The sequence below is a fragment of the Camellia sinensis genome, chromosome 15 (genome assembly GCF_055761805.1).
Source record: "Camellia sinensis isolate YWXY chromosome 15, ASM5576180v1, whole genome shotgun sequence".
In the NCBI taxonomy this organism is placed as follows: Eukaryota; Viridiplantae; Streptophyta; class Magnoliopsida; order Ericales; family Theaceae; genus Camellia; species Camellia sinensis.
Genome location: NC_138975.1, coordinates 73,095,276 through 73,158,267, shown reverse-complemented (window position 1 = coordinate 73,158,267; position 62,992 = coordinate 73,095,276). Strand labels below are relative to the sequence as shown.

Below are 62,992 nucleotides of genomic sequence, written 5' to 3'. Positions count from 1 at the left end.
GCCTATGTTGGGTTTTGATGTTATTTTGGGTATGGATTGGTTATCGTCATACCGAGTAGTTATTGATTGTTACCGCCAGAGGGTCACAGTTTGTACCGTGAGCAGAGAGTGTTTCCATTTCTTGGGGGATCAGGTTGGTAGTGTGTTGCCACCGGTGTACGATCCGCGAGGGCGGAGTGAGCTTAGTGGTCTTCTCGCTAGCCTTATGAGTAGTGAGTGTAATAAGACCGGGGCTGAGTTACCGAGAGTGGTTTGCGAGTATTCGGATGTTTTTCCCGAGGGCCTTGTTAGTTTGCCACCACATCGAGAGATAGAGTTCTCCATTGATTTAATGTCGGGCACAGCGCCGATTTCTATGGCACCTTACCGTTTTGCCCCAGCCGAGTTGAGTGAGTTGAAGGTTCAACTCCAGGAGTTGCAAGATAAGGGTTTTGTTCGCCCTAGTGTTTCACCGTGGAGAGCACCGACCCTCTTTGCTAAAAAGAAAGATGGTGCCTTGAGACTTTGTATCGACTACCGGAAGTTGAATCGGGCTACGGTTAAGAATAAGAACCCTATGCCCCGTATAGATGACTTGTTTGACCAGTTAAAAGGGTCCCATTGTTTCTCCAAGATAGACTTAAGATCGGGTTACCATCAGTTGAGGGTCAGGGAGGAGGATATTCCGAAAATGGCATTCCGTACGCGGTATGGCCACTATGAGTTTCTGGTGATGCCTTTCAGGCTCACCAATGCACCGGCAGTGTTTATGGATTTGATGAATTGGATATTCTGGGAATTCTTAGATCGTTTTGTAGTCGTTTTCGTCGACGACATTCTGATTTATTCGCCTTCGGAGGAGGAGCACGAGGAATACTTGAGAGTGGTGCTCGAGTTGCTCAGAGCCCATAGGCTGTATGCCAAATTTGGGAAGTGTGAGTTCTGGCTAGGAGAGGTCAAGTTCCTAGGTCATGTGGTTTCTGGGGAAGGGGTGTCTGTTGATACATCCAAGATTGAGGCAGTGCAAGATTGGGCATAGCCTAAGAGCGTTTTTGAGATCCGCAGTTTTCTGGGATTAGCTGGGTATTATCACCGGTTTGTGAAAGATTTCTCTAGAATAGTTTCGCCATTGACTAGATTGACGCGGAAAGGAGTCAAATTTGTATAGAGTGAGACTTGTGAAAAGTCGTTCCAAGAGTTGAAAGTTAGATTGACCACCGCTCCGGTATTGATTATTCCGGAGAGAGATTTGGGTTATGCGGTTTATTGTGATGCCTCACGAGAGGGATTGGGTTATGTCTTGATGCAAGAAGGGAAAGTGGTAGCCTATGGCTCACGTCAGTTGAAGATTCACGAGAGGAATTACCCTACTCATGACCTAGAGTTAGTAGCAGTGATCTTTGCCCTGAAGATTTGGAGGCACTACCTGTATGGTGAGAAATTCGAGGTGTTCTCGGATTATAAGAGTTTGAAGTACCTGTTTACACAGAGGGACTTGAATTTGAGGTAGATGAGGTGGATGCAGTTCATTGAGGACTATGACTTTGAGTTGCACTATCACCCGGGAAAGGCCAATGTTGTGGCCGATGCCCTTAGTAGGAAATCCATTGGTGATGTTGCTTGTATAGCCATCCGGGAGTGGGAGATGTTGGGTGCACTTGGCAAGTTTGATTTGCTTCTAGGTGAATCTGTTGAGGCTGCTGCCTTGTTTTCTGTTATTGCGCAGCCTACACTTGTGAATCGATTGTTAGAGGCACAGAGAGGTGACCTTGAGATAGAATCCCTTCGAGAGAAGATCTCCAGTGGAAAGGCTGAGAAGGGTTTGACTGTGTATCCCGACCTGAGTGTGAAATACCAAGACCGTCTGTTTGTGCCGGAGTCTTTCCGAGAGGACGTACTCCGAGAGTTTCACCATTCACGCCTTGCAGTACATCCGGGAGGCACCAAGATGTATCGTGATCTAGGTCGTCAGTTTTGGTGGCGGGGTATGAAGAAGGATATGGCAGTTTTCGTGCCTAAGTGCCTTACTTGTCAGCAAGTGAAGACCGAGCATCAGAGGCCCGCGGGTTTGTTGCAACCCTTGCTTATTACCGAATGGAAGTGGGAGCATGTCACTATAGACTTCGTTGTAGGTCTTCCGAGGACTCAGTGGGATAGTGATGCTATTTGGGTGGTTATAGACCGGTTGACTAAGTCAGCGCACTTTATTCCTATGCACGTGAGAGATTCGGTAGATCATCTTGCTGACTTGTATATTCGGGACATAGTGAGGTTGCATAGGGTCCTAGTGTCGATCGTCTCTGATAGAGATCCTCGTTTTACTGCTAGGTTGTGGCAGAGTTTGCAGAGTGCCTTGGGCACTAAACTGACTTTTAGCACAGCTTACCATCCTCAGACTGACGGACAGTCCGAGCGTACTATTCAATCCTTGAGGATATGCTTCGAGGTTGTGTCCTTGACTTTAGTGAGACGTGGGAGAGGCACTTGCCCTTGGTGGAGTTTGCCCACAACAATAGCTTTCAGTCTAGTATCGGTATGGCGCCGTTTGAGGCCTTGTATGGCCGACCGTGTAGGTCTCCGGTTTGTTGGGTCCGGAGTTGGTGAGGGAAACGACGGACAAAGTTGAGCTTATCTATAAGAGGCTTGTTACAGCCCAGAGTCGCCAAAAGAGTTATGCCGACCGTAGGAGGAGGCCTTTGGCATTTGAGACGGGTGATCATATTTTCTTGAAAATATCACCTAGGTGGGGTTTGATGAGGTTTGGGAAGAGTGGGAAGTTGTCCCCTCGATTTATCGGTCCCTTTGAGATCCTTGAGAGGATTAGGGAGGTTGCTTACCATTTAGCTTTGCCGCCGCAGTTGTCCGGAGTGCATGACGTATTTCATGTTAGTATGCTTCGAAAGTACGAGTTGGATCCATCGCATATGTTGAAATGGACCGACTTAGAAATAGATGAGGATGCCTCGTACGAGGAGAGACCGGTACGACTCTTGGATAGACGGGATCAAGTCTTGCGAGGCAAGACCATTCCCTTGGTAAAGGTTTTGTGGAAACATCACGGAGTGGAGGAAGCCACTTGGGAACATGAGGTGGATATCCGTGACAAATATCCGGACTTGTTTGTAAATGTTTAACCATGTATTGGGATTTTGTAATATTGATGAACTTTAAAAGTATTAAATATGTCTTAAGTTGTAAAACATTGTGAATGTTTTGGTTTATAGGAATATTGTAGAACTTGCCTTGTAATGGAAGTTTATTTTAACATTGCATATGTTGACTCTGTTTTAGAAATGCAAATATAATTTTGGTATTGAATTTGTTTTGTGATGCATGTTGATAATGCATGTTGGAGATTATGTTGGAAGTTTGCCTCTTGAATAGAGATGGAATGACCGGTAATGGGTCAAGTTGTTGAATTTTGCATTGTATTAATGCTAGTAATTGAGAAACATGTTTTTGAAAAACTTGTACTTAATTTCGGGGACGAAATTCTTTAAAGGGGGGAGGTTATAGCGATCCCGGTTTCTCTTCCTTTGATTGTTGCATTCCGGACTCAGGTTCTGTAGAGTTGGTGGTTGTATATCTTATTGTTATCCTTTAATTCCGTGTGTTTGAGTTTTAGAATGTGTTGGGCGTGTTTTGAACAGGTTGGTTGAGCTTTAGTCTCATTCCTTGTTGCCCAGATTTTTGGTGGTACACTCGAGCGGGTCCCTTTGCGCTCGAGCGGAGTTTGATTTTTGGTTGTCCGCTCGAGCGGGTCTTCTTGCGCTTGAGCGAGGTTTACACACTCCCAGCATTTTGTGCCTCTGCAAAACTTCTGCAGGTGCGTTTTTCACGCTCGAGCAGTTTTCCTTACGCTCGAGCGGGTAACACTCGAGCGGGTATATTGGCACTCGAGCAGGTAGTTTATTGTCTGTAAAAGTACTGGAAGGGAGAAATCTACGCTCGAGCGGCTTTCCCTTTGCGCTTGAGCGGGTGTGTTTTGTAGTTGTGTCTTGGCACTCGAGCGGGAATCTTTGCGCTTGAGCGTGTCCAGTTTTTGTGTCTGACCCTCGAGCGCCCTATTCTCCACTCGAGCGAGTCATATGTACATCAGTAGACAACAGCGGGTTTACACTTCACTTTTTTATCTCTTTCTTTTTCAAAAACCCTAGATCTAAGCTCTCTCTCTCTCTAAACAACTTCTCTCTAGAGATTGATCTACTTCTAGTGAGTTTCTAACCTAGGCTCATTGTAAGAAAGATAGAGGGTGTTGAGGGCTTCCTTTTAATCTGAAAAATCTTAGATTTGGAGCACTTTGGATTTTGGTCATCTCCTCCATTTGAGCTCTTCATCTTGAGGTAGGGATAACTACTCATTCCTATGGTCTTTGACATAAACTATTGGTCTTTTTGATATAATGCTGAGTTGGGTGATTTTGGGTGTTAGGGTTTCAAAATATATAAAAGAAGGGTTTTGTATTTTGAGCCTATACATGTATATTTGAGCCTAGAGATGAGAATATTGGTGTTGTTGATAATATTTGGACCTTTGGGTCAATATTGAGCTTAAATGGAAAAATGTCATATTTGAGTATATTTGGGTCATTAGTGTAATTAATGACATTTGTGATGAAATTGAGTTGGGGATAATAAAATTTGCTCATTATGAGATAGAATGGTGGAGTTGGATTTATAAATCGCTCACTTTTGAAAATGCCAATTATATATCTGTTGAGGCATTTATTATCTGTTTAGAAATAACTGCTTTGGGCTATTGGTGGAGGATAGTCTTGATTGTTGTAGACATTGCATGATGATTAGGTGAATTGAAACTAATCAAGTTGTGTATTTGAATATATGGGTGCCAAATCCCGCGGATGAAATTTCCGTAAAATGACCATTTGAATATAACTATACATGGGTGCCAAATCCCGCGAACGCAATTTCCGTAAAATGGCAATCCGCATATATATATACATGGGTGCCGAGTCCCGCGGATGAAATATCCGTAAAATGACCATAAGAGAATGAAAATACATGGGTGCCAAATCCCGCGGACGCAATTTTCGTAAAATGGCAGTTTGTAGTATTGTTGGCATGAGATATAGTCTCACTTCAATTATTTGGCCAGGTTCTGAGCCATGTTTATAAGTTGAGTTTTGTTAAGTTAAACATTTATCAAGTGCTAATGTTTTAGTTACTGCTCATATTATGTTTAGCATATCTCTATTGGGCGTTAGCTCACCCTATATGGGACATCATTTTCAGGTACAGGTGTTATGCCACCTCCAAGGACGCAGCTTGGGAGGCTTGAGGCTGTAGACTCTTTTTGTTGTTTTTTATTGTATTGCATGTATATTAAGCCAAGGGCTTATTTGTGTAGAGTTAGTACTCTCTTTTTGTAACCAAGTATTGACTTGGAAAGTTGTAAGCCTATAAGGCGTTTACTTTTATTGTCAACATGTAATACCTTTTGTAAGAATACTCTGATGGTTATAATATGAGAACTCTTTTATTTATCGTGAATGTATGTTATGATGGGTTTATTTTTGAGAGCGTTACATCTTCAGTATATCTAATAGTCATACAATTTTATTGATAAGATTAAGAAATCAAACTCTAATATTAATTTAAACACACAAAGAAATAAAATACTTTTTAGAGACAAAATAAAAATTTAAGATTTTCTATAATAAAATCTTAATGAGGTAGGGTTTTTTTATTAATTTATAATATTTATGGGTATATATTTTATTTTTGTAATCCTTTAAGAGACTAAATAGGTTTGAATTATATGTTTTAGTAATTTAATAGATTTAATCGATAGTTTATGGATTAAAATAGATTTTGATTTATATATTTTAAGGACTTAGTAGATTCAATCGATAATTCAGGAAATAAATAAACAATTTGGCAATAATTTAGGGATAGAAAGTGTAATAAATCCTTTAGATATATAGAAAAAATAAATAAATATAACACCTATAAATTTTAATTTAATAATATTATATGTATATATATATATATACATTTGATCTATTATCTACTATCTACTACTATTTTAAAAGTGTGAGTACCCTTACTTATTTTTTATTTTTTTCATATTTTCAAAATACCCTTCTCAATACATTGTCCCTAAAAAGACACCATATACTAATAGTTGCGTGTATCCTATAGCATCAAGCACTAGACTTTCGAATTTTTGTGAATGGTTACGATTTTCATCTGTTAAAGAACTTCATACTATATAATTATAATAATAATAATATTTGAAACTCTTAAAAAGAATTCTAATTTAATCCAAAATGGTATGACATAATTGATGCTAATGTGTTAATTTTTAATTTTTCACGCACTTAATTATATATAGTGTCTAGCCACATTACTATAATTGAATTTGTAGATATAAAATTGTTGATCTTCAATATTTTTCATATAATAATACATAATTTTACTATTTGAGTTTTTCGAAAATTCAAATATAAACTTGATAGAATTTGACAACCTCGGGAGGCTCATCACAAGTTCTGTTTTAAAGATCCAAACTGTTTATTTTGTATGACCCTCCGTGTAATTTTATCATGTTTGTCTAAAACAAAAAATAGTTTATTTTTAAAAATATATTTGTTATCTATATTTTTTAGAGACATGTGAGAAAATAAAAATATTATACTTATCAGATTAATCTATTTTCTTTTCTATAAATGATATATACTGGGGATTCTACAAAATAAACAGTTTAAATTATCAAAACAAAACTTTTGGTGAGCCCCACAAGACTGTCAAGTTTTCTCAAATTTAAACTCAATCTTAATTTTAAAAGGTAAAATCAGTATTTTTTATATAGACCAAATAGTCATACTTTTACAAATCATTACAAAATTAAATTGAATAAAGGAATTTTTGATGAAAAGCCCCTTCTATAGAGGTTTTTTTGTGTGAAGCCCACCGAATAAAATAATAGTTTCAAAAGTCCCTCAAATAAAATAAAAAAATATGATGAAAAGGCTAAAATGCCCTTCCATATAATCCAAAACCCTCGTTGAACCATTTCTCTTCTTTTCTATCTCTACATTACCAGTATCCTCTATCTTCCCTTTATTTTCTCTCTTTCTAAACCCTAAACCCTTTTGATCTCCATTTTCGATCCGTCTCACAAAATTGAAATCTTGAAATTGTCCATTGAAATCCATCACCATCTTAGATTTGATGCCTTTTGAACTCATGTTTGAGATCAATAAATTCAGATCTGAGATAAAATAACCTCATATATGTCAAAAAAATGATAAATTGATATATTACAATAAAAAATCGAGAGTTTTTTTGTTTGTTTGTTCATAGATCTAAAGTAAAATTCGACTATAATTCATTTATCTAGTATGTACTCTGTTTTCACAACAGTAAAATTTTACTCTGGTTAATAAAAAATAAAGTTTATTCTCTTATGCATAGACAAACATTCAACAACACAATAAAATTTTACTTTAAGATTTAGAGTAAATTTTACTCTGAAATACAATAAAATTTACTAGAAAACAAATCAGAAACCGCATAAACAAGCATTCAACAACACAGTAAAATGTTACTTTCAATTTAGAGTAAATTTTACTCTGAAATAAAGGAAAATTTTACTTGATTTTACTCTGAAGATTCAAAGTAAATTTTACCAGAAAACAAATCAGAAACTACATAGACAAACATTCAACAACACAGTAAAATTTTACTTTCAATTCAGAGTAAATTTTACTCTAAAATACAGTAAAATTTTACTCTGAAATAAAATAAAATTTTACTTGCATGTTAAGAAAACAGAACGGATAACACCAGAGTAAAATTTTACTCACATTTTATCAAACAAAAACAGAACACATACCAGAGTAAAATTTTACTCTCATGCTGTCAAACAAAAACAGAGCACAAACCAGAGTAAAATTTTACTCTCATTATGTCAAACAAAAATAGAGCACACACCTGATTGAACTCGGCAAATCAACAAAAAACAAATCAAAAATAACAACAAATTTATACAGCTTTGCAACGTAATCTCTCATTTTAATTGAGAGTGTTGATCTTGGATGGCGAGATCATGTATTGTTGACCAAGGGTGAGATTGTCAGTGGTGAGATCTTCAGACTTTGAGATCGTCTTCATGGATTTCGCAGATCATCTTCACTTCGCAGATCGTCTTCAAGATCGGTGTATGCATGAACTGAGATTGTTCAAATATATGATATATGATATATATATATATATATAAGGGCAATATGGTAAAAAAAAACAAAAACAAATTATAGAATGTCCTTATTGAGCTGGGCTTCTCTTACTCAGGTGCTGTTTAAAGAAGAATTCATTGAGTTGTCCTTTATCGTAAAAAAAGGCCCAAAAAAAAGGGGTTTAACCAAAAATCCCTTGAATAAACACATTTATTCATTGAGAGATACTTCATCTTCTATATAAAGTGTAAATTTTTCATTGTTGTTCACATATGCAACTTTTACTTCTGTTTACTGTACAAGAGATAATCTAATCATTTTTTAATAACACACAATTATCTTTGTTACGAGGACTTTTACAAACTCAAATATTTTTACTAGAAATTTGTCTAGAAAATACATGTGTAGTGAGATTTATTTTAAAAGTAGAACCCATCATTTAGGAGTTGAATCTTGATCATTCATTCAGATTCTTGATAATTTTTAGGTTTAAGTTTCTTTTTTCTTACAATTCATGCTTAGTTATTTACAGTCAAATCATATTTGTACATCATTAGTTTATTTTATATCAATGATTCTACAACTTTGTAATACAGAACATCTTATTCTCACTTTTCTCATATACTATGAAATACTATTTTTATGTTTGGTTGATAAATCGACATAGTTTATAAATTTACTTTGACATACTAGTTTTCTAATATCTATTTTCTTTATATTATGATGAAAATTTTCATTTAAAAATATAACCACACTAAAGAAAATACCACGTATAATGCACGTGTACACCACCACTAGTTTATCAAAAAGATAAAGAAATTAAATTACAATTATTTAACATAGTGTAACGTAATTATATGAGATAAATAACAATATTAGGGATATAAAATTTTCTATTAAACACTCACAACATTGGCGTTGAAATTTTGATTAAAAAAAAATTAAGACTTGTTTAGTTTGTATCTCAAGATACAATTTTTGAGAAAAATTTTCAAAATTTTGTTTAGTTCAAATTTTTTGATTTTTTTTTTTTTTTCAAAATCACTCTCTCTCTCTCTCCTACACATCAATCATTCATTTTTTTCTCTCTAAATTAAAACAAGATTTAAAGAGTGATATGCACATTGTTATGCTTTGATTATTTTTGTGAAAATGAAAAATATGAGATAGGATTTTTGGCTTCCAAACCTGGAAAACTGTATCAATTGTCATATTTCATGACTTTTGATATAAATATCATGTTGTCCGTAACGTTGTAAAATTATTAAAGTGTACTTACTTGGGCCTAATATGATTTAGTTTAAAAGATGACATGTTTTGAAATGGACTTGGTATTTTTAAGGTATTTACAAGCTATCTAGTTTAATGATATAATGTGATACTTTCATGCCTCATGTTTAGGTTGTAAATGAGCCGAACCAAGCCGAGTTTTGCTGAGCTCAAGTTCGGCTCATTTATTGAGCTCGAGGTCGACTCAATAAGCAACTAGGCTCGAGCTCGGCTCTGCTTGATAAGATTTTTTTTAATATTATTTATATTATTTAAATAAAAAATATTATTTATTATATAAATAATGTATTTATACTATTATTTATATATATTTAATATTATTTAATATATAAATAATATATTTATTATATAATTTAAATAAAGATAAACGAACCGAACTTATTCGAGTTTGAACTCGGCTCATTTACTAAAGGAGCTTAATATTCGAGTTCAAACTCGGCTTGTTGACTAAAAAACAAGCTTAATATTCGAATTCGAACTCAGCTTGTTTAGTAAATTTAAATAAAGATAAACAAGGCCAACTTATTCGAGCTCGAATTCGAACTTGACTCGTTTACTAAACGAGCCGAACCCTTAATGAGTCGAGTCGAACCTATTCGTGAACAGTTTGATTCATTTGCAGCCCTACTAATGTTAACTTATTGATAATTTGAATTATTTAATGACTTTTAGGATAACAAGAGTAAAATGGAAATTTTTGAACAAAATGGACATTTTCTGTTGAAATGGATTACTGGTTAATTTTGTCACTTACGGTTAAAATCATGGACAAGTTATTCTAAAGATAATTTAGAAATTACCCTTATTCTAAAGATAAGGGTAAAAGATAATTTTGACCCTTTGGGGTTAAAAAGATAATTTTGATTCTTAGAGACAAAATTATAACTTTGTACTTACAAGTTATTCTAAATTATTAGACAAAAAAAAACATTTAGTCTCCTCGGATGTAATTCCCTACAATTCGGACTCCCGTAGTTCTAAATCTGCCTTCACAATTGCAATGTGAAATAGAAAAACAAATGAGAGTCCAAATTCGGCAAATCTTAGAAAAATCCATTAATTACCAGAGATGCCAAAAATAAACTGGATTGCCAGATTTCAGAGTCGCCACCTAATATTTTTGGGAGAATTAGGAAACCCGTGACTCGTGCCAAAGGCCACTTGTCCATCATAACCAAAGCTGTCTCAGTTTAGGAACTTAGGTATGAGAGGGGAAGGTCATGAATTGAACAACCCACTCACCCGATCAAAGATCGGCTTCTACTAAACCATGATGTGAATCTTATAGACATTATATGCTCATATTTTGTTTTATTAATAATGCTAACATTACTATGTGAAGTAAACAAGTATAGACCATGTCACTTACTTTGGAATGCTTTGATTTCATACTTTTTTGAAAGTGTTTAAGAATATGTGCAATGCAAAGGAAAAATGAGCTCATATGTACAATAATCAAAATCATTCCAATTTAAGCAAAATAACCTCCATCCAAGAGTATTCATAAGAGTTATTTCAAGTAAGCAAGTAGCCTCATGGTAGTATGCTCAACATGGTAACACAAACACACATATAATATGTTAAAGCAAAAAGCTCACCTAGTATTCAACCATGGCAAGCCAAAGAAAAGAAGATAGTTAGAAAAAATACATGATTCTAATATGCAAAATGGCTAATGCAACGCATACAAAAATACAACTACTAGATTCGGTTACTAACATGACATGTGAATCAACTCAAAGCATGAGGTAACACACATAATCAAGTAGGAAAAGATAACGACATTAAGTATGATGACCCGAACCTTAATGCATTCAAAAATGGATACAAAGCAAAGGAATGATAAAGGAAAACATGATACTTTATACAACCACGATAAGCATGTAAATAAAAGGGAGAAAGGAATAGAAATTGAAAGACATACATCAAGTGTTACAAATGTGCTCTCTTTACAAGAGGATTCGAATGTCTTAATTGACTAATTATTACAAACACAAATGAATTAACTAATTATTACAAATACAAATTTCTGAACGGTGAATCTAAAGGAGTTGAATGAAAGGCGGGAAGCCGCGTGCGCACAAGCAATAACATCCTCTGGAAACCTCTTTGCCTGTCGCCAGAAATTGCCCTGTTCATAGCTAGAAAACAGTTCTATTTTGACGTCAGGATTTTCTCTGCTTGGCTGAATAACCACACTTGCCATACAAAAGATTTGGTCGGCCGACCTGATGAATTGGTCGACCATACACCTGAATGGTTGGCCGGCCACTGATTCTGGAAAACATGCTGCAACAGAACTCGAACAGAGCAAACAGAGGATTTCCAAAGGATGTTCATCCTTCATGTTCCCTCTTATCTTGAAGATAGTCAAGGAGGAAATAGGTTTTCTTCTCAAATCATCAAACATCCCAATGGTATTACATGATGATTAGTGAAGCAATGCGATGAAAGATCTAACAAATAATGAGAATTAAAGCTTGAAACTTCAAATGAAGAAATAGTTCAAACCTACTACGTCTCATAGTAAATAAGAATAAATGAGTACTCGAATTAGAGAGAATAGGTTAATGAGAACCATTTTGAAAGTGAAGCTTATAAACAAAAGATTACATCATTGAAGAAAGAAATTAGAGACTCTTCTTCCTACTCATGGAACATGGATTAACATCCATTTCCATGCTTCAAAATGGAACTAGGAGAGAGTTTATAATACTTTCGATGAAAGAGCTCTCATTTGACTTCAAAGAAAAATAAAAACAAAACTAAGCAAATATATGACAGCTATAAAAAGTTGTTGTATGCTCATCTTCCTACTTATGGAATAAGGATGAAACATCCATATCCAAGCTTCAAAATGGAACTAGAAGAGAAACACCTTAAAGAAGACAAGAGGGAAAATCAAAATCAAGCTACCTACTAAAGCTTAAACACACAATTCATCAAAATTGTTAACAACTCCTCTTCCTACTCATGAAATAAGGATTAAACATCCATTTCCATGTTCCAAAAATGATCAAGAAGAGAGTTTTTCAACACTTTTGACAAGAAAGCTATCATCTAGCTTTGAAGTGAACAACAATAGTATGAAAGCGAAAGATTTACAACTAGTTAATCAAACTTGTGGCAGGATGGCTAGGTTCTAAACCTCCCATAACCACAAGGTTCCAATATACATATGAAAAGTTATAAGAATAAAAGTAAAGCGATCAACTCAAACAAATGGATTACTATATCCTAAATACACCAAATCCGTAAGGACTATTACACTATTACAAGCCCATATTCAACTCATATCACACAAAAATAACTTAAAAAAAAGTGAAAAAAAAAGAAGAGCAAAGATGGAAAGAGCGTGAATGGATTACAACTAGCCTATGGAAGGGTGGCTAACCCTTCTATTTTTAAGAAAGCTCAATCACATTTTTAAGCCTAAAATAACTCTGAAAATCAATATGTATTGACAAGAAATGAAGAGCAAAAAAGTAAAAGAAAAGGTGATGAAAGGAGTTCAAAGGTTAACCTCTTGGAAACAGGAAGAGATTCTTAGTTAGCAAACTTCAATCCCTCAAGTATCTGGAACAAGGTTCAAAACTTCAACAAAAAGCTTCAAGTTTGAGCTTCAATGATGTATCTATAGTGTATCTATATTCAAGAGGGTAGAGAAAATGCTTTGGGCAATCTTCTAAGCTTTTGGGATAATTTTTCTAACCCTAAACTCTAAGGGGAGGTGGTCTATTTATTGAATTACAGCCTCTCACGTCGAAAACATCTTCAAAAAAAGACAGTTGGCCAAATCCCGTGCATGGAAGCAGCTTGCGCTGCAAATACAAAATCTGACGCTACACATGGCCGACTGGCTGACCAATCAATTGGCTTGCTGCTCTTTGAGTGGTCAGGCTAAAAAAAGAAGGAAAAAAAAAGGGTTTTGGTAAAAAATGGGTGAAAAGTTTGGGTTTGAAGCTCGAAACCGAATTTCTTTGTTGAAGATTTAAAAGATTGCACAGCGCAACGTTTCATCATCAGATGTTCTGAATAAAGCGCCCAAGTCTTAAGGATGGTCAAAATGGAGTGTTTACAGTCCAATTTGAATTATTTGCTTGGTTTCAAACCCTTGTAATCATACTGTCATAACCCAAACCTACCCCTAAAAGTTTGGTTCATAACCAGCCAGTAATTACACGATTACCTACAGCCTCATATAGAAAACAAATATTTTTAATCATGGGGCCTTAAGCGGAAACAAATATAAGAAATAACGTCCATTGAACGATGCTTAAATGGTCATGATAAAATACTTATGTACATAGGAGTCAAGACATTAAGTTACACATCCGCAAGACCGGCATAACAAACACTGTACAAAAGTCTTAACATAGACATAAAGTCAAAAGACAACTGCCATGTTGGAGTTTCGACACGACAGGTCTTCATAAGCAATTTTCCTGAGGCTGACTCTAAGGTTGACCTCTGTGACGACCGCGCCACGTATAATAATTAACATTTAATTAATCAAAAAGATTTGAATTTAATTGCGCATTACTCTGATTTAATTCAGGATTTATGAAAATTATGAAGACTGATTCGTATATGATTCTACTGAGGATTTATTTTGGAATTAGAAATTAAAAACCTAAATGGCTCAAGATAGTACCAATGGTGAATTGAATTATTTTTAATTTCGAGTATCAAATCATATGGGAGTTTAATTAAATATTCCATTCAGATTTATAAAATTAAGATTTGATTAATTGGATCCGAATTGAAGTTAATTAAGTTATACAAAGTAGGAATTAATATTATTATGAATTAAATTCATTTATGTGGTGCCTAATTTGAATATGTAATTTATTGACAAAATTTTGAGTTTGATAAGAAATTGAAGGCTTAAATGATCTAAGAAATCAAAATTGATGATGGAAATAAGTTTAATTTAATATTTGGAACCTTTTGGGAGTTTGATTAAAAATCTAATTCAGAATGGTAGATTTAATATAATTAATTGCGCTCTAAAGAAAGTCAAATTAGACAAATTAAATTATGCAGAATTTATGATTAGTTGTAATTAATTTAATTATGTGTTAATTAAGATATATTAAGACTAAGTGTTATTTAAATTAAGCTAATCTTATTCATGAATTCAATTAAGAAAAAATCTAGAATTGTGAGTGCATGTGGGTGTGGATAGAAACCTATGTGGATGTGCTGAGAATTCTAATTATACAAGTGTGTGTATACGTGTAATGTTGAGACAAAGGTGTGTGCGCGCTGGCGAGTTCCAGAATCAGTGAGAACAAAAGAAAAACAAAAAGAAAAAGGTGAACTCAATATGTTGAATAGGAATGTAATGGAAACAAAAAGGACCGGGAGCGAGAAAGAGGAGGACCAAGAGAGAGTTAGCTGCTGGAAATCCAACTCAAGAGTTCAAGAAGAAAAAGAAATAAGGAAAGAAAAGCTAAGAAAGGTGTGGAATTAAAGGGGAGTTCAAGAATTCATCAAAGATTCATCAAATTCAAGAGTTTAGGTAAGAAATTCAAGCTTAATCCTTATAGATTGATTACTTAACAACCAAAATCAAGAAGTAAATGGGTTTAATTTCATGGAACTAGAAAGAATTAAGAAAAGAACGAAGAAAATTTGAGTTAAGTTTGATAATTAAGAAATTGATGTTGTAATTTAATATTTGAGTTTGATCTTTGTCATCCTTCATAAATTTGAAGGTTATCCTTACATGCATTGTGAATCTTCAAGATTTTAGAATTTAATTCATATTTTAAAGTCTATGAGTTTGGTTATGATATAAATTAAGAAGTCAATTATAGTTTAAGCTTGATTATGGAGAATTGGTTGGATTTTGATAAGTGGTTTATACATACATCATGGATTTTGAAGAATTTAAGATAATCAATTTCGTGCTTTGAAGAGAATGAAAAATTTTTATAAAAATCAAGTTTATGGAAATTTGGAGTTAATCCTAAAGTTAGACAATGTTTTGATTTTATTATGAAAGATAGGAATTGGTTTAATTTTAATTTTGAATCCATGCATGTAATTCAAATTGAACATATTTTGAAACATCTGTAATTAAGTTTTGGGTTAAAAAGTATGAGTTTATGAAGAATGAGGTTTAATTTTATATTAAAGGAGTTTTGATGTAAATGGTTTAAAATTGATCAAGTTTTCTTAATTATTTAAGAGTTTGTATTATTTTAGACAAGCCATGTTAAACCGAAGTTTTGAAATTATATTTTGAAAGCTTAATTCATATTTTAGAAATTATGAGTTTGAAATTGGGTTTGATATGGATGAAATGAATTAAATTTAAATTTGGTCAAACATGGAAATAAATTATAATTTATATTTGAGAAGCAAAACTTAGTTTGATTTTGATTTAAATTTCATACATGCAACTATTGTTGAAAGAGCCTTATAGATTCAATTTTAAGTTTCATTAAACAAATATATGTAATTGAGAATGTTTTTGCATATTTGAGTGAGTCATGCATGAATTTGGAGTCTTGGTAATGTGTATTGAAATTTAAACGTTCTGGAAAACCCAGAATTCATCACCGCTACTTGAGCGAAGAAGTTGTCGCTAGAGCGTAAAATGCAAGCAACCAGTATTTTTGCAAACCAAGGGGTCTGCTTGAGCGACCAATGTTGCACTCGAGCAAAGAGTCCTATTTTAGAAAATTTTGAAAAGTCGTTTCATATTTCGATTTCCATTCTCTTTCGCTTACAAGCATTCTTAGACAAGAATTATGACTCAACAAGATTAATAAACTACCAATCAACATAAATTAATTGGTTAAAGAATAAGTCATTGACTTAGTAATAAAGGAAGAATAAACGTAGTAGAATTTCGGACTACTCAGACAGAAAAAGACAAGAAAAGTCAAGTTTGATCAAGGAAGTAATATTGTGTTTCAATGTGTATATGTTATATATTTATGTAGGTCACGCGCTATTGTCTGCCTAATATGTCTGATCTACTTATGCAGCTATCTGTGAGTAATAACTTAGTAAAGCTATATTCCACTTTATTTATTTTCTGTATGATGAAATAAGAGTTGTTTTCTGAAATGTTATGTTTTGTACAATGAATGATTGTCCAATTTTTGACATGTATTCGTGGCATCCTTAGCATCATATGATATTTGTTAACTGTTACGCGGTATCGGAGGTTACATTATGAAACTTATTATATCTGTTATCTGTTACCCATACCGGAGGCTCCATCATGAGCTCAGCATATCTGTTATCTGTTATCTGTTACCCAAATCCAGAGGTTCCTTTTATGGAACTGATTACTCATAACCACCATCTGTTCTGCATCTATTCAATTAGTGCTAATAGATGTACCACGTATGATTAAGCATGAACTCTAATTTCTATATATGATTTGGACAAGATTATGAATATGGATCTGCTTCTGTTTCTGAAATAAATATGAATCTATTTTCTAAAGCTGATATAGGACATCATTCATTAAAATCCTTTACATTGTTATTATTCACTAGGCTGCAGCTCACTGTATTATTTATGTATGTAGGTGATCAGGCGCGTGACTAGGCTTAGAGGCATTTACCTGGAATCTGTTTTTTGTCAGCCAACCTATGGGCCTCTCGTGGAAGTTCCAGATATGTCAAGTGGTTATGGCTACGTGATTTAAAGTTTAAGTTTTGTTTTCTTGTTTGGTTAAACAAATCTTTGTGTATTTTGTAAATAAGGCTAAGTCCCTTTTTGTCTAATCTATATATATATGATGACATAAGAATGATGTTTATATATATATATATATATAAGTTTTAAAATTTTCTGTCTCATGTAAGTTTGCACAGCTCAATGGACGTTGTATATTTGTTATTTGTCTCCACTAGCCCCTAATATTATATTAATCTGTCTCAGAGGCCTTCAATAATCCCAGGAATACTGGCTGGTTACGATGCTAAACCTATAAGGGCAAGTTTGGGTAGTGATAACCTCCATGCTGATCACCTACATACATACATACATACAATATAGGGTGTGAAGAGAATCAAATGAGCAATCTTGGATTAAAAGAAAGCATATTATGTGAACTCAATACTTTTTCAAAATGTCATCCTTCATAACACTATCCATAGTCACATTTACAGAACAAACTCGGACCCAACATATTACGGAAGGCCCAACAAGTTACGGAACGGCCTTAAGCCCAACATATAACATAACGGACTCAGGCCCGACATATTAAAGAACGGCCTCAGGCCCAATAGGTTACGAAACGACCTTAGGCCCAACATATAACATAATGGCCTCAAGCCCACATATTAACACAACAGCCCCGGGCCCACATATTAACACAATGGCCTCGAGCTCAATCATATATCACAACAGCCTCGGGCCCAATCGTATAACACAATGGCCTAAAAACCAAATTCGAGCTTGTTCATTTAGTAAACAAGACAAGCTCCAACGACCTTTAAATGAGCAGAGCTCGAGCTGTTCATGAACAACTCAATTCGTTTATAGCCCTAGTGCTGACTAAGGCATGAAAGAGTAATGGCCATACAGACAAGTCTTGACACACAATGATGGTGTGTATAACTTCTTCAACCACTATTTGAACTAGAAGTTTGTAATAACCAATGGTGGAGCTAGGTAATAACTTCAGGAGAGGCAAGTATTAATCACAACAGCAGGGAGAAAAAAATTATGAACGAAAACTTAATACTTTCCTACAGTTGTTACACCAACAAAAGCAAAAAAAAAAAAAAAAAAATTCAAAATTTTGTTAACGAAGTTTCTAATATAAACTTAAATTTCTTTATAACAAAAACACAAAAACTACCAAGTTTCTAATATAAACTTCTACAATCGACTCCCACAGTGTCACGGCCCAAACCCGCCCCTTATAGGTTTAGCGTCGTAACCGGCCAGTAATCCTTAGATTACCAAAGGCCTCTTAACAGAATGTCATATAATAAGGGATTGCGGAAGCAGATATAGAAAATATAAAATGTCCATAGAGCTGTGTTAACGTATATGAGACAGAAATCATCAAAACAAACTTATACATATATGCGACGTCATAAATACATGAGTCTTACGTCACCCAAATACACAAATAATACCAAAAGAGAACATAGCCCAATGTACAGATAAGCAAAACAAAGCAAAAACATCTGTAGCAAGGTTATAAAACTGGACATCTCAAAAGGGAACCTCCCCGGAAGACATAATGGCTGGCTGACCAAAAATTTCCAGGCAGCAGCTTAAGTCTAGTCACACGCTTGCTCACATACATACATAATATAGTAGAGTGAGCGAAAGCCCAGTGTATAATAACAGAGTAAAGGGTTTAAATGAACGATATCCATAACAAATTCGAAAATCATAATTCATATCAAAACATATATATATATATATATATATATATATTCTTGTTCAAACTTCATATAAAAATCAGAGTTCATGCTTAATCATAAATGGTACATCCATTAGTGTTATCATGCTTGTTAGTTCCATGAGGAACCTCTAGTACCGGGAACTTGTAACATACTTGAGCCACAGTATTGTTACCCCCAGGCAAGGGCCATGAGACCACGGTATTATTACCCCAGGGCAAGGGCCTTGCTTAAAAAGGCATGGTATTGTTACCCTCGAGCAAGGGCCTTATACTTGTAAACCACGGTATTATTACCCCTAGGCAAGGGCCTTGTGCTAAGGATGTCACAAATACATTTCAAAAATTTGGACAATCATTCATTCATACAAAACATCACATTTCAAAAAACTTATCATTTCATAGCATCAGAAAATAATTAAAGTTAAACATAACTTTACAGAGTTATTACTCACAGATGACTCCACTTGCAGAACAAACAACTCAGATAACTTGTGGCGTGACCTACACACACATAGTAGAAACACATAATAGAACACATACTCGGTTGATACTTAACTTCTTTTGTTTCAATCTTAGTGTGTTTCTAAGTCTTAGCCTCTTATTGAGTCTTAAACATGGCCTAGGAATGCCTAGGATGCATTATGAATGCCAAGGATGCATTATGAATGCCAAAATGCACTTTGGGACTCTCAACAAAACTTGCTAAAAACAGGGGTCACGCTCGAGGGCAACTTCTCTCGCTCGAGCGGACATGTAAACATATGAGGAGTCGCTCAAGCGCAGATTCCCTCACTCTAGCGGTCTACAAACTTTGAAAAAGTACTGGTTGTATGAAATCTCCACTCGACGGTCGCTCGAGCGTGAGAATGAGACCCCTGCTCGACCGCAACCTTTGTCGCTCGAACAGTCTATAAAATGTGAGAACTTCTGGGAGCTTGCATTTCTCGCTTGTAACGCCCTCAAAATAATACATAAAACCCAATATTTTAGACATGCATTGACATAAAAGAAACCAACCATTTCTATTCATCAGAGTAATTCTTACAGTTGTATTACATGTTAACAACAAAAGCAAATGCCCTATGGGCTTACAGCTTTCCAAGTTAATACTTGGTTACAAAAAGAAGAGTGCTAACTCAATACATATTAAGCCCTTGGCTTGAATTTACATGTAATACATCAAAATAAACAAAAAAAAGAGTCTTCAACTCTCATCATCATCCAAGCTATGTCCTTGGAGGTGGCATACTACCTGTACTTGAAAATAATGTCCCATATAGGGTGAACCAACGCCCAGTAGAGATATGTTAAACACAGTATGAGCAATAACTAAGACATTAGCAATTGATAAATGTTCAATTTCCATAAACCAATTCATAACCCATTTCCATTTCTTATCAATTCCACAATTTACATCAACGGCTCAGAACCTGGCCAACCACTTATATGAGACAATGACTCATATTAAACATTTCCCATTTTACAATAGATAACCATCCTAGTTGTATCAACATCTCAACAGATAAGCATACAAGTTGTATCCACATTTCAACAGATATGCATATTAGTTATATCAACACTTCCAATGATAAGCATATGAGCTGTATCAACACTTCCAAAGATAAGCATATGAGCTATATCAACACATTATCTGACAAGCATATGAGCTGTATCAGTGGAGTCCATCCCCTATCTCCTCCCAAACAATATCCGGTTTAGAGGTCCATCCCCTATCTTCTCCTAAACCGTGGAGTACATCCCCTATCTCCTCCTATACACACAACGTATATACACAAAGGTCATATACACAATCAATCAATACATAACGTTAATGTATTCTATCAACCGTCATATTCTATGACATATCCAATTGATTAGTTTTAGTTTGCCTAATCATCATTCATTGTCTACAACAATGAAAACTACCCTCCACCGGTAGCCCAAGCAATTATTTCTAAATAGATACTAAAAGCTCCAACAGATAAAATATCAATGTTTTCAAAAGTGAGCGATTAATAAATCTAACTCCACTATTCAACCATATAATGAACCAATTTCATTATTTCCAACTCAATTCCATAAGTCCACAATTTTTCCCAAATTAATTATACCAATTAATTTATTTAACAAATTAGGGTTTTCTACCACATTTCTCAATATTGACCCAATGGCCTATATATCAACAACCAACAACAACATCATTATTTTGAAACCCAAAATACATGTTTAAGAATCAAAACATCAAACCCTCGTTTATACCCTTTTGAAACCCTAAGTCCCAAAATCAATCAACTTCAACACTTTATCAACACTACCAATAATCTATGTCGAAGATCATAATAGTGAGTAGGAATCCCTACCTCAAATTCGGAGCTCAAGGGAAGAAGATGACGAAACTCAACGTGCTCCAAAACTCAAAATTTTCAGATCAAGGTAAAGCCCTCTACGATCAACCCAACTTTTGTGAAGACCAAAGGTGAAGAAAACACCCTAGCTAGATCAATACTTAGAGAGAAGTTATGGTTTTAGAGAGAGGAGCTCTCAAATGGCTTTTTGGAAAAGTAAGAGAGAGAGAGAGAGAGAATGCAAAAAGTGATTTTAAAATGCCCAGCTGCCAACTGATATACGACATTCCCGCTCGAGCGGAGAACACAACGCTCGAGCGTCAAGAACAAAAATCTGGACACGCTCGAGCTCAAGAAGGCCCGTTCGAGCGCCAAGACACAAGAATAAAGCACATCTGCTCGAGCGCGAAAACCAGTCCACTCGAGCTTAGATTTTCCCCTCCCAGAACTTACACCAAAAAGGTATTACCTGCTCGAGCGCCAGAGTACCCGCTCGAGCGCCACCGCTCAAGCGTAAAGAAACCCGCTCGAGCGTAAAAATCACACCTGCAGAAGTTTTGCAGGGACACGAAAAACTGGAAGTGTGCAATCTCCGCTCGAGCGCAAGAAGACCCGCTCGAGCGAACCTCCTAAAAACTGGGCAACAAAGAATTGAAACCAAAGCCTAACCAACCTGTAACAACTCTGCCCAATACATCCTAAAACCCGAACAAATGGAATTAAAGGATGACAACAAGGTAGACACAACTACCAACTCCACGGAACTGAGTCCGGAATACAACAGAACAGTAAAGGGACAACCGGGATCGCTATAACCTCCCCCCCTTAAAGAATTTCGTCCCCGAAATTAAACACAAGTTCTTTAAAAAAAAACAGGTTTTCTCCATTCTCAACAATATTACAACATAATATTTAAACAACCCGACCCATTACTGGTCAAACCCATCTCTTTTCAAGAGGCATTTCACATTATACATAACAACCTGCATTATCAACATGCATTCTTTTGAAATCTACCAATTTCAACCTGTTTCTCACAATTCCATAATATATGCAACATTAATATCATACCTGCATTTCCACAATATAACATACGCAATGTTAAAACAAACTTCCATTAACCAAAACATTCACAATGTTTTACAACTTAAGACACATATAATGTTCTTAAAGTTCAACAATATTACAGAATTTCATTACAAAATTACACATCGATAAACATGTCCGGATACTTTTCACGAACTTCCAACTCACGTTCCCAAGTGGCCTCCTCCACTCCGTGATGTTTCCACAAAACCTTCACCAAAGGAATGGTCTTGCCACGCAGGACTTGATCCCGCTTATCCAAGACCCGAACCGGTCTCTCCTCATACGAGGCATCCTCATCTACCTCCAAGTCAGTCGAATCTAACACATGGGACGGATCCAGCTGATACTTCCGAAGCATACTCACATGAAACACGTCATGCACTCCGAACAACTGCGGTAGTAAAGCTAAATGATAAGCAACCTCCCCAATCCTCTCAAGGATCTCAAAGGGACCGATAAACCGAAAGGATAGCTTCCCACTCTTCCCGAACCTCATCAAACCTCGCCTAGGTGATATTTTCAAGAAGACATGATCACCTACCTCAAACGCCAAAGGCCTCCTCCTACGGTTAGCATAACTCTTTTGGTGACTCTGGGCTGTAACAAGCCTCCTATGGATAAGCTCAACTTTCTCCGTCGTCTCTCTAACCAACTCCGGACCCAACAAAGGTGCATCACCCACCTCGGCCCAACACACTGGAGACCTACACGATCGGCCATACAAGGCCTCAAACGGTGCCATACCGATACTAGACTGAAAACTGTTATTGTAGGCAAACTCCACCAAGGGCAAGTGCCTCTCCCATGTCCCACTAAAGTCAAGGACACAACCTCGAAGCATATCCTCAAGAATCTGAATAGTACGCTCGGACTGCCCGTCAGTCTGAGGATGATAAGCCGTACTAAAGGTCAACCTAGTGCCCAAGGCACTCTGCAAACTCTGCCACAACCTAGCAGTAAAACGAGGATCTCTATCTGAGACGATCGTCACTGGGACCCCGTGCAATCTCACTATGTCCCGAATATACAAGTCGGCGAGATGATTTACCGAATCTCTCACGCGCATAGGAATGAAGTGCGCCGACTTAGTCAACCGGTCTACAACCACCCAAATGGCATCACTACCCCGCTGACTCCTCGGAAGACCTACAACGAAGTCCATAGTGACATGCTCCCACTTCCACTCGGCAATAGGCAAGGGTTGCAACAAACCCGCTGGCCTCTGATGCTCGGCCTTTACTTGCTGGCAAGTAAGGCACTTAGACACGAGAACAGCCACATCTCTCTTCATACCCCGCCACCAAAACTGGCGACCCAAATCCCGATACATCTTAGTGCCTCCCGGATGCACCGCAAGACGTGAATGATGGAACTCTCGGAGTACTTCCTCTCGGCAAGACTCCGGTACAAACAAACGGTCTCGGTATCTCACACTCAGGTCGGGATACACCGTCAAACCCTTCTCAACCTTCCCATTTGAGATCTTCTCTCGGAAGGATTCTACCTCAAGGTCACTTCTCTGTGCCTCTAACACTCGAGTCACAAGTGTAGGCTGCGCAACAACAGAGAACAAGGCCGCAGCCTCAGCTGATTCACTCAGAAGCAAGTCAAACTCGCCAAGTGCACCCAACATCTCCCATTCCCGGATGGCTATACAAGCTACATCACTAATGGATTTCCTACTAAGGGTATCGGCTACAACATTGGCCTTTCCCGGGTGATAGTGCAACTCAAAATCATAGTCCTCAATGAACTCCATCCACCTTCTCTGCCTCAAATTCAAGTCTCTCTGTGTAAACAGATACTTCAAACTCTTGTCGTCCGAGAACACCTTGAACCTCTCACCATAAAGGTAGTGCCTCCAAATCTTCAAGGCAAAGATTACTGCTGCTAACTCTAGGTCGTGTGTAGGGTAATTCTTCTCGTGTATTTTCAACTGACGTGAGCCATAAGCTACTACTTTCCCCTCTTGCATCAACACACAACCCAAACCCTCTCGTGAGGCATCACAATAAACCGCGTAACCCTACCCTCTCTCCAGAATAATCAAAACCGGAGCGGTGGTCAATCTAACCTTCAACTCTTGGAACGACTTTTCACAAATCTCACTCTATACAAACTTGACCCCTTTCCGCGTCAATCTAGTCAACGGCGAAGCTAGCTTGAAGAAATCTTTCACAAACCGACGGTAATACCCAGCTAATCCCAGAAAACTGCGAATCTCAAACACATTCTTAGGCTGTGCCCAATCTTGCACTGCCTCAACCTTGGATGTATCCACAGACACCCCTTCCCCGGATACCACATGGCCTAAGAATTTGACTTCCCCTAGCCAAAACTCACACTTTCCAAACTTGGCATACAGCCTATGGGCTCTAAGTAACTCAAGCACCACTCTCAAGTGTTCCTCGTGTTCCTCCTCTGAAGGCGAATAAATAAGAATGTCGTCCACGAAAACGACTACAAAACGGTCTAAGAATTCCCGGAAGATCCGGTTCATCAAATCCATAAAGACTGCCGGTGCATTGGTAAGCCTGAATGGCATCACCAGAAACTCATAATGGCCATACCGCGTACGGAATGCCGTCTTAGGAATATCCTCCTCTCTGACCCTCAACTGGTGGTAACCCGATCTCAAGTTTTTTGAGAGAAACAACGGAAATCCTTCAACTGGTCAAACAGATCATCTATACGGGGCATAGGGTACTTATTCTTGACCGTAGCCCGATTCAACTTCCGGTAGTCTATACACAATCTCAAGGCACCATCTTTCTTTTTAGCAAAGAGGGCCGGTGCTCCCCATGGCGAAACACTAGGGCGAACAAAACCCTTATCTAGCAATTCCTGGAGCTGAATCTTCAACTCACTCAACTCGGCTGGGGCAAAACGATAAGGTGCCATAGAAATCGGCGCTGTGCCGGGCACTAAATCAATAGAGAACTCTTATCTCTCGGTGAGGTGGCAAACTAACGAGATCCTCGGGAAAAACATCCGAATACTCACAAACCACCCTCGGCAAAACAATCTGGGTCTCATCACACTCACCACTCATAAAGCTAGCAAGTAGACCACTAAGCTCGTTCCGCCCTCACGGATCATACATCGGTGGCAACACACTACCAACCCGATCTCCCAAGAAATGGAAACACTCCCCGCTCAAGGTACAAACCGTGACCCTCTGGCGATAGCAATCAATAACAGCCCGATATGACGATAGTCAGTCCATACCCAAAATAACATCAAAACCCTTCATGGGCATGACAACAAAAAGAAAAGGAAGCCTATGGTCGGCGACCTCTATATCACAACCTCTAACACCTTGTTTCAAGATCAACTCACCACCAACAGGCGATACTACACATATAGGAGATGCTAAATGTGCCAACTCCAATTCCAAAACAGATGCAAATGTAGCAGATACAAAAGAATGAGATGCACCCGTATCAATCAAAACACTAGCAATTGAGTTGCAGAACAAAAAGGTACCTCTCACTACTGATGGAGCCGATACTAGGTCCTGCGCGGTAACAGCATATACGCGTCCTGTAGGCCCCTGATCTACCTGCTCACCTCTAGGAGCAAAAGACTGCTACACTGACTGGGATGACGAAGCTCCCTGATTGGCCCTCGAAACCTGCACAGACTGAGCTGGCTGATAACCCTACGTCTGCCTAGAACCAGACGCGCCCGAAATGGCACTCAACTGTGGGCAAAACCTCTTCAGGTGCCCAGGCTGACCACACTGATAGCAAGACAAAGGCTGGCCCCTGCCCTGACTCTGGCCCTGAGGTCTAGCTGAAGAAGAAGCAGCTCGCTGACCCCCTCCCTTCTGTGGGCAAATCGAAGATTTGTGACCCAGCTGGCCACACGCAAAACAAGTCAAGCCTCCCTGACTACCTCTCCCAAAACCCGCACTCGGCACTGGAAAGGTTGATCTAGCCAAACCACCCTGAGACTGCTGGGGGTTAGAACCCCTCTGTCTCCTGCCGTCACCCTGACCATTTTGGCTCCTCTTGGAGCCTCTCTGCCCCTCATCCTCCTCCTGCATCATGAGCTCCATATGAGCTGCAGCATCCACCAAACGTTTATACTCCTGGATAAACGACCCTCCAACCCTCAGCTTGAGTCCACGCCTCAACTTCTGCTCAAACTCAAAGCAACGGCGTTCCTCGGACGCCACCAGTTCAGGTGCAAACTTGGACAGACTAGTAAAAGTAGCCTCAAACTCGACCACTGACAAGCCCTGCTGTTTAAGCTGGCAAAACTATTCCCTCAGCTTCTCCCTTGCAGCTGAAGATAAAAGCTTCTCCTGGAAAGCATTCACAAACGCCTCCCATACACCACCAACACTGCCCTTCTCGTACTTCCACCATTGACCCGCATCTCCCTTCAGTTGGAAGGATGCCAAGGTCACCTTTAAAGTCCCGTCCTCGATGCCAAGCATCTCGAACATCTTCTCCATCTGTTCCAACCACTCGTCAGCCTTAAGTGGCTCCTTCGGATCCCCAACAAACTCGTCCGGGTTAGACCGGAAGAATTCCCTCTTCAAGAAAGAAGGCCTTGCCTCAGCAACCTGATTCTCAGCTCTGAGAATACCCAAAGCTCCCGCTATCTCTCGGGCAAAGGCGCCCATAGCCTGCTAACCCGCTGGCTCGGCCACGTTGGCCTAACCAACTCCCTCCTGCATTGCCGGAACGTCATCCGGTAAAGGCACCTCCTGCCTACCATGCCTGCCACGCCTACCACGCTCTCGTCCTGACATCCTAATAAAGGTAACCAAGACTATTAGCACATTCACAAATGTGCCGAAGCTATAACACTTGCGTCCTAATGCGTGGACAATTGTAATTCACTCCACGTAAACACATAAACACATAAGCACTTACGAATTTCATTTTCGGATAATGATAGTCCCGAGGCGTTACTAGAGTTCCGGTTAGAAACAGCATTGATCAAATGCTTTTCCAACAAGACTCCCAGAAACCCAAGGATCCAATCAACATCCTAGAAACTACATTCCATACCCACATAGTCACATAAGCATGTTATCAATTAAACACATAGCATATGACACTATACCTAAGTCTCTATCAAGCGAGACAAACCCATTGTGATCCTAATCACTTCCCACATACCCAAAGTATTCGAATCCGGTACGCTCTGATACCAAGTTGTAACGCCCTCAAAATAATACATAAAACCCAACATTTTAGACATGCATTGACATAAAAGAAACCAACCATTTCTATTCATCAAAGTAATTCTTACAGCTGTATTACATGTTAACAACAAAAGCAAATGCCCTATGGGCTTACAGCTTTCCAAATTAACACTTGGTTACAAAAAGAAGAGTGCTAACTCAATACATATTAAGCCCTTGGCTTGCATTTACATGTAATACATCAAAATAAACAAAAAAAAAGAGTCTTCAACTCTCATCATCATTCAAGCTATGTCCTTGAGGTAGCATACTACCTGTACCTGAAAATAATGTCCCATATAGGGTGAGCCAACGCCCAGTAGAGATATGCTAAACACAGTATGAGCAATAACTAAGACATTAACAATTGATAAATGTTCAATTTCCATAAACCAATTCATAACCCATTTCCATTTCTTATCAATTCCACAATTTACATCAACGGCTCAGAACCTGGCCAACCACTTATATGAGACAATGACTCATATTAAACATTTTCCATTTTACAATAGATAACCATCCTAGTTGTATCAACATCTCAACAGATAAGCATACAAGCTGTATCCACATTTCAACAGATATGCATATTAGCTATATCAACACTTCCAATGATAAGCATATGAGCTGTATCAACACTTCCAAAGATAAGCATATGAGCTATATCAACACATTATCTGACAAGCATATGAGCTGTATCAGTGGAGTTCATCCCCTATCTCCTCCCAAACAACATCCGGTTTAGAGGTCCATCCCCTATCTTCCCCTAGACCATAGAGTGCATCCCCTATCTCCTCCCACACACACAACGTATATACACAAAGGTCATATACACAATCAATCAATACATAACGTTAATGTATTCTATCAACCGTCATATTCTATGGCATATCCAATTGATTAGTTTTAGTTTACCTAATCATCATGCATTGTCTACAACAATGAAAACTACCCTCCACCGGTAGCCCAAGCAATTATTTCTAAACAGATAATAAAAGCTCCAACAGATAAAATATCAATGTTTTCAAACGTGAGCGATTAATAAATCTAACTCCACTATTCAACCATATAATGAACCAATTTCATTATTTCCAACTCAATTCCATAAGTCCACAATTTTTCTCAAATTAATTATACCAATTAATTTATTCAACAAATTAGGATTTTCTACCCCATTTCTCAATATTGACCCAATGGCCTATATATCAACAACCAACAACAACATCATTATTTTGAAACCCAAAATACATGTTTAAGAATCAAAACATCAAACCCTCGTTTATACCCTTTTGAAACCCTAAGTCCCAAAATCAATCAACTTCAACACTTTATCAAAACTACCAATAATCTATGTTGAAGATCATAATAGTCCCACTGTCTTAACCATTGCAACATATCTCCCTGGAGAGTTACTGCAATATAATCAAGGAATTTTTTCTTTGACCAACTATTTTTATAATTGGTAATTATGATGGACAAGGATTGTGCCCAATCATCTATTGCTTGTGGTTGATCCTTAAAAGGAACATGAGACAAGTCTAAATAAGTACCATTTTGAGATATTGGATACTTATGATTATTATCTTTTCTAGATATTACTGGCTCAGGTGTAGGATTGGAGGTACTTCCAATGTTAATATCATTTTTAACTTCATTTGTTTGAATAAAGTCAAAATTTTCTCCATCTCCCCATGTGCCAAATAATTCGGGATCAATTGGCTCGTCTGCCTTTCTTTTCCCTTTATTTAGTTCTGATGAAATATCTTGATCTATTGATTCTTCAGATGAGGATGATTGGCTGTTATCATCATTAGTTGACATATTAATATCATAATTAAAGTGTTGTAAAAGGGCTTCATTTTCTAGATAAGTTTCTCTTATCTGATCTAGTAGCCTATTTCTTTCATCAATACCTAAGTCTGGGTCTTTATATAATTTTCTCCAATAATCCAATATTTCAACAATATTTTCATATTCAGTTTTATTATAGGTATTGGTTTGAAGTACCATAATATCTTCTGTACCATAAAATAGCCTAGGGATGTCACTATCTCCTGGACTATTCATTCCATCATTGTTTATGAAGGATATAGTTTCTAATTTTGTCACAAAATTGTTTATTTGGTTTTTTGCTTCTTTATTTAAATCAATATTTATTATAGAACCTAAATTGTCTATTTTAGATTCTATAGACTCAACTTTAGTCTCTAGATAATTTTGATTTATTTTTTGATTTTTATCTAATTTAGAAAACCAAGAACACATAATATCAGTAATAATATTTAAACTAGAACACACATTATTTATATTTGCAGATTCTTTAGTAATATGCAGACTATGATCATATTTATTATTAACATTATTTTTTGTATTTCCAAAGCATATTATATCATCAAAATTAATTGCCATTTTAGATTGTTGTTGGTACCTAAGACCCTCCTAGTGTATTATCTGGTGCCTAAAACCTCTCTTTTATGATCTTAAAGACTTAATTATGGCCAATAGTCAAAAGATCTTAATGAGTATATGGGCTTTGACATACACTAAGCATATAGGTTTTACAACAACTAAAAATGAAACAAATAATTATGAAGATATAAAATACAAAAGATATACAAAAAACTTAGACGAAATTTTTAACTTAAATTTTATTTTATTTTATTTTATTTATTTATTTTTTTTTATAACATAAAACACACCATACAAACTTATATATATATCAAGAATTTATACATAGATAGAAATACTTACATAGCTTGATCTTACTTTTCAAAGCTCTTCACCAAGCTCTGATACCAATTACAAAACTAAAAAGGAAATGAGCTTTTTTACTTATGGAGTTATGGTGGAGTTATAAAATTATGATAGAGAACTTAGAGACAAAGAAGAAAGCAAAAAGATGGAGAGAAGTTGAAGGGAATTTTCATGCTTCATTATGTTGGCATAAAGGCCAATATATAGATACAAAGTGGTGAATACAAACAAAAACTTAACTTAATGCATATCTAACATATCAAATTCGGAGCTCAAATTCGGAGCTCAAGGGAAGAAGATGACGAAACTCAACGTGCTCCAAAACTCGAAATTTTCGGATCAAGGTAAAGCCCTCTACGATCAACCCAACTTTTGTGAAGACCAAAGGTGAGGAAAACACCCTAGCTAGATCAATACTTAGAGAGAAGTTATGGTTTTAGAGAGAGGAGCTCTCAAATGGCTTTTTGAAAAAGTAAGAGAGAGAGAGAGAGAATGCAAAAAGTGATTTTAAAATGCCCAGCTGCCAACTGATATACGACATTCCCGCTCGAGCGGAGAACACAACGCTCGAGCGTCAAGAACAAAAATCTAGACACGCTCGAGCTCAAGAAGGCTCGCTCGAGCGCCAAGACACAAGAATAAAACACATCCGCTCGAGCGCGAAAACCAGTCCGCTCGAGCGTAGATTTCCCCCACCCAGAACTTACACCAAAAAGGTACTACCCGCTCGAGCGCCAGAGTACCCGCTCGAGCGCCACCGCTCGAGTGTAAAGAAACCCGCTCGAGCGTAAAAATCACACCTGCAGAAGTTTTGCAGGGACACGAAAAACTGGAAGTGTGCAATCTCCGCTCGAGCGCAAGAAGACCCGCTCGAGTGAACCTCCTAAAAACTGGGCAACAAAGAATTGAAACCAAAGCCTAACCAACCTGTAACAACTCTACCCAATATATCCTAAAACCCGAACAAATGGAATTAAAGGATGACAACAAGGTAGATACAACTACCAACTCCATGGAACTGAGTCCGGAATATAACTAAACAGTAAAGGGACAACCGGGATCGCTATATCGCTCGAGCAGAAGTGTAAGATCACAAAAGGGTCGCTCGAGTGCAGATTATGCCGTTCGAGCGGAAGTGCAGAATCTCAAATTTCCAGATTGCACTCCTAAGCTTCAAACTCAAATTTTAATTGAACCTACCCAAAAATTCTAAAAATTCTAATTAACACAAAAACCAAGTCAATTTCATGATCGGATGCCGATAGGGCCTTCAATTTTACAGAATAGAACAAAATTAGAGACAGATATTCCTACACAGAACAGATAGAAAGTCATATAACACATAACACACGTAATGAATGCAAAATTTCACTTTAATTACTTATTAAACATTCTTAATCATGGATTGCATGTTAATTAGAGATTAGGGTTGTTACAGTCTTCCCCCTTTAAAGAGTATGGTCTCCAAACTCAAAGTACCTTCATTTTGGAAGAACGTTGGGTTCAACAGAAACAAATCTGAATATCTCTTCATCATATCTTCTTCCATTACCCATGTAGCATAAGTTCCTCCATGATTCTGCCAATCAACCTTCACCAATTGGAATGTCCTTGTTCCTCAATCTCTTGATTCTTCGGTTAATGATTTGAATTGGCCGTTCTTCATATGTATAATCATCCTTCAAAAGTACATGTGTCGGCTCAATAACATGGAATGGATCCCTCAAATAGCCCCCGAAGCATTGAAACATGAAAGACATTATGCATATTTTCTATGGCTGGAGGCAAGGCTACCCGATACGTCACTGGGTTAATTTTCTTAAGGATTTCATAAAGCCCAACATATCTTGGTGCTAACTTACCCTTCACTCCAAACCGTGTCTGACCTTTTATTGGAGTCACTTTGATAAACACATGATCTTTGACTTCATATTCTCTATCACGCCTTCAGACGTCGGTATAACTTTTTTGACGGTTCTGTGCAGTTTTCAGACATTGATGAATCAATTTCACTTTTTCGGTTATTTCTTGCACAAGTTCCGGCCCTAACAATGGCCCATCACCTATCTTAGCCCAGCAAATTGGAGATCGAAACTTTCTACCATACAAAGCTTCATAAGGAGCCATGTCGATACTCGAATGGTAGCTATTGTTATACACAAATTTGGCTAGTGGTAAATAAGTTTCCCAACTGCCTTGAAAGTCTAGGGCACACATCCGTAACAAGTCTTCCAACGTCTGAATGGTCCGTTCAGATTGGCCATCTGTCTATGGGTGATAAGCACTGCTTGGTCTTAATTTAGTCCCCAGAGCTTACTATAGACTCTGCCAAAATCTTGAAGTGAACTTAGGATCTCTATCGGATACAACAGATACTAGCACGCCATGTAATCTCACAATCTTATTAACATACAAGTTAGCCCACTTATCTGCATTATACAAAGATTTGACAGATAAGAAATGTGCAAATTTAGTCAAACGATCAACAATTACCCAGATAGAGTCCATACCTCGAGGAGAGCGAGGTAATCCCACAATGAAGTCCATTGTGACATGTTTCCATTTCTATTTCGATATTGGAAGCAACTATAGCAATCCGGTGGGTCGATGATTTCAGCTTTAACTTGTTGGCAGTGCAAACATCTAGCTACAAAATCTACAACACACTTTTTCATTCCCAGCCACCAGAAATTTTGTTTCAAGTCATGATACATCTTTGTGTTTCCCGGATGCATACAAATTTTGAATTGTGAGCTTCAATCATGATGTGTTTCCTCAAGTTAAAACAATCTGGCACACAAAGACGATTTTGAAATTTCAACACTTCATTGTCAAGCATAAATCCCGATCTCGGTTTTAAGTCAATCTCATTGACAATTTTCCTCAGAAACTCATCTTCACGTTGTTTCTCTTTAATTTCTTCAATGATTGCAGGTTGGGCAAAAATGGCAGCCAAGATCTCGCCTTGTTCACGTAACACAATTTCAATTTCATTTTTCTCCAAGTCACACAATAACTCTCTCTGACCAATGAGCAAACATGACAAATTCCCAATAGATTTTCGGCTCAATGCATCTGCAATGGTATTTGCCTTCCCTGGATGATACAAAATTTGCAAATCATAGTCCTTGATTAATTCTAAACATCTCCTCTGTCTCATGTTTAGTTCTTTTTGGATGAAGCAATATTTTAAGTTTTTGTGATCTGTATATACTTCACAAGTTATTACATACAGATAATGGCGCCAAATTTTTAAAGCAAATATCACAGCAGCTAATTCAAGGTCATGGGTTGGATAATTCTTTTCATGAGGGCGGAGTTGTCAAGAAGCATAAGCAATCACTTTTCCATTTTGCATCAACACACCCCAAACCTTTGTGGGAAGTATCACTATAAATTTGAAACCCATCAGTACCATTAGGCAAGGTCAAAATTGGTGCAGTTACTAACCTTGTTTTTAGCTCTTTGAAAGCAATCTCTCTTTGATCAGCCCAATCGAATGGTGTAGCTTTCTGTGTCAATTGAGTGAGTGGCAAAGCAAGTTTGGAAAAATCTTTTACAAATCTGCGATAATAGCCTGCAAGTCCTAGAAAATTTCAAACTTCTGTTACATTCGTCGGTCTAAGCTAGTTCACAATAGATTCAATTTTTTATGGGTCAACGGAGATACCATCCTTATTAATTACATGCCCCAAAAATGCCACATTGTCAAGCCAAAATTCGCATTTGGAAAATTTTGCATATAACTTCTTTTCTCTCAGAATCTGTAAAGCAATTCTCAGATGATTTTCATGTTCTTCCATGCTTTTAGAATAAATCAATATATCATCGATGAACACAATAATAAACTTATCAAGGAATTGTTTGAACACTCTATTCATTAAGTCCATGAATGCTGCAAGTGCATTAGTTATCCCAATTGGCATGACTAAGAATTCATAATGTCCATATCTAGTTCGGAAAGCGGTTTTCTCAATGTCTTTTGCATTCACCTTTAGTTCGTGATACCCGGATCTAAGGTCTATCTTAGAGAACACTTGTGCTCCTTGAAGTTGATCAAACAAGTCACCTATTCGGGGTAATGGGTACTTGTTCTTGATAGTTACTTTGTTCAACTCACAGTAGTCAATACATAACCTCAAAGACCTGTCTTTCTTTTTGACAAATAACACTGGAGCACCCCAAGGTGAATTGCTCGAGCGGATAAACATCTTGTCTAATAGTTTTTGGAGTTGAGTTTTTAATTCCTTCAGTTCAAAAGTGGACATTCTGTATGGGGTTTTAGAAATTGGTTGTGTCCGAGGTACTACATCAATGGTGAACTCACTTTCTCTGTCAATTAATTCCCCAGCTAGGTCAGTAGGAAACACATTAGGAAATTCACGGACTTTAGGTATCGTTTATCCGAAGACTCAGTCAACACACAACACAAGTAGCCCCGACAACATTTTCTTAACAATTTCCTGGCTTTCATAAATGAAATCAAGTATGGCGGAGGAACTACCCCATTTCCAGTAAAAACAAACTCAGGCATACAAGGTGGTCTAAACATAATAGGTTTATTCGCACAATCAATAGTGGCGCAGTATTTAGTCAACCAATCAATACCCAGAATACAATCAAAATGATCAATGCTCAAGGGCAACAAATCAGTATACAATGTCATATTACCAATCATAATATCACATGTCGAATAGACAGAAGCATATATCATAGAACCCCCAGACGGTGTAGACACAGATAATAAATAGTTCATAGGTTCTAATGGTCTAGTCAATTTTCAAGAAAAAAGCATGCAATACAAATGAATGCGTGGAACCAGAATCAATCAGCACATAGGCATTCTGAGCACAGATAGAGATTATTCCTGACACCACTGACTCAGTATTCTATACATCCCCAAGTATTAATGTAAAAACCCGGCCTTGTCTCAAAGTTTCTCCTCCAATATTAGACTTCGCATTGGTTCTTGGTGCAGGAGCAGATCCGGCTGAACTTGCCGCAGGACGGGTAGTCGTGTCGAGTCTTATCGGGTAATCTCTAATCTTGTGGCCTGTCTTGCCACATCGAAAACAAGCACCAGATGCACAGTGACACATGCCCCTATGTTTCCTTCCACATTCTGGACAAACCGGGATAGACCCACTACTTTGGCTTAAGCTACTTGACGATCCAGTATTTTGCTTCTTCGAAAATGGTCGGCCTTTCTTGAAATTGAATCCGGCCCTTTTACCTCTTCATTCAATTGTTGGAGTTGTACCTTGTTTCTTAGCTGCTAGTATGGCCTCTGTTATCAATGCCCTATCAAGCACTTCTATATAAGTAGGCAATTTCAAGACGCCTACTCGATCAAATACTTCCAGACTAGTCCTCCCTCAAACTTTTGTGCTTTCTTATAATCTGTGTCCACCATATGAGGAGCAAATCTGGTCAACTCGGTGAACTTAGCCTCGTACTCAGCTACGGACATCTTCCCTTGCTTAAGTTCTTGGAATTCAGAAACTTTTCAGTCTCTAAAGCATTGGGGGAAGTACTTGTTGTAGAAGATCTCATTGAATTGAGCCCATGTCATATTCCCATTACTATTTCGGATCAATAACCACCATCTCCAAACTTCATCTTTAAGAGTGTAGGTGGCCAATAAAACCTTCTGAGTCTCAGTACAAGGAAATACTTCAAATAACTTTTCCATTTCTAGTAACCATGTCTCTTCGCTTTCAACAGTTCAATACCACCCAAGAAAGTTGGCGGTTTCATCTTCATGAATTTCTACGTTAGGCTGGTGATGTCATTATTATCCAATTCAACTTGGACCGGAGGAGGCATGGTTGTTGTCTTTGTTGCTGTGCTATTGCTTTAGTTAGAGCAATAATCATTTGTTTCATTCGGCTCATGCAAGCCTCTAAGGATTCACTTGTATCATTACTTCTTGCATTCTCCATTAGCTATAGGTAAACACAACAATAATAAACATAGGCGAGTAAACCCTTCCATAATGTTCAGAATATTCAGTTTCAATTCATTTGTTTCATTTATGTGAGGTCAAGTTAAATTCATGTTCAGATCCAGTTATCACAGTAATCAACTCACACACTCACACATGCACATGAATGTCCCTACTTTTCTAGGACAACCTATAGCTCATATGGACACGTGTATGCAGTAAGAAACGTGCTTTGATACCACTCTATTACGGCCCAAACCCGCCCTTATAGGTTTAGCATCGTAATCGGTATAATAAGGGACTACGGAAGCAAATATAGAAAATACGCAATGTCCATAGAGTTGTGTTAACGTATATGAGACAGAAATCATCAAAACAAACTTATACATATATGCGACGTCATAAATACATGAGTTTTACGTCACCCAAATACACAGATAATACCAAAAAGGAACATAGCCCAATGTGCAGATAAGCAAAACAAAGCAAAAACATCTGTAGCAAAGTTATAAAACTAGACATCTCAAAAAGGAACCTCCCCGGGAGGCATAATGGCTGGCTAACCAAAAATTTCCAGGCAGCAGCTTAGACCTGGTCACGCACTTGCTCACATACATATATAATATAATAGAGTGAGTGAAAGCCCAATGGATAATAAAAGAGTAAAGGGTTTAAATGAACAATATCCATAACAGATTCGGAAATCAGAATTCATATCAAAACATATATATATATATATATTCTTGTTCAAACTTCATATAGAAATCAAAGTTCATGCTTAATCATACATGGTACATCCATTAGCGTTATCATGCTTGTTAGTTCCATGAGGAGCCTCCGGTACCGGGAACTTATAACATACTTGAGCCACGGTATTGTTACCCCCAAGCAAGGGCCATGAGACCACGGTATTATTACCCTAGGGCAAGGGCCTTGCTTAAAAAGGCACGGTACTAAGGCCAAGTTTGGAATCTTTAATAAAAGTCAAAAAGTCAAAAAGTCAAAAAGTCACTATCTTATTTAAGTCACATCTTCTTATTTAGGTCACATCACCTCTCTACCACATCACTTCAAACCAACTCATATTTCATAAAAAGTCAAAAAGTGCACTTATTTAGAACATCTCAAACAACCCCTAAGGATGCCACAAGTATATTTCAGAAATTTAGACAATCATTCATTCATACAAGACATCGCATTTCAGAAAACTGATCGTTTCATAGCATCAGAAAATAGCTAAAGTTAAACATAACTTTACAGAGTTATTATTCACAGAGGGCTCCCCTTGTAGAACAGACAAATCAAATAACTTGTGGTGCATGACCTACATGCACATAGTAGAAACAAATAATGGAACACATACTCGGTTCATACTTAACTTCTTTCGTTTCATTCTTAGTGTGTTTCTAAGCCTTAGACTCTTATTGAGTCTTAAACATGGCCTAGAAATGCTTATGATGCATTGTGAATGCCAAAATGCACTTTGGGACTTTCAACAAAACTTGCTAAAAACAAGGGTCACGCTCGAGCGCAACTTCCCTCGCTCGAGCGAACATGCAAACATGTGAGGGGCTGCTCGAGCACAGATTCCCTCGCTCGAGCGGTCTGCAAACTTTGAAAAAAGTACTGGTTGTATGAAATCTCCGTTCGATGGCGGCTCAACGATCGCTCGAGCGTGAGAATAAGGTCCCCGCTCGAGCGCAACCTCTGTCGCTCGAGCAGTTTGTAAAATGTGAGAACTTCTGGGAGCTTGCATTTCTCGCTCGAGTGAACTCTTGGTCACTCGAGCGGAAGTGCAAGATCACAGAGGGGTCGCTTAAGCGCAAATTATGCCGCTCGAGCGGAAGTGCAGAATCTGAAATTTCCAGATTGCACTCCCAAGCTCCAAACTCGAATTTTAATTGAACCTACCCAAAAATTCTAAAAATTTCAATTAACACAAAAACCAAATCAATTTCATAATCGTATGCCGATAGGGCCTTCAATTTTACAAAATAGAACAAAATTAGAGACAATTATTCCTACACAAAATAGATAGAAACTCATATGACACATAACACACGTAATGAATGCAAAATTTCACTTTAATTATTTATTAAACATTCTTAATCATGGATTGCATGTTAATCAGAGGTCAGAGTTGTTACACATAGGTCTTCATCTTTTGAAAGTTTTGCATGATAATATCATTATCAATGCAATAAAAAAATGTCTCTATGTAAACAACCAAGTTATTGTTCATCCATCGGTTGCTCATTCAGTTGCGCATTCAATTTTTCACAATATTTATAGCTGAAAATGCCCTCTCAGCAATAGTAGTTGCAACCAATAAGATTAATGCCAAAGTTGAAATAAAGTAAACTAATGGACACACTTTGTGTCTTCCAGTCTCCATTTTTTTAGCAAGATCACTAGTTACATTCAATCTTGAAAAGTCACTACTAAAGCGCATGTCCACTATAAAAGTATCAAGCTGATCATGAAGTACTGGGAGCTCTACACAAGAAAATTCTTGTGGATACAATTCGGCAATATAGGTTAATTTTTTCTTAAGCAACTCAGTGTTTGACTCGGTGAAATGAGTAGTTCTTGAAGTTTCATATCTATGACATTGTAGAATAACTCAACATGGTAGTAATGTAAGTTTGTCACTTATTGTGCTTTATGTCTTTTTCTCCCTTGAGCTATAAAGTCATTGTCCATATTCGGAACATCAATCTCATGTCTTTCACAAAAAGATGAAGCATCATCAAGTAAAGAGCTCCACTCAATCTCTCTCGTCATTTGAAGTCACCTTTTGGACACTTCAACTAAATTCATGGCATTCACAATATCTTGATCTATCTTTGTAATGCCTGTGACAACTCACTTGTTTCCTAATATCGTTCTCGTCAAGTGAAGATTGAATACAAATTCAAAAGATTGCATTGAGTGCAACAACACATTTGCTTCCGCTCATTGTTTTGAATTTGAACCATCCTCCGAAATCATTTCAAGCACATCATTCACCAGCAAGAACATATAAATCAAACTAACCAAATTACTATAGTGTGAGCCCCAATGTGTCTCACTGGGAAGTTTGAGACTGGTTGCTAGATTTAATCCTTAACCACTAGAAAGTTTTCCATTATTAAGTGCCACAACAACTTTTGTAGTTAGTTTTTCCCTAAGAATATCTCACCTTTCGCATGATTGCTCCAACAACATTCACCACTATACTAACCAAATGAAAAAGCAAGACAATCTAATCATGATTCTTTGCCACAATAATAAAAGCTAATTGCAATTGATGAACAAAGCACAAAACATAATATGCACACGGGTTCTCTTTCATCACAAGTGTTTTAAGACAATTTAACTCATCTTCATATTACTAACCCCATCATAACCTTGACCATGCAATCTAGAAAATTCTCAATCCATGTCTTCCATAGCTTTCTCAAGTGACAAGGCACTAGTATTGGCAATACGTTCAATGCCCAAAAATCACTCAATGACATGTCCTTTTTTTATTCACATATCGTATTGCAACTGTCATTTGCTCCTTAGTTGATATGTCACGTGATTCGTCAACCAAAACAGAAAAAAGTGTCACCAAGGTTTCTAATAATCACCTTGATAGTTTCAAAGGTGGTTGCAATTACAATATCCTTTTCAATATCAAGAGCTACCAACTTAAGATTTTGTGGAGCATTGTTCAACACAATGGCTTTGATCTCTCAATTGTGGTCAGGAAGAAATTTCAAAAAGTTCAAGAAAATTTTCTTGGTTACTTGAATTTTCATATTCATCATGACCACAAAAAGCAAATCCTTGTCTTCAAAGAAACCTAACGCAATCAATCGGTGCATTCACGCGAGTTCAATATTCAAGTCGAACTTGGTTTGATTACTTAACAAAAACAGTTTGAATATGCTCATTTTGGTTCGGCAAGTCTTGGCACTTACTCCAAGCTTGGTTATGAGTGCTATTGGGGCCTCCCGATGAATTTGAAAATTTTTTTTCTTCTTCCAATTTGAGAAACCCTCACCGACAAAAGATTCACCACTCGCTTGATCTCCAATATCAAGTTTGAAAAGACAATAATTTAGACAAAACGCAACATCTTTTTTCTATGCTATACTCAACCAATTAGGAAATTCACTAAATCAAGCGTGATTAAACCTTCATAGTGTTTTTCCAAATCTTCTTTGTGGAAAATTATGTTTAGAAGGCTAACAAGAACCTCTTTGTACATATGCTCTATGAATTTCATCTAAATTTCATCTCGGCCATTAGGATTATATTCCATAATCTAAGTCCGAAGCCCTGGATCTGCAGGAAGATCCGCCAAGTTGATTTCTGTGCGCCTTTTTTTTTTTAGTAAGAAGAATTATCATCTTTTCAAGGATGAGACATTTCTAGATTTGATTTTCTTTTAAAATAATTCTCCATCACTTTTTAATCTAGCTCCGGTCAGAATTGTTACCTACATATAACAATGACCATTAAGTAAAAAACCCTATAAAATAATGAATTAAACCATTAGACTGGTTCATCATAAAAAAAAAAAACAAAATAAATAAACGTATTTACTCCAAAAAAAATCAATAATGCATCAACAAACAAAACCAAAAAAAAATATTAAAAAAAAAAGATTCCTAAATTCCACTCATGGCCATTTTGGTCCGATCCGCGAGGGTCCGTCCATACCCGTCCGAATGAGGCGGATTTTACCCAACCCGATACTTATGTGGGGCAGAGGCGGATTATATTTTGGTCACCCACAACCGAGGTGGGGGTGGGGTGGAGGCAGGTATCGCCTCCCCTGATCCAAACCCGACTCAATATAATTAATAATATATATGTATATATATAATATAATTAGATATAAGAAATGAATGCTAAAAGTCTGTGATTCTGTTTAAATATAAATAAATAATAATCTTAAAAGTCTTACTATTTATATTAGGGGTGAGCAGCGTATATATCGATCCGCCCAAACCGACCGAACCGAACCGAACCGATCCGCCTCATTTTGGATGGATGCGTGATGACGAGCGGACGGTTGCAGATTGATTTTTTTCAATCCGCCTAGTTTTGGACGGATGGCGGAGTTGAGGTTCCTTTGGCCGCAATCGAACCGCCAAACTGCTAGCACCCCTAGTAATTTATAAGACTTTGTTTTTTCAATTTGTTTAGATATTCTATTTGTATTTTCAATTGAAAATTAATTTAAATATTTTTTTTGTTGAAAAAGAGTTTTCAACTTGAATATATTTTTTGAATTGAAAAAAATAAATATATTATTTATCTATATTTTTTAGTTTTTAAATCTAACTTTAAAAATAATAAATAAAAAAGATGATATATGCTGGTTAGTTTTTGTTTTCAAAAACAGATATAGATGTAACGATATAGAGACATACAATCTCCACTACTGCTCTGTTCATAGTTTTGATGGTTTGAATTGTTTTTATATTTTAAGAGCCACATATTGTAATACTTTATGTGGCTGAGGTATCCTGTGATTGTAAATGTGGATGAGGCATACTGTGATTGTAATATTCTAAAGTTTCAAACTTTCTTTCTTTAGATGAGGCATGCAGTGATTGTAATACTTTTTTAAGTCATTGACCGTAGTACTCTTTTTTTTTTTTTTTTTTTTTTGAAGAAGTGCACAAGTTGAATTATATTAAAAATTTATAAAATTTTAAACCGCCAAACCGATTTGCATCCATCCGCCAATCCACTCAATCCATATCCGCTGGATTGGCGATTGGCGGACGGATGCAGATTGATTTTCTATAATCCACCAATCTAGCAGACGAATGACGGATTTGAGGTTCCATGGCCGCAACCGACCAGTGCCCACCCCTAATTTATATATATGGAAACAAGAGAAATTATTTAGTGTATTAAGGATTTAAATGGTTTTCAATTTTTTTGGCTATTTGAAATGTAGTCGGATATCCACGGGTATTGAGTATCCGCAAGGGTAGGGATCCACAGGGGTGGGGATAGAGTTGAAAAATTTCACCTATAACAAGGTTGGAGTTGGAGTTGGGGTTGGGGTTGGGGTGGGACGGGTGCAGGGTTTGAAAGCAAGGGCGGGGGATGAGAAAGCCATTCTGTGGTCATCTCTAATCTTAGCACGTTCATTAAAGTTGATTATAAAAGGCATTAAGGCCAAGTTTGGAAAGACTAAAAAAGTGCACTTTTTGTCTTTTTGGACTAAAAAATTGAGGTTGAAATAATGGATGTTTGGGTTAACTTTTTGACTTTTTATTGAAAAATGTGTAATAAAAAATTATAAAAATTGATTTGTAGGGAAAAATTTGAATTGGGAGTTGTGCAGCCGTAATTGTTGACTTTTGGTGAATAGTGTTAACTTTTTAATTTTTTGAGTAATTTTTTAACTTTTTGACTTTTTTAGAAGTACCTAAACTTGACCTAAATGTAATGCATCAATAATATATGTTTTTTGATAACTGGATATCTGCCTCATTAAACCAACTGATCTAAGTGGCCAATCCCACTATTCACTTGTAGGAATCCTAATTAAAGTCAGGGCAAAAGCCTTGACCACCACGTCAACCCCTTGGGGTTTAATGTATCAATAATATATTATCAACCATATATATATATATATATAGCAGCATAAAAAAGCATTATATATGTTTTTAAAACAATAGAACAGGGTAGATTGATCATCAAAAAAAATTCAGCCCTAATCAAATAACCTAATCAGGCCATCACAAATTAATCTCCCAAAGTTATGCAAACACAACAAATCAACACAGAAAAGTTATCAACCAAGAATAAGACCGCCAAATGGAAAAACCCTCAGTTCTTCATCACAATCAGAAAGACGAAAGAGAAACTTACAGATTGGAAGTTGTATCGAACTTGTTGATGGTAGTCATTGATCCTTCAATATTAAATAACCCTTCTTCAATCGTCAATGCTTTGATCTTCAATGACAATTCACGCAACTTGGAGAGACGACGGGAACATCGGGAAGAGAAATAGAGCGATGAAGGCAAAAACAAAAAAATATGAAGGGCCTAGCATTTTAAAGTTCTGTAAATCGTTGATTTATTTTTTATTTTTTTCTTTTAAAAAAAAAAAAAAAAAAAAAAAAAAAGGAATGGTAAATCTGCCACTAATAACATTTTATTTGGTTATCAAGTCTGTAAGATAGAAAAAGCTTTTGGACCCACTCCTCTTCAGACATTTTGATTAAGGCCTCGATTGGCAAGCGGTTTTTTTTATCAAAAAATTAAAAAGTCATTAAAAAAATTAAAAAGTTAACAATCTAAACTAAAAAGTCAAAGATTCTTTTTTTTCTCTATTTTTTGCACATCTTTTCGTAAAAAGTTAAAAAGTCATCCCAAACATACTAATTTTTTTAGCTCATATTTTAGCCAAATAGCCAAAATATTACTAAATTAGCCTGTACCCAAACGAGGCCTAAGGCCTGGTTTGTCATGTACTAAAAAAATTAAAAAGTTACTATTCTATTTAAGTCACATCATCTTATTTAAATCACATCACCTCTCTATCACATCACTTCAAACCCAACCCAAACTCAATCCATATTTCATAAAAAATAAAAAGTACGCTTATTTAAAACATCCCAAATCACCACTAAAACTTGCTGATGAAGAATCCAACTAGTAGTTTAAAGCTGAGGTTCTATTTGGCATCTAATTAATTAGTACAGACCCCTTAATCAATAACCAAATCCAAGATGTTTGTGTTGTCTAAATTGTGTGTGTTGTCTGAATTAATTAGTACTGACCCCTTCATCTTGAATGTGTTGTCTGAATTTTGTGATATCTTGTCAAAAAATCAATCTTCAGAAATCCAAGATGTTTGTTTCCCTAATCTCCCTAGAAGAGAAGCCATGTCTCCTAGTCTACAATGTGGTATCCCCTTGACTAATGATCATGGGAAATATCTAGGGACCCCTCTACTCTACATGAGAGTGCACAAAAAATCATTTCAAGGAAGTGTTAGAGAAAATGAAGACTAGACTCTCTGGTTGGAAAGTTAAAATCTTGTCACTTCCTGGTAGAACCATGCTTTTTCAAACTGTTATGTATGCATACCTAATTACCTCATGCAAACCATGGAACTCCCTAGGAATATTTGTGATGAGATTGACAAGATCAATAGGAAGATCTCTGGGGAAACTCTAAAAATACCAAGAAAGTCCATTTGGTTAAGTGGGATAAAGTTTGTAAGAGCAAGAAGGAAGGTGGATTAGAGTAGGGAAAGATAGAGATCAGAGCTCTGCGTTAATGTCTGAGTTAGGTTGGAAAATTCTCAGTGAGGGTGAGAACTTGTGGTGTAGAGTGTTGAAAACTAAATACCTTAGCAATAACACCATTTATAATTGGCCTAATAATGGAAGAGCCTCTCACATTTGGAAGAGCATCATTAAGAACCATAATATCCTTCGCAAGGGTGTTAAATAGAATGTGGGAGATGAATCAAATATTTCTCTGTGGAATGAGTGATGAAGTGGTAAACAACCTTCGGCTAATTCTTATAATAATCAATCAGTTAATGGGCTGGACACTGTCAGTGAAATCCTAGATGATGAGGGAAATTGGAATACTGAATGCGTGGACAATATCCTTAACCAACATGATAAAAGTGAAATTCTTATAATTCACAGACCGAGGTATGTTACCTACAATGATACACCTCACTGGATTGGCACCGACAGTGGGAACTTCAACACTTTGTCCGCTTATGAGTTGATTGTTGAACATGATGACAATGGTGGGGACTGGTCTTGGGCGTGGAAAGCTAAATTCCGCAAAAGCTTAAGAATTTTTGTGGCTAATCTTGCAAGGAAGACTCCTAACTAACCAGATGAAATTTGTTAGGGACATTGCGAACTCGGACTTGTGCCCCAGATGTGGCACATTCACTGAGGATATGAATCATCTCATCAGATGATGTGTTAAAGCTAAAGAGGTTTGGATTTTGTTAACAAACATTCAATGGTGGGATGAGGGTTTTGAAAAGCCTCTTTTGGAATGGATCTCTCTAATCAAACCAAACCAAACCAAACCAAACCAAACAAAGTCTTAAGTCTCATCAAATAGCTCTGCTACATGAATCTTTCTTCTCCACTCGACTCTATCAAAGGCTATTTGGTTAGTCAAATTAAGGAGATTGGAATGGATCTCTCTAAAAACGAAAAATAAAATAAGTTTTAATAACAAAAGGTGGAATCTAGTTTTCATAATTACAATTTGGCTAATTTGGAAGGATGGAAATAAAATGGTTTTTGAAAATGTGCAACATCCTGCCCAGTTAAGCTTTATAAAACTTTAGACTACACTAATGAGATCCATGAGGCCTTCCAATTCTCTCCTTTTCCAAACCATAAAGGCCCAATCCTGATTAGTTGGCGTTTTCCTATTGCAGTTAAGCTTCAAATTAAACACGGACGGATGTTTGAAAGAAAATCCAGGACAAGCAGGATATGATGGACTGCAGAGAGATCAAAAGGTACCTTGGGTGTGGGGATACTATGGGAAGCTGGGATATTGTACTAGCTTGGAAGCTGAAATTTGAGGCACATATAGAAGACTCACCGTCATATGCCAGAAGGGCTTAAAAGAGGTGAAGATAGTATCAGACTCAGAGATGGCTGTAGGACTAGTCTGGGACAGAGCAAACCGCAATTCAGCTTATAAGGCTCTGATGGAAGAAGCAAATTTTTTGTTGCGAAGATGCAAATGCGACGTCAGTCATACCAAGAGAGAAGGAAACATATGTGCTGATGCAATGGCAAACCAGGGAGTGAAACAGGAGGAGCATGTAGAGATCCTAGAAGAACCCCCAGAACCTGTTAGAGCCTTGGTCATTGCAGATATGACCAGAGTGAGCAGAGTGATGGATTAGCCCCCAGCTTCTTTTGTTTAACTTTCATTTAGGGGAAGAAAAATCCATTTGTTTCAAATTCATATATACAAATGCAACCCTCAAATTTTTGAAAATAAATAAATAAATAAAATTGACAAATCCATATGACAGGACAGGAATAGTACAGTTTTAAGCATCCGAGTGAGGAAATTCTTACAGATGTACTAGAGTTTAGTGCTCTGTTTGGAGCTAGGAAAGAACCAGGAAAAGAAATAAAAATTGTTTGAAAATGTGCATTTTGAGCACCTACTCTTTTGCTACTTGTCACTGAGATCCAAAAAGAACGCCAAATCGTGAATTTTCATGTTGCGCCAACTAGTGCAGAAGTGATCCAAATCCAAACTTGCCCAACAAATGATTTCCACGTTTGGGTAAATAGATGCCAAAATGATTAATAATAAGTAAATAAAATAAAATGAAAAAAGATAAGACAACTGACTTGTTTAACTGAATGGAATCGACTTGACCAAGTTGTTTCAAGTATACACAGAATTAATAATAACTTTTATCACAATTTAGATGAAGCAGCAGAGAGAGCATGATTGATCAGTTCTCTTCTTAAGATCTTCCCTGCCGGAGATTTTGGAATAGCATTGACAAATCCAACACGCCGAATCTTCTTGTAAGGAGCAACCTGCAAGTTGAAACGAACCAGTGCTACCATAAAAACTACTAAAACAAAAGTAGGGGCGGACATTTAGATGGTAACAAGCACTGTCATACAACAATACAAAAAATAATTAACACTTAACAGTATATATAGGGGCGAAAAGGTAGTTGGGTACTTGGTTAGTTGTTTATTTGATGTTAGCTGAGGTATCCTGTTCTGCTTTGTCTGATGGTTTGTAGATTTACTGTTTTTTTAGTATTGTTGCACTTCTATATAGAGTGGTGAAGAGTGAGTGACACAGAAACTGATCCTAGCAGTGACTGATGCTGGTGAATATGGGTCTGTTTGCCTCTGTAGGAATCTGATTGCTGCTTGCTACTCTGCTGTTGCTGCTGCTGAAATAGCAGGCTAGGGCAGTGGCTGTTTGTTCCTTCTGTGGGATGTTCTGTTAGCTGTTTAGATGTTATGTAGTGTGAAACGTAAACATGGGTTGGTTTGGAATTTTACCATATGGAGAGTTTTAAAAAAAAAAATGAGAAAGAAAGAGTGGGCTGGTAGAGTTAGAATAAGGGGGGGAAATGAGGACGTACAGAGTTAGACAGGAGAAAAAAGTAGTGTATAGTGAGTGAGTAAGATAGGGTGAGGTAACATGTGAGAATATGGTTCTGTTTCCTGCTGAAGCTAATTTTGATGCTTTGCGTTGGCTGTTGCAATAGTGTAACCTTGTGTTGATGATATTTACGAGTTCTATCCGTGTTGCTATGCCCATGGGTCCCTTAAAAGTGGGCTGCTGCAGTCCTCAATAGGGCTGTGTTGGTATTGCTAAAATTTTGGTTTGTGTGCACTTCCATGTTCGAAATCCCATAGTTCCTCAAGTTGATATGGCTGCTTTCAAACCATTCATACTAGCTGAATAGGTGCTTCAACCGCATAGGAGGCTCAGGAAGATGGTTTGGGTTTAGAAGATTTTTGAAGACTATGCCAGATCAAAGACACATAGCTTTCTTTTGACACTACGGCTGCTCTATACCATGCATTTTGGTTGAAGATGGCTGTGCTTTTTTTTTTTTTTTTTTTTTTAATAATTGGGTCTGTTAAGTAGGTTTATGGTTTAGAGGTTTTTGTTCTTATATAGGGAGGTTTTGAAGGAATGATCCCTCAGCTGCTTTTGCCATAGCCTGATTTTCATTCTATGGTAGTAGCAGCTGGGCGACTTTTGTTTTGGGGTTTGGGATTGGGTATTGTTTAGAGGGATGTATCCTCCTTGGTTACAAACCAGGTTAGTTTGTAGATCTTATCTTATGGATTTCACTTTTTTTTTAATTATTATTATATTATATTTATGCACCTAGGGTATGCCCCTTGTATATTTTCTTTCCTTTATAAACCGCTTACTTAAAAATAAAAATAAAATTAGAAAAACCAATCTCATTAGGTAGGGATGAACATTTTAAATTCTTATTCCTTGGTGATTTGAACTTTCCCAAGTATGTTTGTCATTCCCAGAGCATCCACAGGGGTGATGGGTCGAGAAAATGACAAAGGTATCCCAAAAATGTCAAAGACAATCATCAATTCCCCGCATCTATATTTTCTTAATATATGGGTTTTCATGACTACTAAATTGTTATGTTTTGTTTCCTCCTTTTGTAAAGCTTGAAAGCTAGTATGTACACAGATTGTTTAAGCAGAATGCAAGAAGTGCTAGCATCAAATGACACATATGTAATACTAAGGCTCCGTTTGTTTCGACATAAAATATTTTACAAAAAAACAATGTTTTTGTTTTTTTTTTTTTTTTGGAGTGTTTGGTTGACACTTGAAATTATTGCCTAAAAGAGAAATTTTGATTCAATAAAAGTGTCATTTATGATTTTTTAGCGAGCTAACATATTTATTTGAAAAGGTAGTGAATGAGAATCAACTTTGTAAAAATTGACTTACGGAATTTTTAAAGGTAAGTCATTTTTGGAAAAATGATGCAAAAATATTTTCCTTAAAAAATGTTTTACTTGCTTTTTGTTCAACCAAACAACAGAAAATGAGTAAAAAATATTTGGCAAAAAAATTTTATGTCAAAACAAAAGGAGCCTAAATGTAATCAATCAAATGTTAAAATAATATTTGGAAGTTAACTTGCCTGTCTTGCAATGAAATCCATAATTTGGGCTTCAGTGACATTGCTCCCAGATTTCCTCACTACAAAGGCCATGGGAATCTGCCCTGCTTCTTCATCAGGATATCTGCTTTCAGATGACAAACAATTTATTTGATATTGTTTGCTAGTTTGGTTGTTGAAGCAAGCTAATTTACATCACGGACCATAAAATATTATATTAGCACCTTAAGTTGACCTCAAACCAAAAATGTTAAATAGGGATTTACTAATTAATTAATTCCACACTTTTCTTTTTTCTTTTTTCTTTTGTAGGTAATGAAAAATATTCCTAGGGCTTAAGAAGTAAGCATATCAAGAAAGCAAACCCACAGGTTAAGTATGTTGAAGCAGAAAGAAAGATTACAAACTATATAGGATTCAGACAAAAAAACTAATGGTGAAACGTTAAACATGTACATTCAGTGTTCAAAAGGAGGGAAGAACTTTCCAACCCAATTGTTTTGAGAAAAATCTTCCTTTATATGACTTCCATTAATCATCACATTGAAAGCAAGGTGAACCTATAAAAGGTTATCGACTAAAAGTTGAATATTCTGCAATTGATTTTTAAAGCGGGACCTTGAAAACGTCATACAAGTACGAGAATAATTTGTTACCAAACAAAGGAAACAATGAAAAACCTAGATTGAAAGATGGATTTGTGTTGGCGAGTCATGGATTAAGGAAAGCAGACATAAATACAATAGAAAACCTAGATTGAATAAGAATCCACATTACTGAGTCCAAAAATGCTAGCCAATCATGAGGTATATTGTAGAATATACATGGTGAAAGATGAGTTTCAACTTCATAAGAGAAGGATATTAGAGATGGATGAAATCTCTCAAAAGCTTGCCCATCCTGTAAAGATGTTGACACGAAGTGTAGGAACCAGATTACTAACTTACTGGTTAAGTGGGTTTGACAAAAAGCAGAAGAAAAACAAAAAAGAGTTCACAAAATTTGGCTCATGAATACTTGGAATCATGTTTCATCTGAATGCAAGGAACTGCAGACTTGAAACTAACAATTTTAGTACGAACTTTAATTTTAGAGGATGTTGAATCAAAAAACAAAAAACACGTGCGGATTCCAGAATATGATGACCAACTGTGTTCTAGGGAATCAACAAGACAATCAAAAAGAGAAGCCAGTACATGCTAATTTTTTGAGCTAACCGTGCATGCATTTAGCTGTCATAATCACTACAATGTTAAAAGCTCTGTAGGTGCACAAACTCAAACGTGCGTAAGCACACATGATTTTTCTGAAAATGGATAAAAATCACAATATGAGATACATACGGAATTACAGCAGCATCAGCAATTTCAGGATTTGATTGAAGCAAATGTTCCAACTCAGCTGGAGGAACCTGCAATTTATTCAAGATTTTAGCAGATGGCAACTCAATACCAGTAAAACGCAGTTCCAACCACGTGTTAAGAGGTTGAAAACTGTGTAAAAGAGTATTTTAGCACCTGATAGGCCTTATATTTTATCAATTCCTTTAATCTATCAACAATGTAGAGGCATCCTTCAGAGTCAAAATAACAGAGATCACCAGTCTTTAACCAGCCTTCTGAATCCAATGTTGCCGCAGTTGCTTCATCATCTCCAACGTAACCTATAATTTCCCATCATTCTCCTTATCAAACAAGAATCATCATAACGGTATTTTAAGGCCAAAGTTTTAAAAAATAAAAATTAACAATTGTAAACTGATATAACCCGGTAGTAGTGAACAAGTAAATGAGTCATTCCATAAAATTCTGATCAAGATCTTAATTCTTTCCTTTGAGGTTCTTTCTTTTTAAAAACCTCTTCAATTCAGAAAAACTCTAAAAGGCAGTTAATATTGCATAAGAATGAGCTTTAACTTATTCTTCTAGTTGATTCAATTACTCTGTCATGAAACCGGATCAGATGCAGTAAATATAATCAACTATAAAGAAGCTAGAGTACAACATGCAATTTCCATTGCTCAAGCCTCAAAATTAAGTAAATATTTATTTTTATTTTTTTTTTTATTGACACTGGGGTGTCTGGATCAAAACCCGACTAATCTCCAGAAGTGCATAGACCCTTTGCAAGGAATTTTCCGCAAGTGCACCACAATTAATTTAAGGGTTTTCCCCCAGTCTGATGGCCCCAAGGAATTGTTAGCACCAAGCAAAAACCATAAGAATGCTTTGCAGTAGTTTATCTTGAAGGAATAAAATATTACAAGTTTGCCTACAAAAACAAATAAATGATGGTCCTATTGGGATCACCTTTCATTATTGTAGGTCCTCGTAACCATAGCTCCCCTTGTTGTCCAGGAGGTAAGGCCTCTCCAGTTGCAGGATCAACTATCTTGGCTTCAATGTTCTCGGCTAGACGACCTACAGATCCATAGCGTCTAGATTCATCCAGATCTAACATCCTTGTTGCCCCTCCACCAGTCTCAGTTAGACCATATCCCTAATAAAGGCAGAATCGCAAAGTAAATTAGCAGCCAAAAGCAGAATCACATGCAGTTAAAGGAACGTCCCAGCCGTATTACAATCATGTAAGTTCACAAAAATATAACAATTGGTTCTTATGCCATGAATTTCAACAATTCAATTGTTCAAGTTTTGATTAATTGTATAAATTTTCAGTATCACGTACAGTGTAATACAAAGACTAACACTAGTGAACAAATAGTGAAAGCCTCAAACAGTAAAATTGTTGTTAAAACATTATGCGGCTAGCTACTATGTAAAAATTCTAATAGGCAAAGTGAAAATCATCCTACCGTCCTACCATGCTGCATGCCCACAGTATCAAAGAAGAATAACTTCTTCCTTTTTTTTTTTTTTGGGATCAGCAACAAAAGAAAACTTTAAAGACGAAGAAAAAAAGATATATAAAGACAAGAAGTACTCAAAATAGAAACCAAAAAAAAGCCTAATTTTGTGTTTGGTTAGAGGATTTGAAGAGGAATTTGGAAAGGGAAATAGAAAAGGTAGATAAAATGTGAATAAAACATACTTATATTTTAACTAATTTTGCACACTTTTTCTCTTTCCCTTTCCCTTTCCCTTTTCAAATCCCTTTCTAAATCTCCCAACCAAACAGTACTCTCCACACGACACGGACTTCCAATTGCTAAAAATTTAAAATAAAAAATAATAATAATAAAAAAAAAAACTGGAATACTGATCCCCAAAAATGCCAACAATCTAATTTTCTCCTACATTGAGAACACATAAGACTTAGAGTGACTGAATAGGTGTATATATATACATGGAGGGACCAGGGAATCTATTCCCGTCCTCAGCCCAAAAATCATCGGAATCTATTTTTCAATATCAGCTCCGGCCTTATAAGAAATAATTTTCGAGAAAAATCCAACTTATCAGAATAGAGCAGTCCGGTCCCGCCAGGTCGGGTTCAAATTGCCGTCCCTAACAATATACCCTCACCTCACTCACATGGTCACGTATAAGAAACTAATAGATACAAGCACGCAAACCCAGCAATAATTAGAAAAATGTTTGGGAGCACTAATTAGTGTTCTCACTAATTAGGTCCCGTCATGAATGATGTGATGTTTTGGTCTTAGAGTTGTAATTTTTTTTTATTTTTTTTATTTTTTTAATACATTAATGCTATTAGTGGTGGTATTTTTAGTGGAATGAATCATTGTTGCAATAATTAACACATGATGTAAACTATTAACATAAATAATGACACATGCTTATAAACTATTAACATAGATAATGACCTTTTTGTTGGAGACAATAAAGTTTATACTACGCGCTTTTAAAGAGAATTGGACTTCACGCCATTATCCTAATATACCTGCACTATCTCAACTCTGGGGAACCTATCCCGGAACCTCTCGGAAACCTCCTTCCCGAGCGGCGCACCACCGCATCCAAGCAACTGAAGAGAGCTGAGATCGTATTTCGCCACCAGCTCCGATTTCGCCAGCGCCACCACCAGCGGCGGTGACACCGGCATGTAAGTGACCTTGTACTTCTCCACCGCCCTCAACATCCCCTCGAAATCGAATCTATCCATCAAAACCAGAGTCTCCCCCAACGCAACCGCCCTAATTAGCATGAAGAATCCAAACACATGGAACAACGGCAGCGTGAACAGAGACACCGGATGCGGAGCGTTGTCGTCGTCGGTTTCTCGCCGGATATAGTAGAATCCGGCAATCAAGGCAATGAAGTTCCGGTGAGTCAACTCAACGCCCTTGACTCGGCCCGTCGTACCAGACGAATACAGTATTGCCGCCGAATCTGACTGCTCCACTTTGATTTCTGGATTCGGTTGGTGATTGTTTTCAGTAGTAGGGTTCATCATCATCATAGTTTGAAAGTCGAGCGAATCGATTAGAATTGTGCCGAGTGGGAAAGAGGGGAGTTTGTGAGCGATTGAGGAGGTAGTGAAGGCGATGACCGGTTTGCAAAGACCAATCATGTGAGTGATCTCGGACTGGGAGGCGAGAGGGTTGGCGGGAGAGAGAGTGACGCCTAGGGAGAGGAGAGAGAAGTAGATAACGGGGATTTGAAGAGAGGGAGGAGCGATGATGAAGGCGACGTGGTTTTGATTAGAGAGAGAGGGGAGAGAATTGAGGAGAGAGAGGGAAAGGGATTTGGTTTGGCGGAGGAAGTCGGAGTAGGTGAGGTGGAGACCGGTGGAGGAGTGGATGAGGAAAGGGGTGGTGGTGGGGGTGGAGGAGTGGTAGAGAAGAGAGAGTGTGTAGTGGATGAGAGAGAGGGGTTGGGTTGGAGGAGGGAGAGAGACGGTTGGCCTCATGCTGTGGAAGGTCTTGGTCTCTGAGCAAAAGCCATTGCGTGGGTCGATCATCGTGGGCTTTGGTGGCATGTCCTCCCCCATGAAATTTCTCCTTCTTTTCTTCTTCTCCGACTTCTAGAGCCAGAGAGAGAGAAAGAGTGACAGAGGGAGGATGAGAGAAATTGAGTTCGGATCGGCCCTCCGACGTCGTTTTGATTTTATTTATTTATTTATTTATTTTAAATACATTGCTTTTCAGTCACTTTCGTTTTTCAATCAAACCCACCACCTCCTCTTCTCCGTCTCCTCCATCTTCTTCGTAGGTTAGGTTTGGCTTTCTTTAAAATAATTAAAAAAATTAAAAAATCACTATCTTATTTAAATCACATTATCTTATTTAAATTATATTATCTCTCTACCATATCATTTTAAACTCAATTCATATTTCATAAAAAATTAAAAAATACATTTATCTAGAACATCCCAAACAACCCCTTCTATCTATAAAAACTACTAAACCCACCATCTCTTCTTCTCTATTTCCTTCTTCTTCCTCTTTTCTCTCTCTAAAAACTATCAAATCACACCCACTACAAAATAAACCCGGATTTAAACCCAAAAAGAAGAATTGCAAACCTACAAACTTCTCAAATGAAAATTCAATATAGATGTAATCTCAAACCTGCAATAAATCACATAAAGATCCACATATCTAATAAAATCTCAAACCAAATGAAATAATTTTTCGACTAATCTAGTTGTTTATGTGACACCGTAAATATTTAATTAATACCATAACTAATCACGATTAATAATAATAATAATAATAATAATAACAAAAATAATGAAAATAATAAAATAAATAAGCTATACACGCTGTGTAAATTAATTTGCCATTGTGGTTATCAAATATATGATGAAAAGATTTATTTGGAGGTTAATTAATCACTGATTAATGTGAGAAGATTAGCATGTATAGATATAATTAAGCAAATTAAGTATCATTAATTACAAAGATTGCAAATATGCTGAGACGAAGGAGTGAGAGCCATTTGGACCACCTAGGATTAGGGAGGGGAGGTGATTCATCACCTTAGGGCCATTAGATAGGATGAGTCATCACCAAAGTTATGTGTATAAAAATAGGGAATGTGCTGTGGAGTGAGTACAAACAGAAAAACGAAGAAGAAAAAAAAAAAAAGAATCAACAAAAAAAAAAAAAACAAAGAGCAAAGGAAGGGCCGAAAACTAACGGAAATAGGAAGGAATTAGTAAGACTCAATCTTAAGGTGAGTTATATTATATCTTGAGTCACCATAATATATTTTACGTATGTTTTGGCTTATCATAATTTATTTTATACAAGCTATATTTTATAATTAATTTTATACAAGCTATATTTTATAAATTATATTAATATTTCAATTACGTGGATTAATTTCTAAACTCTATTTGTTTAAAATGAAACTCATGGATATGTTTGTTTAAATTTTAGAAAATATTTGACTATGACCTTATAAATAATTATGTTTTGTAAGTATCACCACGGAAGTCCTACGCCTTGGGAAACTTAAAAAATCATTGGCCTTTATTTGGCCACTTTGTGGTCTTCTGTTTGTCATAGATCTATTAACCTCTGTTCTGACCATCACTCTTGTGACCTCTGTTCTGTTTTGTTCTGTACCGTGGTTATGATTATTTATTTACATAATTTCTGTATTCCAGTTTCTGTCACTTTGAATAATTTGTTTATTCAAATTGAGTTATGTAAATATTTTAGCCTAACTAACTATCCATGGTTATTTTGTGTTCCCTATACTCTCGGCATAATATTTCTCACTCTACTGTGTGCTTATAGCTATTACCCTTTCAGGTGACGAGATATAAGGAAGTCCCGTAACCTCATGTAGTGAAACCTGAACAAGAAAGACCCTTTCAGGTGACAAGATATAAGGAAGACCCTTTCAAGTGCTGATCCATTATTTTGTTTTTTTTTCCTTTTCTTCCTTTTATTTTTTTTTTTACTGAGGGCAGGTCACTGCATAATAAAAATAAATAAATAAAAGCTCTATAGATGTATTTTCTTTTATCAAAATAATAGAATGGAATTAATTTTTGTGATTAATTTTTCTTACTTCCATTTTGCCTCCGCATGCGCCACTTAATTTATTAAGATTAGAATTAATTAGTAAGTTGCGATTCCAGCCCTAAGCCCTTGGGGCTGGATCGTGACAACGGTAGTATCAGAGCAATGGTTCATTCAAAAAAAAAAAAAAAAAAAAAGCTATTTTAATTTGATCTGAAAGTTCGAGAAGTTATAAATAAAGCTATATAGCTAGATACACATAATAAAGTAAATAATAAATATTTACCTGCGACGTTAGTTCTTTTATGTAAAATCTCATGTTTATTCTGGTGATGTAGGAATGTTCGAGATTAACCTTGGTGAAGCATTTTGGGAGGAGCTCGGGGCCACTAATTTGGATGATATTTTAGCAGAGCACCCTGCCCCCGCCTCACCTGAAGGATGGGGAGACTCAGAGGATATAATTAGGAGACTGCATCCAGGCCTTGCCCAATTGATGGGTCGGCCAATCTATATATAAACTGATCCTACTGATGTCCCATACTTACTATGGAGGTAGAGCCATGCCTATATGCGCGAACACTTTCTTGGGCCCACTCGTGTCCTCGACATTGCCCCCGGATATGACCGCCCGCACTACATCGCAGGCCCTTTGCCCCCAAATTTTGTGGCAAGAAGGGAAAATGTGTACCCCAAGGACTACATTTTTACCATTGTTCCTAACCCGTTGAAAATTATTAATATTCAAAATGTTGATTTTAGTAATGACCTATCATATATAGAGACGCCCGACTGGATTGTTGATCGAGCATTTTTGGGATACATACAGTCCGTCCCCCATTTTCACAATCCAGGCAACATGGATGTGTTTTGGTGTGGTCCAATTAGGATGGGAATTTGAGCTTTTTATGCAACACTACTTCCCGTGGTTGTTTGACCCGTTTGACCTACTACTCTAGATTTGGTAGAAGAAAACCTTTTTTGTACGCTAACCATGATGTGTTCTAATCCATTTTTTTGTTGTACCACAGGGATAAGACATTAACATATTTTGACTTTTGACAAGAATGTAATATTAATTGTAAAAATATTAAAGTTGGTATTATATATATATATATATACATAATGCGCTATATATGCTTATATATATGTTGCGTTATGGATGTAATGCCTCGTTTATTACTTTGTAGAATGGCCAATAATGGTAACGGAAGCGAGTCATCAGTCAGTGGCACTGAATTGATGGAAAGAATCATAGAAAGAGCGGTTACCAACTTTTTGCAAGCCTTGCAAACTGACATCAATAATGGGATGTCAGAACGGCGAGAAGAGTCGGTTACCATAAAACAGCTCCAAGATCCAAAACCCACTACATTTATCGGTGGCCCAGACCCAATGGTAGCAGACGCTTGGGTTAAAGACATGGAAAAGATTTTTCGCACCCTACCCTACACTGAAAGACAGAATGTTACTTTCGCCACTTTCACCTTTAAAGATAATGCATAGGAATGGTGGCTTCTCACCCTAGAGAAAAAAGAAATTGTGACTTGGGCAAGATTCTTGGAAGTGTTCTATGCAAAATACTTCCCAAATTCGTTGCAGGAACAGAAGGCGTCAGAATTCATACATCTAAAGTCAGGAACCATGACGGCGGTTGAATACGAGAACAAGTTTACACAACTCGCTCGATTTACGACATATGTCATTCCTATCGAAGCTCGAAAATCAAGAAAATTTAAAGCAGGATTGGATGCTGAAATCAAAGATAGGCTTGAGGTTTTGAAATTGCCAACCTATGCGGAAGTGGTAGACCAGGCGTACATTGTAGAAAAAGGGATTAAAGCCTCGCGTTCCGGGGAATCAAGCCAAAAAAAATGATTCTAGGAAAGAGACAACAGGAAGACCCGGTGTTGCGCCTCCCAAAAAGGTGAATACAGGCACAACCAATTCAGGCAATCAAGCTCCTACCAACCCCTGAGGTGGCACTATTCCAACTTGTCCTACTTGTGGGAAGGCTCATTAGGGACAATGCCATCAAGACACGAGAGTGTACTTTAACTACGGTCAAGTTGGCCACTTGCTGAGGGATTGTCCAAAGCTAACCAATCCTACAGCCAGCCCCTCTGGCCCAATCAGAAAACCCACAAGACTTGGAGGAGAGAGGAAGGACCAAAAACACCATGAAAGGGCTTTTGCCTTGGTACCTGGAAAACCAGAAGTTACCGAAAACGTTGTGTCAGGTACACTTTCTATTTGTGGTCATTTAGCTCATGTCCTCATTGAATCTGGGTCAACTCATTTTTTTGTTGCACCATACTTTGCTGCCAAGCTGGTATCAACACCCGAACCCTTGTGTGTCTGGTAACGTTTACATTTTCAGTTTATATTTACAAAAATTTTATAAACCGGTTTTTGTTTATTTTTTGTTTTTTTTAGAAAAACATAAACTACAAACGCGTTTGGTAATTGACAAAATGTTTAAAAAAATTTAAAAATATAAAAAAGAGTGAGAAATGGCAAGTGGTGGCAAGTGGCAGCGGAAGACGGTGGTGGAAAGTGGTAACGATGGGTGGAGAGTAGCTGGTGGTGGTGGTGGTGGGTGGGTGGTGGTGGTGGGTGGGTGGGTGCGGTGGCAGGTGGTGGGTGGTAGTGAGTGGGAGGTATGGGTGGTGGTGGCAGGTGGGTGGTGGATGGTGGGTGGTGGTGGAAAGGTGGCGGGTGGTGGTGGTGAGTGGGTGGGTGACGATGGCGGGTGGTTAGTGGTAGCGAGTGGGTGGTGGTGGTGATGGTGGTGGCGGGTGGGTGGTGGATGGTGATGGTGGGTGGGTGGGTGGATGGGTGAATGGGTGACGGTGGCGGGTGACGGTGGCGGGTGATGGGTGATAACTAGTGGGTGGTGGTGGTGGTGGTGGTAGCAAGTGGGTGGCGGGTGGTGGCGAGTAGTGGGTGGGTGGGTGACGGTGGTGGGTGGTAAGTGGTAGCGAGTGGGTGGTGGTGGGTGGTGGTGGCAGGTGGGTGGCCGGTGGTGGTGGTGGTGGTGGGTGGGTGGGTGACGATGGTGGGTGGTAAGTGGTAGCGAGTGGGTGGTGGTGGTGGTGGTGGTGGGTGATGGTGGCAGGTGGGTGGCCGGTGGTGGTGGTGGTGGTGGGTGGTGGGTGACAGGTGGCTGGTGGTAGGTGGTAGCGAGTGGGTGGTGGTGGTGGTGGTGGTGGTGGGTGGTGGGTGGTGGGTGACAAGTGGCTGGTGGTGGTGGGTGGCTGGTGGTGGCAAGCGGGTGGTGAGTGGTGGTGGCAATTAAGTGGCGAGTGGTGACGGCGAGCGGTGCATGGTAGTGGCAGGTGGTGGGTGGTGGCGGATGGATAACAAGTGGGTGGTGGTGGTGGTGGTGGCGAGGGGTGGGTAGTGGTGGCGAGTGAGTGGCAGGTGGGTGGTGGTGGCGGGTGGTAGCAGGTGGGTGGTAAGTGGTGGTGGCAAGTGGTGGTGGAGGGTGGGTGGTGGTGGCGGAAGACGGTGATAGAAAATGGTGGCGGGTGATGGCTAATGTTGGGTGATAAAAAAAAAAAAACTGAAAACTCAAAATGGAAACACATTTTTTGTGTTTTCATTTTTTGGCCAAATTTATAAACTGAGACCACTGATTTATAAATCAAAAATTTTACCAAACAAGCTTTTATTTGAGTTTTTTAAATTTTTGTAAATATAAACAGAAAACTGAAAACGTAAGTGTTACCAAACGGCACCATATTGTCTGTGTTTTTTCCTTGTGGTAATTCCGCCCTTAGTGCTGATATATACAAATCTTGTGCTATATCCCTAAAAGGAAAAACCTTATACGTAGACTTGATTCCCTTTTGCATTGGGAACTTTGATGTGATCTTAGGTATGGATTGGCTGGCTGCCAACCACGCCTCTATTGATTGCAAAGCCAAAAAGGTCTCCGTCAGGTTACCAAACCAACCCGAGTTTGTCTTTGATGGGACTAAAGTTTCCAACCCTCCCTGTATTATATCCTCTATGGCAGCCCAACAACTTCTAAGAAAGGGTTGTCTTAGTTATATTTGTTATGTGATCGATACACAAAAAGAGGCGCCCACCGTTGATGCAATCCCCGTAGTAAGAGAATTCTCGGATGTTTTTCCTGAAGATCTACCTGGTACTCCAGTTGACCGGGAAATTGAATTCCCCATTGAAACTCAACCTGGTACCCAACCAATATCAAAAGCCCCTTACCGCATGTCAATGACGGAATTGAAAGAACTGAAGACGCAACTCCAAGAACTCCTGGACAAAGGTTTCATTCGACCTAGTACCTCACCCTGGGGAGCTCCAGTACTATTTGTAAAGAAAAAAGATGGCACGATGAGGCTATGTGTTGATTACCGGAAGCTAAACAAAGTCACCATCAAGAATCGGTACCTTCTGCCATGAATCGATGACTTGTTCGATCAACTATAAGGCGCCCAAGTATTCTCGAAATTGACTTGCGTTCTAGTTACTATCAACTAAAAGTCAAAACGGAAAGCATCGAAAAGACTGCCTTCAGGACCCATTACAGGCACTACGAGTTTCTCGTCATGCCATTTGGCGTCACAAATGCCCCAACAGCCTTCATGAACCTCATGAATCGAGTGTTCAAACCCTATCTTGATGAGTTATTCATTGTCTTCATTGACGACATTCTCATATACTCCAACTCACCAGAAGACCATAAGCAGCACTTGTGAACGGTTCTACAAACACTACGTGATCACAAAATTTATGCCATGCTGAATAAATGCAAATTTTGGATCACTAGTGTACACTTCCTCGGTCACGTCATTAACAAAAATGGCATCTCGATTAACCCCCAAAAAGTTACAACAATCGTGGACTGGCCACGACCTATTAATTTGTCAGAAATTCGAAGTTTCTTGGGTCTAGCTAGATATTACCGACTTTTCGTGCAAGATTTCTCAAAGATAGCATCACCATTGACCAAGCTAACTCAGAAGAACACACCCTTTGAACGGACTGACAAATAGGAGCGTTGCTTTCAAGAATTAAAAAGTCGACTTGTGTCAGCTTCTATACTACCACTCCCTAGAGAAACAGATAAGTTTGTAATTTATAGTGATGCCTCATACAATGGTTTGGGTTGTGTACTTATGCAAAATGGAAAAGTCATTGCTTATGCCTTATGCCAACTAAAGACTCACAAGAAAAACTACCCAACTTATAATCTAGAATTAGTTGCGGTGGTCTTCGCCCTCAAGATCTGGCGTCATTATCTCTACGGTGTAACTTGCAAAATTTACACTGATTACAAGAGTCTTAAATACCTGTTCACACAGAAGGAACTGAATATGATGCAACAACGATGGCTAGAATTTATAAAAGACTACGATGTAGAAATCCATCACCATCTAGGAAAAGCTAACTCGGTGGCAGACACACTGAGCCGAAAGACGACTAAAAGTTTGGCATGTACTCTCGTTTCCCACAAGATCAATGAACTACTCATCAATATAACCGTAGAACCCGCATTGATTAAAGAAATTAAAGCGCACCAATGTGAAGATAAACTTTTGAAGAGAAAGTACGAGGAGCAAAGGAGTACACCTGATCCTGATTTCACTATAAGTAATGGGATACTAAAATTTTGAAATTGAATTTGTGTACTCGACATTCCGGAACTCAAGAAGAAGATATTAGTGGAAGCTCATAGCTCGAGATTTACAGTCCACCCTGGCAACACAAAGATGTAACCATGATCTAAAGGGACACTACTGGTGGACAGGAATGAAAAGAGACATAGCAAGTCATGTCTCCAAATGTCTACATTGTCAGCATGTTAAAGCAAAACATCAGAGACCTACAGAAATGCTGCAATCACTCCTTATTCCTGAATGGAAATTGGAGCACATTACTATGGACTTCGTGGTCTGGCTACCACAGTCATTTTCGAAGAATGATGCAATATGGGTTATAGTAGACCGATTGACAAAGTCGGCGCATTTTTTTCCAATCAAAATCATGTACTCCCTTATTAAGTTTGCCACTTTATACATCAAGGAAATTTTTCGTTTGCATGGTACCCTAGTTTCAATCGTGTCTGACTGAGACCCCCGCTTCGTGTCTCACTTCTGGAACAAATTACAAGAAGCTTTCGGAACCACACTGAAGTTTAGCACTGCTTATCACCCACAAACTAATAGGAAATCTAAAAGAACAATCCAAACGTTGGAAGACATGTTACATGTATGCATGTTGAACCTCAAATGTAACTGGGATGAGCACCTACCTTTAGTGGAATTCACCTATAACAACAGCTACCAAGCAAGCATTGGAATGGCACCGTACGAAGCTCTATATGGAATGTGATGTCGATCACCTATATGTTGGACGAAAGTTAGGGACAGGAACTGTTAGGCCCCGAGATCGTGCAAGTCACAACTGAGAAAATCCAACTCATCTAACAGCGAATTCGCACTGCTCAAAGTCGCCAGAAAATCTATGCAAATACACGAAGACGGGACTTGGAATTTCAAATAGGAGATCATGTGTTCCTTAAGATCTCACCAACAAGAGGAGTTATCTAATTTGGAAAGCGAGGAAAGTTAAACCCATGTTATATCGGGCCATTCGAGATACTGGAAATGATTGGTCCTATAGCCTATCGCCTTACACTACCACCTGAACTATCCAATGTCCACAATGTGTTTCACGTTTTAATACGTCGATGGTATCTTCAAGATCCAGAACATGTTGTTGATTGAGAGAACCTGGAAGTTCAAGAGGATCTCTCTTATGAAAAGCAACTAGTGCAGATTCTCGATCGTCGTGATCAAGTTCTCCGAAACAAGACCATACCGTTGGTAAAAGTCTTATGGCGAAATCATTGTATCGAAGAAGCTACGTGAGAACAAAAAGTCAAATGCGAGCCAAATACCCACACCTCTTCGAAAATTAAGGTACATCAAGTTTAAGAACAAACTTCTATTTAGTTGGGGAGAAATGTGACACCCTAAATATTTAATTAATACCACAACCAACCACGAATAATAATAATAATAATAATAATAATAATAATAATAATAATAATAATGAAAATAATAAAATAAATAAGCTATACGTGTTATGTAAATTAATTTGCCATTGTGCTCATCAAACACATGATGAAGAGATTTATTTGGGGGCTAATTAATCACTAATTAATATGAGAAGATTAGCATGTATAGATGTAATTAAGCACATCAAGTATCATTAATTACAA

At 37.5% G+C, this 62,992-nt stretch overlaps 2 protein-coding genes and 2 long non-coding RNA genes across 5 annotated transcripts; 2 read left to right on the top strand and 2 right to left on the bottom strand.

The window, feature by feature from the left end:
* Positions 1-11,306: 11,306 nt before the first annotated feature.
* LOC114304799 (uncharacterized) lies at positions 11,307-43,222 on the bottom strand. The gene is made up of 2 exons (XR_014356983.1): positions 43,054-43,222; positions 11,307-11,856 (listed from the first exon to the last, which is right to left on the bottom strand). It is a non-coding gene; the product is annotated as an uncharacterized LOC114304799 (long non-coding RNA).
* On the top strand, positions 14,715-17,290 carry LOC145813740 (uncharacterized). The gene is made up of 2 exons (XR_014356982.1): positions 14,715-14,990; positions 17,019-17,290. It is a non-coding gene; the product is annotated as an uncharacterized LOC145813740 (long non-coding RNA).
* A 3,279-nt stretch (positions 43,223-46,501) lies between the features above and the next one.
* On the bottom strand, positions 46,502-54,849 carry LOC114304798 (4-coumarate--CoA ligase-like 9). Of its 2 annotated transcripts, none has more exons than XR_014356981.1 (6): positions 52,707-54,849; positions 51,152-51,341; positions 50,360-50,505; positions 50,186-50,253; positions 48,864-49,027; positions 46,502-46,747 (listed from the first exon to the last, which is right to left on the bottom strand). XR_014356981.1 is itself a non-coding variant. In XM_028249947.2 (6 exons), exons 1-6 carry the CDS (start codon positions 53,754-53,756, stop codon positions 46,622-46,624), a joined length of 1,683 nt encoding a protein of 560 aa, XP_028105748.2. In that variant the 5' UTR covers positions 53,757-54,849; the 3' UTR covers positions 46,502-46,621. The 2 variants fall into 2 exon arrangements, 1 of the variants encoding a protein (XP_028105748.2); XM_028249947.2 differs by having other exon boundaries at positions 48,864-48,966.
* Positions 54,850-56,931: 2,082 nt separating this feature from the next.
* On the top strand, positions 56,932-61,382 carry LOC145813063 (uncharacterized). Its single transcript, XM_082908327.1, has 4 exons — positions 56,932-57,153; positions 57,247-57,557; positions 59,523-60,031; positions 60,802-61,382. Exons 1-4 carry the CDS (start codon positions 56,932-56,934, stop codon positions 61,380-61,382), a joined length of 1,623 nt encoding a protein of 540 aa, XP_082764453.1.
* The last annotated feature ends 1,610 nt before the right edge of the window (positions 61,383-62,992 follow it).

What these genes read in the sequence shown, in the direction of transcription:
- LOC114304798 (XM_028249947.2), bottom strand. Translation starts at nt 53,756, where the DNA reads ATGGGGGAGGACATGCCACCAAAGCCCACGATGATCGACCCACGCAAT. An exon ending in CCAGAGTTGAGATAGTGCAG is followed by an intron (nt 51,342 to 52,706) that starts GTATATTAGGAT and finishes TGCCTTTATTAG; the next exon opens with GGATATGGTCTAACTGAGAC. An exon ending in TAAAATATAAGGCCTATCAG is followed by an intron (nt 50,254 to 50,359) that starts GTGCTAAAATAC and finishes AATAAATTGCAG; the next exon opens with GTTCCTCCAGCTGAGTTGGA.
- LOC145813063 (XM_082908327.1), top strand. Translation starts at nt 56,932, where the DNA reads ATGGCCAATAATGGTAACGGAAGCGAGTCATCAGTCAGTGGCACTGAA. An exon ending in CAATGGTAGCAGACGCTTGG is followed by an intron (nt 57,154 to 57,246) that starts GTTAAAGACATG and finishes GATAATGCATAG; the next exon opens with GAATGGTGGCTTCTCACCCT. An exon ending in CCAAGAACTCCTGGACAAAG is followed by an intron (nt 60,032 to 60,801) that starts GTTTCATTCGAC and finishes GACTTGTGTCAG; the next exon opens with CTTCTATACTACCACTCCCT.